The 72,089-nt window shown below is 37.7% G+C and overlaps 3 protein-coding genes across 4 annotated transcripts; all 3 read left to right on the top strand.

Annotated features, from left to right (window-relative positions):
- The first annotated feature begins 14,800 nt into the window (after positions 1-14,800).
- LMO2 (LIM domain only 2) lies at positions 14,801-26,754 on the top strand. 2 transcript variants are annotated; one of them, XM_026664711.2, is made up of 3 exons: positions 14,801-15,623; positions 20,722-20,937; positions 25,639-26,754. In XM_026664711.2, exons 1-3 carry the CDS (start codon positions 15,580-15,582, stop codon positions 25,856-25,858), a joined length of 480 nt encoding a protein of 159 aa, XP_026520496.1. In that variant the 5' UTR covers positions 14,801-15,579; the 3' UTR covers positions 25,859-26,754. The 2 variants fall into 2 exon arrangements, with proteins under 2 accessions (XP_026520496.1, XP_026520497.1); XM_026664712.2 differs by lacking the exon at positions 14,801-15,623 and adding an exon at positions 15,691-16,184.
- A 10,469-nt stretch (positions 26,755-37,223) lies between these two features.
- FBXO3 (F-box protein 3) lies at positions 37,224-51,582 on the top strand. Its single transcript, XM_026664713.2, has 11 exons — positions 37,224-37,603; positions 39,371-39,460; positions 40,997-41,160; positions 41,834-41,948; positions 42,060-42,264; positions 43,603-43,648; positions 44,297-44,381; positions 45,804-45,926; positions 47,441-47,556; positions 48,489-48,679; positions 50,204-51,582. The coding sequence occupies exons 1-11, from the start codon at positions 37,497-37,499 to the stop codon at positions 50,327-50,329; spliced, it is 1,368 nt and encodes a 455-aa protein (XP_026520498.1). The 5' UTR covers positions 37,224-37,496; the 3' UTR covers positions 50,330-51,582.
- A 2,531-nt stretch (positions 51,583-54,113) lies between these two features.
- LOC148133340 (CD59 glycoprotein-like) lies at positions 54,114-66,935 on the top strand. The gene is made up of 4 exons (XM_087951166.1): positions 54,114-54,265; positions 57,627-57,692; positions 62,885-62,986; positions 66,569-66,935. The coding sequence occupies exons 2-4, from the start codon at positions 57,629-57,631 to the stop codon at positions 66,760-66,762; spliced, it is 360 nt and encodes a 119-aa protein (XP_087807292.1). The 5' UTR covers positions 54,114-54,265; positions 57,627-57,628; the 3' UTR covers positions 66,763-66,935.
- The last annotated feature ends 5,154 nt before the right edge of the window (positions 66,936-72,089 follow it).

The raw sequence follows: 72,089 nt of genomic DNA, 5'->3' as shown, positions 1-72,089 counted from the left end.
AGGAGATCTCTGTCTTGTTAAGAAGGGCTCAAAGATCACTCAAATGCAGTTGGGGATGGGAATATTGGGGGATAATTTGCAGAGAACAGCGTCCAGGAACCAACAACCTTGTCCAGTGATAAGATACAAATAAAACAGCTGATTTGCTTGCCAGTTATTGGTTTCTGTCTCTTTGTTACACTGCAGTATGCCCAAGAAATAGAACTCAGGAAGGAGTTTGTTTACTCAAGACAGGAGAAGGAACAGTATGGTTTATTTTATTTTATTATTTTATATATTATATTATTATTTTTGCACATATAACATGCCTGGCTTCAGGAGCTTAAGTAAACAGAATCGGTATTCCTGCCACCAATTTTTTGTACAGCAATAATCCCGGAAGAGAGAGTATGAGAGAATATGACTAAATGACTCAAAGTCACCTAGACAGCCATCATGTTTCTCAATCACATTTATTTCAGATTATGGGAATTTGATGTACAGGATCAAATCTGCTCATTGCCTTTTATATTAATTTGTAGATTAACATATTCCTCAGGCCAGGGTACACATTAATTTTTTAGTATAAAAACATTTTACTAAAAGCTGCCTAAAAGTTCATTTTAATATGCATATTTGAGGATTAAATACTATAAGTTGAGATAAAATGAATGATCAAAGTTTATTTGGATAATCAAATTTCAGAAATTGGTTTATAAATGTAGAACTGCAGGCTTGAACACTAGTAAACACTGAGATCTCTCACCCTTCCTTTATCTAAAATTCATGCAACTGAGACGTTCACATGACCAAGAAATGGTGGACTGCCATTAGTTCAGGTGTCTCAAAAAGGCAATAATTAGTCAAAGTAATGGAGTGTAAAGCCATAATTTGGATTTGGATATTTCACTAAAGAAGTTCCCAGATGCTGTGGACAGAATTATGGATTAGATGAAGCTTCAGTCCAGAAGTCCAAGACAACAAGATTACAATTTTCTTCCTACTGTCAGATGATGAAGATATTAAATCTGCAATCCCATGCCCCAGGATTTGAACAACAAAATCTTTCTCAAGAGCTATATCCCCTTGGGAGTAATCTGCTGGGGGTCCATTATTGTCAATATCTAGGATTGAAGACAGTTGTGAATTGGGCTAGAGCAAAAACTAGAACAACAGGACCATTTTCTCTGGTTCACTATTTCTTCTGGTTCCCCTTTCTTCCATTCCCTTTCTCTACCTGCTCATTTGAAATCAGAGTTACAAAGCAGAATCTTTTAATAAAACTCTTAATAAATATGCCTTCAGTAGAGCCAAAAGTCCATAGGAAGTGCATCCGCACTGCAATTTTGAAAAGACATGGCAGCATATCTTCTGAATGTTGAAATCCTTAAATCCATATTCATTTAACTAGCTCAAAACTGGTTACTACTATTAGTGCAAATAGTCTTCACTCATAATATTATTTGCACTGATATGTAATAAATATAAGACTGATATTAACCAGTTGGAAAACAAAAACCTGTTTTACATAAGTTCTATGAATGATTGGGGTGGAGAATTCTCCTGTAGGGACAAGAAGTTCTGCTAAGGCTCTAATTGCTTGATAATTCCCATTTGTATGAGTAAATCCCTCTGTCTGTAGTTACAGTTAGAGGTCCTTCTAAAACAGATAGCTTCTTTTGCTTTGACATCCTACTGTACTCACACACTGTCTGGTATGATAACTATAACCAACAATTTGACCTGAATACATTGATAGATGAGGCAATGGGGAAAGAATAAACAGTGTTGACACAAAGAAAGTGCAAATCACTTATAAAGCTGACACTGTTATGCAGGCCTTCTGGTGGAAGGTAGTCTGCAATAATTGGATCCCACTTGTATACAAAGCAAAAAGGTCTTGTTGGGGGCAAGGGAAATTAATGAAACAAGAAAAGGCAGAATGAGGACAGGGGCTTCTGAGCCTATCTGGTACCAGTAAAACATCACTACAGTTTCTTGTCTCTTTTAACTTGCCCTTATACTTATGTAGGAAGTTAGCACCCACCTCTCTCCTAGAAAAACTAAATATCCTAGGAAATATTAAAAAGGCAGAATATTTCCTCTAAAAAGAGTAGAAACTCAGAAGCAGAAACTCACCTCAGAAGCAGAAACTCACCCCCACCTTTGTTAATGGGTGGGCCATTAAGGCCTGGGCTAGAATACTTTACATAACAAAGATCTCCAGGTAAAGCTATAGCAATTGCCAAAAGCCCTTTTAAGGGCATAATCATGCAGCAAGGCTCAACCAAGCCTGGAACTCAGGACAGCCTACAGAGTTGCCCCCGGGAGTCTGACAAACCAATCAGAATACAAGCTCAAATTCAAATCCCAACAGAGGGTATAATACCCAGCCACTCTCAGCATATCAGCCCTTTTTCCCCTTTTTTTCTTGATCTCTTCCTTCAGCTTGAAGCATGTGATCATCCTTCCCTTTCAGTCTGAAGCTCCAGGCCATGTGGTCCTGATATTAAACAGCCTCCATGTTTCCAGTGTCTTTTTCCCCACCTGGAACTGAACCCAGAAGGATATTTCTCCCAACACTTACTAACGGCAAAAATGGGTCTACAGCTTTATTGGCCTATTAAAAAAGTTAGACCAAAAAATCTTTTCTAGACAGAGACAATTCTGATTTTATTTCAGTAGAATGACAAAAACAACATACCCTGCATTTTGTGCCTGAAGTTTCTACTGATTACTACAAGTTGCTGCAGTTCTCTTACAGCCATTTAGGTAACAGGTGTATGAGTCCGAAGGACTTAAACCACAAATATGCAAGTAATTATTGTTACATTTGGACTTTTAAACGATTGTGCATTTGACAAAGAGCCCTAGGGACTTTTGCAGAGAAGTTCTAACCTAAAGTCGGTGGGCTATTATTTAATCAATTTTAAAAATACCCATAAAATTATTGAATGAACCAATATACATACCAAATCATCATACAGTCTACTTATTTGTTTATGGAATGTATAGAATGTCCCAATCTGTCAGGTGTCTCTGTGTAATTTGCTAGATCTTAAATTATGCTAGTTTATTTACAGTACATCATAATCATGTGAAATGAAGAACTATGCTCTCCAACATTAAGAATAATTTACCAACCAAACTTTATTATCATGGCATATTTCAATTTCTGAAAATACCATTAATCTTTTAGGAAAAATAAAGAATTCCTTGTCAGCATGTTAATTGGAGTCAGTATAGATCAGGGGTGGGATTCCAATTTCTTAACAACCGGTTCTGTGGGCATGGCCTAATTTTTGGGAGTGGGTTGGTGGTCATGTGACTGGCTGGGTGTGGTTTGTATGTAAATATTATAAATATATATGTAAAGATTGAATTTTTTATTTTTTTAAAAAGAGCAACTTTTACCCAAAATCAGGCAAAGCAGGCAGGCAGATTGAGTTGCTTGCAGAATCACAGAGTCACTCACAGATCTCCCTTTCTGCAATCTGCTGCCTGAGTCTGCACTGAAAAATAGAAGCTTCAATCCTAAGGAAGGTTCAGCTCTGCTCTCAGGCCAGTTCTCCCTCCCCCAACCCCCTGAATAACCACCCCTGATTGGGCCTCAGGGAAGCCTCCTGAATGGGGTGGGTGGGAAGGGGAGGGGCCAGCTAGTGGTGTGAATTGCAGGTTCTCCGAACTGCGCAGAATCATAACAACCGGTTCTATAGAACTGGTCCGAACTGATAAAATCCCACCCCTGGTATAGATCATGTTTAATCACTTTGATCATAGCTCTGCTTTCAGATGTTACTTTAGGTTGGAACCATCTTCTCTTTTCACAACTCATCTGTCATTTATACACTGTAATAGTTTTATCACCCTTAGGATTGTTTTGATATATGTTCCAGACAAGGAACAATGGATGGAAACTGATCAAGGAGAGTTTTAACTTAGAAATAAGGAGACATTTTCTTACAATCAACCAATGGAAAAGCTTGCCCTCAGAAGTTGTGGGAGCTTCATCACTGGAAGCTTTCAAGAAGAGACTGCAGAGGGTTAGACTAGATGACCTACAAGGTCTCTTCCAACTATATTATTATTCTATATTATTCTCCTGTTCTATTCTTGCCTTGTGTCAGTAATACATGTCCGTTACAGTATCACCTTATGAATTCCATTAGGAATCTAAGAAGCATAAGTACAGAAGCAGGAATTTGAATCTGAGTGCCCATCTCTAATATTATAGGCACTATGCTTAAATTACCGTAATTACTTATAATCCTGAAATTCTTAAAACTTCTAGATTATGATTCCTCACACATTTTCCAAAGCAATTAAGTGTCACATCCTACTGTCTTCATTCCATTACTGGTTGCCCTTTTTTGCTGTGCCTAAGAAGAATTATACATTTTCATTGTAAAGCTTCAGGCAAAAATGTATTGCTTCTCACACCTGAAAAGGAAGAGTCCTTGGAATGATATAGTGCATCAAATAACAAGATGAAACACCTTAGAAGAATCTTGAAAAATATAATAAGGTTAAAAGGAGGGGTTTTTAAATATGTTTTTTTCACATGTGAGAGATCCCATTGTTCTGAGTATATATCATCTATCCAGTATATAACAAGATTATAGGGTCATAAAAAGGGGGGGAAATGGCTTGCCGCTTCTAGTATATACGCAATATAATTACAGTATCACAAGGAATATAAAGGATCATCTAGTTATCTTCTATGTACTTCTATGGGATTGATGTAAGGTTACTACCCTACATGTAGTTTCCTAGGTGTAAATCCACTGAACAGGCTCAAAGAAAAGAGACTTTTCTCCTATCAGATTATTTCCCTGTAGATCAGTACTTCCCTGCTGACATCAGGGACTCTTGGATCCTACTCTCTATCTCTTACAATCTGAATTTTCCATATAGGGTGGAAATATTCCATTGCATCCAGATTTTTGCAAATTTGCAACTGAAATTCAATTTTTGTGGCAGTTATTTATCAATTACATGTCAGGATCCTCTAATTCTTCTTGTACCAAGACATCTCTTAGTCATTTCTGATTACCTGTTCAGCTATTGAGGAGATTCAGCACCCACTTTTTCCTCCTCTGTCTATAATAATGTGATCAGAACTAATTGAATTCTTCCAGATATTATCTATTATATGAAGTCTCAGTAGAACACACTATTTATGCCTTGATATCTGATAACTGAGCCTTTTTCCCCTGCTTTTATGCATCCATGTGCACATAGGCACACAAGATAATCGATAATATTAGGATGAACCTATTGCTTTGAAAACAGAATAGACAGTCTCATCCATCTTAATTGGAATGCACACTGTACTTAATTGTTTAGTTCCCAGTAAATCAAAGGACTACAGCTTAATTTCCCAATATGTTAAATAGGATGTTTGAAGCTGAATTTATTATTGTTATTTCAAGATCTTTTTACAAATGCATTTATACTATAAACTTGTATTTTAACAAAACATACCATCCAATCAGTTATGGCAGTAGAAATGGTAACTTTACTAGCCAGACCAAACAAACTGTCTATATTATACAGAACAAAGTAAACATGACATTTATTTCGCATGCCTGGAAAGAATGCATTGTCATATGCTATATCATTCAATAACCAAAGAATGTTAGTTTTAGCCAAAGGGATATGCATCTACAGTATAAAGTTAATATCTGTAAACAGTTATAAGATAAATTTTATTTAATGCCTATTAAAGTTTTTCACTACTGCAAAAAATAGTCATTTACTCCATGTTAATAGTGGAATCATGATAAAATCCTTCTTTTGTTTCCTGTTATTTTAATATTGGGGAATAAAGAAACATCTTGTTTTAGATATGAATGGAAATTGCACTTAGAAAAATATCATACGTGTTAATTACAGCTTAAAATATATCCAAGGCAGACTTTCTATCTTAATAATATACCATAGATGCTTCTTCAAAAAGATCCTTCTTCTGGCATGTGGTTTAAAACCCACCTGCCACATGAAACTGCTTTGTCTTTTGGTGATGCAGATTATTTAAGATTTAATGACAAGGTTTATCTTGATTCAATATTTCCTGCCTAGTTGCCTAACTAGATTTAATGCAGATACAAAACTTAGCCATGTGACATACTGATTCTTAGGCCAGTCACCCAATTACAAATTTCTCCACTCTCTCTTTTTTCTCTCTCTCCAGTTTATGACAAGCTTCAAATGAAGAGACAAAAACTTCCGAACCATCTTTCTAAATCCTCTCTATAGATGAGCAGGAAGTAGTTACAGACACCAAGATTTCCATTTAATCATAGAATTAAATAAATTTGAGAAAATCTGTATCTATTTTGCAATGATGAACGTGTTCTAAGAATGTTGAAATCTCCTCCATAAAACAAAACATTTACTATAAAAATTCAAGTTTTATTAAACAATCATTCAAGTATTAATCTCTGAGTCACGTTTTCCTGTTGTTGTTGTTATCATCATCATCATTATGGTTCCTTGCACAGTCAGGCAGATGTTCAGAGTATTATTTTTATCCATCTATTGGGTCTTTCCCAAGGACTGGGGAGAGGCTGATTTTGATATTTTATGGTGTTAAGATGTATTGTCACAGGTTCTGATTAAAGATGTTTTTTGCAACTGACTGATGGTGAATGTGATGATATTCAAGTGGTTCTCCAATTGTGTTGGGATTGTACCCAAGCCACCTATTACTGTTGGTACTACCTTTGCTTTCTTTTGCCACTGTCATTCTATTTCTATTTGCAGGTCTTTGTGTTTTATTATTTTCTCCAGTTCTTTCTCTTCTCTTCTGCTGTCCCCTGGTACTGTCATGTCTAGTATCCAGAGTTTTTTTGTCTCTCTTATCGTCAACGGTTAAGTCTGGGGTGTTATGTGGCAAGGTGCCTGTCTGTTTGAAGTCTAAAGTCTCAGAGGCTTTAGCTTCTTCATTTTCTATTATTTTCTCTATTTTATGGTCCCACCAGTTCTTGCTTGGAGGAAAACGGTATTTCTTGCAGATCTTCCAGTGAACTACCTTTGCTACTTTGTCATGCCATTGTCTGTAGTCAGTCTATGTGATCTTCTTGCAGCATCTGGCCAGGTTATCCACTCTTTCTTCGGCGTCTTTGCTGAGGAGCATTTGTTATGTGTTGCTGTCTTTCAATTCTGGCTTTGTATGCATTTGTTCTTAAGGCTTGGTCTTGTGCAGCCAGAATTAGCCTCTCTGTCTTTTCTTCCAACTTTCCTGTTCTTAGCCATTGCCAGGTTTTGTTATTATCTGTTTTCCATGCTATATTTTTAATGTAGTGGTCATGCAATGCTTTGTCTTCCCATGCCTCCTTTCTGCTCTTCATTTGGTCTTTCTTACAGACCTGTTTAGCCTCTCCAGTATTCAGTAGGCTTCTTGATATACTAACTTCAGTGCATCTTCTTTGTTATCCTTCAGATATTCCTCCAATCCCTGTTTCCCCCCTAACTGACTGATGTACTTGCAACATTCCACACCCACCTATTTTCCTTGGTAAGTAGAGTCTGACAATATTGTTGTGTGGATGAGGGCAGGGGGTGGCATTCTACCAGTTCGGACTGGTTTGGGCGAATTGGTAGTTCCAGTGATCATTTGGCTCTGCCCACCCACCCCTGCCCTTTTCCTGTGTTTTATTTCCTTGTTTTTGAGCACAGCTGATTTGCACGGCAGAGCATTTTGCTGCGCGTCAGCTGTTTTATTCATAGGGGATGCAGCAGAAGGTAAGTATTATAGCTAAAAATGGTCTTTTCTAAATGCTGGGCATGCATGCTAAGTGCATGTTTGGCGCACATGCGCGCCAAGTGTGTGCTCATCAAACCGATTGTTACACCGGTTGAATTGCACCACTGGATGAAGGGCATGATTCACTGACATTATTTTTCTGGTTTTCCTATCCAAGGCCCTTGGTTCTGCTTGAGTCCACTATTCCAGCTGTGTATTTAATGACTGTAATTGCTCAGGTATTGATTGCCTTGATGGTATTTCCTCCACTGAGCTTGTACTTTAAGATCTTCTTCTCTCTTGATGTATTCATTTCCAACCTTTTTCTTGACTGCAGTGTGCTTGATGTTGTCAATTTAAGGGAAGCCCAAGTATTTATAATGATTGTCTTCATCCAATTATTTTTTTTATAAAAAATTTATTTGGGTTTTCACAAAACATAATACAAGTAAAATTTCTTTTTTTGAGAATAACATGGTCCCGGGTTATCACTTCTCCATACAGACACAAATTCAATTTCATATTCATCTTTGTGTTCTATTCCATATCTTATTACCATTTTAACATTTTCTCAATTTTTCCCTTCCCTTAGTTTTCTCAATCTTACTTTTAATTATCTCATTCCTTTCTAAATTCAATTATATATATATATATCTTTTTCTAAGTTTCAATATCTTTCTAGTCATTATATTTATACTTTTGTCTGTCCTGTTTCAATTTCATATTTTCTTTTCTCATTGAACAAAATTTTTCCCTGTAGTTACTAATTGGAGTATGACACCTTTGTATCTTTTAATTTTTATCTATTCAACTCTTATTTAAACTTCAATTTATGCCTTTGCAATTATAACATTCAATATAACACATAACTTCCAGTCGAATTCTGCTTCGTACATTCTTAAAATATGCACTAAGTTCTTAAAGAGAATATATATATATATATACAATAATAAATAAAATACTTATTCTATTCCAATTCAGCTCTATCATTAATGTTAGTTATAAACTTTGACATCTTTAACATTTCTTTTCAATAGGATATCATACTTCCAGGAACACTTATAATATTTCCATAATTTTTTCATGTTTCTTTCATATTCCTCTTTACGTAAATGTTTATAACACATTTATAATAATTGAAATGTTCCCCTCCTTTCCTAATTTCATTCTCTCATTCTCTTTATTTCATTTATTTATTAAGCATTCCATTACATTATAATGAGTATTTTATCTATCATTTTAATCACACTTATTTCATATTTTCAAAGTTCATTTCTATTTCTAATATAACAATACTATCTTATGTACCCTTGCAGAATCCCCCTTTCAATTAAGTTCTCACTCATTATTTCTGTGTCTTCTAAATAGGTTTATACCCTTAATCCTTGTATGTTTTCCCTGTTTCTCTATGTCTTGTTTCTGTCCTTTATAATTTCTTTTCCTTTCCCTCTTCCCCCTCTTCTTCTCCCTTCCCTTTTTTGACCCCTTCTCTCTCTAATTCTGATTCTCTCTTCTGTAATCCTCTCTTCTGTTTCTTCCTAATGTTGTAATTACTTTTCAAACTATTCTATTTTTGGGTTGTTTTTTCAAATCTTAAATTTTTCACTCTCTTTCCCCCCTTTCCTTTCTTTTCCCCACATAGAAATATTTGGTCATTGAAGATGGCTTCTTCATTGTCCCGCCCTTCTTCTTGTACAGGCATTTCTTGTTTCTCATAGTTCAGGATCTCCATTTCCAAAAATTGAAATACGAAGCCAAAAGAACCTCTTCCTTCTTGTGCATCTTCTTTCTGTTTTTTTAAGTTCCATTCTCAATTCTTCCAAGAGTTTTAAAAACCTTTAAACAACCACCTGATTAATTTTAGTCCTTTAGATCCAATAGCCAAGTAATCCAAATAATCCAAAGCTGTTTCTTCTTGCTTCTTTTTTCCACTTTCTCTTCCTGGGGTTCTCTTATCTTGTTACAAAGTTTCAGTTAAAATGTATCTTTTAGGAATCTTGTTAAAATTTCACTGTTAATTCCTTTCACTTCCAAGTGGTCTCCTCCATTTTTCCAGATCCCACCCTTTTGTTTTTTTCCTTCTTTTAAAAGTTTTTGAGAATCCAGAAATCTTTATTATCCCTTTGATATTTTATTTTCAGCTTAAATACCTGTTAATGTCAAAGTGGATTTTTGCAGGTTTCTTGCTAAATCTCTTAGTTGTCAATATAGGGAAGAAAAGAAAAAAAACCAAATCCTTTCCCTTCCCTCTCTCATTCGCCGCTTCAAAGTCTTCTTTGGGAACAATGTTGTTCTTTATAATTCAAATTCCAGGGTACCTTATATTGTTGCTTTTTCAGTTCAACCCGGTCAGCCAAAACTTTCTCTTCTTACCTTCCTCCAGCACATTCTTTTCTGGTTGAGTTCTTCTTTGAGGTAGCCATTTCTAACCACTGCTGCAACTGCCTTCAGGAAAGGGAGTAATGGCCAGCTGGGGAGGAGAGATGCGACTCTCCTCGACCCTGCTGGCAGTCTCCCCCCTCTTCACCACCTCTATGGGATGGCTTAGCCCCAAAACCAGCCAGCTCGGGGCGCACCAGTGGCAAGCACAGATCAAAACTGTGCACGATTGCAGATTTCAGTCTGTCACCGAAGAAACTCATACCGGAACCTCGTCTTCATCCAATTATTGGTGTCATTTCCATAGGGCCTCTTAAATCCACCAGTTTTCATTATTTCCCCCCCAAAAAATGCTGAATATGTGTTTGTCCAGTCCAAACTCCATTGCATTGGCTGTATATACAGACAGTGCTGAACAGAAATTCTATTTCAGGTAGAATTTTTCCAAACAGCTTCAAATCGTCCACATAAAGGAGGATGTTTTTGATGTTTGATAGCCTGGCCTGAGTTATTCAGTATTGGTGACAAATGAACCAATGCTATGACAGGTAGTAGCAATATATCTATGGAAATTTTCAATCATCCAAGTCATGGTTCTCCTATTAGTGCTTTTCAAAAGGCAACTGGACTTTCTTGGTTTCTTTCCTTAAAAACATTTTGCTTCTCATCTGAAGAAGCTTCTTGGATAAGGAGTGAAATGTTTTCAAGGAAAAAAAAAACCCAAGAAAGTCCAGCTGACTTTTGAAAAATACTTTGGAACAGTAATGGCAATAGTTGAGTCTACTTGGAAGATTCCACTCTCACTATTAACCTCTTCCAATCTATTGCCATTGATCAGCAACTGAGTCTTCCACTGCACCATTGATCTTTGAAGAAAAATGATGAAGTTTCTACCAAGTCCTGTTATTTCTAGGCACTTGATTTATTATTATTATTGCCTAAGGATAACAAAAGTTTCATATGCAGACAAGGCTCCTTAGATTTAATTATCATATATAATTATCTCAAACACAATACTCTTCAGTTCCTGCACAGTCAACTTTCAAATACAGTATCAAGAAACATATTGATGGTTTAGCCTATCTTCCATTCCAAGGGTTGACTAGACCTTTGGAGAAACTATTTACATAAAAACCCAAATATCACCCAAATCTGCCTGCCCCCTTCTCTGATCTTCTTCTTCTTCCTAGCATATTCCCGCAGGTTCAGGGTCCGCTTTTTGGATCATTGAACACCATTTTGCATGGTCAGCTTGCATGGCTTGCATATCTTGCCCCCTTCTCTGATATGTAATTTGAAATTAAAGGAGGTCTTGAAGACATGGCTCTGCCCCCCATGCTTGGGGGTCCAGCAATGGTTGTGGGCTTTTTATAACGTGTTTTTTTTTTAAGGGTTGTTAATAATTTATATGTTTGCATATTGGTTTTTAACTTGCTTTAGCAACATTGCAGCCTGGTTTCATTTTAATAGACTTTTAACACATTGAAAAATTGTTTAACAGGATGTTGAGCATCTGACTGTTTTTTAATTTGTATCCAAAGCTTTTTTTTTTTTTTTGAAACAATGGAGAAAGTAGCAAAAAAAAAGAATTATCTATGTTTACTTGTAGGAAAGCACACATGCTTTATGAAGAGGAAAGGGAAATTGAAACTGAGTTTTTCATGTGACTGGGAGGGCTGGAGCGTCTCTCCATGTTGGCTTCAGTAGTTTAGTACTATCGAACACATGGACTAAGGCCACTGTCTTGAAAAGGATGGTGTTCCTCTGGCTAACTATGCATCAACTTGAACTAATGTATGTTAAAAAAATATTACAGATAGAAATGAAAAGATCCATTGATAGCAATCGCCAGTAACTGAAAATTATTGTTTTTAGTTTTCCAACATCTTTGATGATCTTTTAAAATTAAACTAGCACTTTATTAAGATTTTTTTCATAAAATAAGGGTATCACATCTGGGCTGCAAAATCTGGAAGAACACTTGGTAGCAGCAGTAAGACTGTAATCTTATATAGAGATATAAGTAAATAGATGTATATATGCACATACACGCAAATGTATATAATTACCTAGGAAGAAGCCACTTAAAATGGGTAATTTAAAACTTTCCGTTTAATGTCTATCTAATTTCTTGAGTTGGGAGATTCAAGAATCATTTAGGCCTACTCCTAGCATTACCGGGGGGGAAAAGGTAGTCTTGTTTAATGACTGTCTCGTTTAGTAACTGTTTGCAGGTATAATGGGGATGAAAAAGTAATTGTATGACCAACCCTCACATTTAGCATCTTCACAGGTCTGTAAAGCAAAGGAAAACTGAAATAAGATTGTAAGCACAGTTGTGGCTTCACTGAGTGATCCCTGTACTTAAGAATCAAGTTGCCTGTCCCAACTGTAGTCACTAAAGACTAGAAATTAGATTTAACTATTAAAAATTAATACTTTTGATTTAACACAATAGCTACATATTCTGAGTTTTATATTTTACTAATTCCTTGTATGATTGAGCTTTTTAAAACTATTTTATTTGTAATGGAACCACACCAGTCTCTGGTCACTTTAACTACTGGGATAAGCACCACATCTTTTAACAGCACATTTGGATTTATCGAAAAACCAGTACTGTGGGCTGAACTCTCTGCTTGTTCCTGTCCAAGATTTCTTGTTTACATATTAAACAGGGATGTGCTCTGCTCAGTAGCTTATTTTTACTTATATGGGTCTTGTCACCAAAGAAGCCCTAGGTATAGTTCTCCATTTATATTAGAGCCGTGATGGCAAACCTATGGCATGTGTGCCGGTAGAAGTGGCACGCAGGGCCACTTCTGCCGGCATGTGAGAGGTTGCCTGGAAGAGCCTCACTGCACATGTGTGCACACCGCCTGCCTGCCAGCTGATTGTCGGGTATCTGGCACGCATGTATGGGAAGTGGGGGGCTGCAGGAGACACGCACGCATGTGCAGAGACATGCGGGATGGGTCACGCAGGGCCACTTCTGCCGGCACGCGAGAGGTCGCCTGGAAGAGCCTCACTGCTCATGCACGCACACTGCCTGCCCGCCAGCTGATTGTCGGGTATCTGGCATGCATGTATGGGAAGTGGGAGGGTGCGGGAGACACGCGTGCATGCGCAGAGATGTGTGGGATGGGTCACACAGGACCACTTCTGCCGGCACGCAAGAGGTTGCCTGAAAGAGCCTGGAGCACATGCACGCACGCTGCCTGCCCGCCAGCTGATTGTCGGGTATCTGGCACGAATGTGTGGGAAGTGGGGGGCTGCAGGTGACACATGCGCATGCACAGAGTTGTGCGGGATGAGTCACGTGTGCATGCTCAGAGGTTTCTGGCACACATGGGGGGCATGTATGCGCAGGGGCGTGGGGCCCCCATGTGCACTGCCTTCTGGGTCCTGGCATGCGAGCACGTGAGCGCAATTTTTGGCACTGGAGATGAAAAAGTTTAGCCACCACTGTATTAGAGGTTATGGATTCAATATAGTGACAAAAGTAGCCTTTTGATGATCTTTTGTCTTCAGAATAGATTAAACAAATTTCTCCTTAGATCAGGATGGCTTTGAAGGCTCTGTTTCCTGTAACTGTTTCAAGGAGTAGCATCTATATTTATCCTTTCAATACAGATATGATTATATCTGCAAGCTCTGATGTGAAAGCAAACACAACAGAGTAGTCCATTGCTTTGTGGCTGACTCCAATAAGTCTACTTTTTTCTTATCTCAATAAAAGACTGAAAAGGTTTAAGTATTTCAAGCACATTATGGGAAAACTGGCAAAGTACCCTGGTGATTAGTTATGAACTCATAAACACACCTCTCCCCTCTGTCTCATTCCCCAGCAGTTTTGTAATTGTTTTTCAAATCACACTGCAAAAAGTTGAAATTATAAATGACTTTTGGATGGACGTCTTAGTAAATGAAGTGGATGATAGCAAGTTAAAGCATGTCAGCACTCTTTCCCTCACCGCTGAGTTTGCACCATGGGCATCAAATGCCTGGGAGTTAGAGATAAGACCCTCCAGTTCATAAAACGTAGCTGTTTCCTCACAATCTGTTTTGGAAAAAAAAGGTACTAGCAGCCAGGCTGAAGGCCCACTGAAGCCCACAGCAGAACTTCACCTATCTAACACCAACAGCCACTTCTGGGAGGACCACACATGTTGTTAATGAGGGTTTGGTGTTTTCGTTAAAGGAACAAATACAGGCAATTAAACCTAAGCAACTGCACCATATGAAGTATCCCATCTTGGTGGTTGGTTATAGGTTTGGAGGGGTAGAGCAAGACAGTGGGACAAATGATGGAATAAGCTACTGGTTTTCATTATTTATTTCTCTTTAAGAATTTTCCCCAATGCACTGTTTTATTCATATGCAAAAGATGGATTTGTTCAATGATTATCAATGTTCAAGATACAGACCGGGAGGTGGGCAGCTGCCTTAGTAATTACCAAAATACAGCACATTTAGTGCTGAATTAACAAGCCTCAGTTTTTTTAAGAAATCCTAGGCATGTCAATCTGCATAAGGCAGCCTTCTCTTTGGATACTTTGCCGGCTAAGCCCCGTGTTATCCACAAATGACTATGGAATTAAATTTAAAAAAGCACTAACTCCTACTCATGAGATAGCTTCCCCAAGCTGGGGGTGCGTGCCAGAAGTCTGGCCCTTTAAGAAACCAACTCAGTCGTGAGAGATGCTGCTGCTGCTGCTACTGCTCAGGCTTGCTTAAATTCCCAAGTGTCCAGTTAAGACATAGACAGCTGTCTCTTTAAATGTCATTTCCTCCCATTGTATTTGAATCGTGATCAGGAAAGAGGATGTGAAACCAGAGAGGCTCAGAGGAGAGACCATCAGGGTTGGCTTCAATAATGGTATATTAGCAATAATAGCAACTACGGCGGCCCCGACCCGGGTCATAATGAAGGCGGAGGAGCCAGGGATGCTCCGCACTACCTCCGCAGTGCAGGAGGCCCCCTCCAGGCAGACGACCTAATCCAGGCAGCGAGGAGACTCCGGGGGTAAACACAGCGGTGACAGCTGAGCGCCGGCCCGCGAGTGCCAGCAGCAGCAGCAGCAGCAGCGGGCTCTTCCCAGCGGCCAGTCGCGCAACGCGAGCGGGAGGAGCGTCCCGAGGATGGGCGCGTAGCTCCGAAAGGATCGCCTCGCCTGCCCAGATAGCTCCGGAGTGCGTGCGGCTCGGGGGCCGCGGTCCGTCTCGCCCTTGTCCGCGCGTCGCCCGCCCCCCCCCCCGCCACATCCCTCCGTCCCTCGGCGTTACAAGCGGGCCACCCTGTGGATGTCACTGAGGGTGGAGGTGCCGTTCTGCTCGCCGCCCCCCCACGCCCCGACCCGACCCGACCCGAAAAGGCATTCGGGAGCTGCCAGCCTTTGTAGGGGATAAACCTCGTCACGGACAAGCCGAGAGTCACGACGGCCGCCGCCGCTACAAAGGAGCGACCCCTGCCAATGTCATCATCGGCCATCGAAAGGAAGAGCCTCGAGCCCTCCGAGTAAGTCGCGCCCGCCTCCCGCTCTTCGGGGGCTCCTTTACTCAGTGCCAACTTTCCCGGAGGGAGACGCGACCGCGTCGTGCGCGTCTGGAGCGGGCGGGCGGGCGGGAGGAAGCCCTGGAACGGGGGCGTCAGGCGCTGCTGGGGCTGGAGAGGAGGGCTTCGGAGGGCGACACAATGCGGCTGCCGCTTGCTCTTTTCTCTTCGCTTTCCAAGCCGCCGCTCCCCTCTTGCGACGGAGTGAGCAGCGTGGCCCTCCGCTTGGCTTAGACCTCGTCGGCTCGTGCTGAGCGCTGCTTTCTTCAGAGGTTGCGCCCCCTTTAGCAGGGCAGGCAGAGCCCAGAGACGCGCCGAAGTTCCCCCATTTTTGATCCGGGAGATAAATTGCCCGAGACCTCAGACTCTTATTGAGAGGAGGTGTTGGAAGGGGACCGGCGGTCGGTAGGATGATTGATGGGCGCAGTTCCTTCTGACCTGGAGATTTAGAGGTTGGCGGCGGCAAGAGCTGAAAGCGATTTCAGAGAGAGAGGCAGAGACAGAGATGGGGGAACCGAATACTTGGTGAGAGGCTGCGTGGTTTCTTTTCTTTCTCTCTCCTCGCGGCCTGCCCGGTTTAATGATCTGATGAGAGTGGTCGAAGATGAGCGGCAGTATCAGTATTAGATGAGAGTGTTCAGCGTCTCGATTGTTAAAATGCAAACCAGTTTGAAACTACAACGCGTTGTACCATCTCAGAAATGGCCAAGCACCGGCTTCTTGCCACATTCTTAGTCCGTCCTTCTCCCGATTAGCATAAACGTTATAAAATGCTTAAAGTATTAACAAAATTAAGTAAGGGTTTCTGGTGAATTTCTTACAAGGATCCAGTTACAAGAATTTCCAAAGGAATGCTGATACCTGCAGTTACTTCGAATTGTTGGTTACTAAGTCACTGGCGTTGAACTTGGGTTTTAAAGCTGCAATGCTTTTCACGCTTATTTGGGAATTACTTCTAAGTATATACACATGCATAATGTATGGCTATTCTTACCGGATAACTGCCATTTTATTAATTTCTGGGATGGAAAAGTTGTTATCCAACATCCTGCTTTAGTGGAATATACGTTTTAAAGACATGATCAACTGTTTCATGGGGATGGAGAAATAATGTTACTGCATTTGGTTTTTAAAGTAATATGATGGGGGGATGGAGAGAACATCGGATGGAGGAGGTAGGGAAACTTTAGAAACCAACTCCCAGCAACCACCCATTTGGAGAAACAGGTTGTTTTAAACACGATTTACCCTGAAAGCACTTTGATTGGATCAATAGTTTACTTCATTTGGATAAAATATTTTATATAAATATATGCATTATAGAAAATTAACAACCCCCTTTTGCATTTCTTACTATTGATTGTTCCCATTTCCTATCTTCCCCTGTACTTCAGTATACTGAGTTATACTTTAGGCTTCAATCCTATATTCTGACTTCAGCCCACAAAACTGAATGAGATTTTATTATTAAGGAGAAGTGCTAATTTTCTGTTATAAATAACCAAAACAAGAAATTTATTACTATAGCACCTACAGTCCAAAACATTAAAAAATATATATGAGAATTTCATTCAAAATTCAAAATCATGGAATGAAAGTGCTTTTAAAGCATTTATAAAAAAAAAAGATATCAACTTAAGATAGTGGAAGTAAACTAAATGTTAAAAGTGCTTCCCTTCTTTGTTTTTCTGCTGTTTATATGGACCTACAAGAAATACTGATACCTTCTGCTACTTAATTTCATTGAACAGAATACACGTGATTTGCTTACTACCATTTTTAAGTCCAGGGATGCTGTCCTAATGGGATATTTTAAAAAATTGTGTGCAATTATTAATAATTGTAATTATTATTATAATTAGATAAGCAAATAAGACCCAATGTTAAAAAAATAAATTTTAATATTTTGGAAATATATACTACTGAGCTATATATGGACAGTCTTCACTGCAAGCGCTAGAAGGATTTAATAATAATAAACCACCAAATATAGAAACATTTGTTTATAGGTTTGGAATAAAATAGGATATTTGTCTTTATAATACCAATTAAAATTTTAATGTGAAGTATCTGAAAACTTGAGCATGGTCAATACTTAATCATTTACTTCCTGATTAAAAAGGTTTTGAAAAAGTGTATTTGTTTTTCATAGAACCAAAAGATTATAACTGGAAGGGTCTTATTTGGCCACTTTTCTATTCAGTACATTGAAATCAATTCCCTACTCACTGCAAAAATTAATTTTGATTTAAATTAAAGCAACCCTGACAATTACAGTATCTATCCAGTCCCTGTTCAAGACATCCAGCAAACCACTTCCCAATTAATTTTCCTAATTATTTAGATGCGATAAAAATGGTATGTAGGAGAATGAGTCAGAATGAGCATATTTAGTATAAAAACTATATTTAGCAATATAGCCAAAGCATAGGGAGAATGTTATAGTTTGATTAGAATGTAAATTATTGTCATTAATTTTGAAAATCTGAGCCTTTCTTCTTCAAGGTTTATGAGCTAAAGGTTAAATGTGTGTTAAAATGTCTTACTTTGAGCTGCTGACTGTGCGGGCTGCCAGGGTTTCACTTGAGAATTAATTCTCAACAGCAGTTATACAATAGAATGTCAAGGGAGCAAATCAGGTAAAGGAAGATAATAGAGTAACATTAAAATGTCTTACTCCTCTCATTTAATCGTGACTTTAGCTCTTGTTTCAGCTTAATGGGGAACGAACTGCTGCTTACTAATACAGTAGGCTTCTCCTGTAATCATTCTACCCAATAGTTTTCAACTGAATATTATTCTATTGCTCCTTTAAACACTGCTTTCTGCTCATTTGGGAGGAACAGCAGAATAATAACAGTAGTAGTACCAGTAGTGAGAGCCAGTGTGGTGTAGCGGTTGTGAGTTCTAGTCCCACTTTGGGCACAGAGCTAGTTGGGTGACCTTAGGCCAAGCTTACCCTCAGCCCGAGGAAGAAGGCAATGTCAAACCACTTATTTTGCCAAGAAAACTGGAGGGATTTGTCCAGACAGTCACCTGGGAGTTTACACTGATTTGAAGGTGCAGAAAAGAAAAAAAGAGGAAAGAAAGTATCCATAGTACCCTTCAGTATTACCCTTCCATGAAATTAACAACCTTCAATGAAATATTTCAAAGGTCTCGGAGTGATAACTAAGACGTTTTTAAGGAAAGGATTTTTAAGAACATAAGATTTTCTTACGATGAAAATGCTACACAGGGTTCAAAGTGAATATACTGTATGTTACTAATACATAAGAAACTACTGCAGTTGATCCCATAAAACATTATATTGAAGGGCCATTTCTATTTACAGTACTTTAGCCAGACTCAGCCTACTCTACCCTGTGCTATCACTGAGGGAAAGTATGTGAGATTAGAAATGTCCCCAACCTCCCAGGCTTTACAAAGGCTTAGAAAATGTATGATTTCACAGAACACATGGATGTTGACAGAGTAAGAACTGTTAGCTAAATGTAATTTTCTTTCAATAATTTCATTTGATTTTAAACCACACTAGTTTTTTGTTGAAGTGGACAGTATTTAAATAATTATATAAATAAATAGCATATTGTTGATAACCTTCATTTTGGCTAATGCAGAATACTGTATAGCGTACACTATATTTTTACTCAGGATACTGTAAGTTTTTATGACACCAAAGAGGAAGATCTCATCCTTTTTCACAAGCAATTTTTTTATATTTCATTATCAAATATTCAGTATTCCAGAGCTGTTTCACTGAACTTTTGAGATATACAGCCCATACAGAGATATTTGCCTTTAACTATTATTTTAATTATTCAAGTTTTAAAATTTCAATAAACACAAACTTTTACCTTCCTTTCTTAGTGGCCCAACTCTGGGTTCTGTTATTTATTTCCTGAATTTGCTATAAGGAGCAGTGTTTAAAGTAATTTAATAATATCAATAAGGGCTATGAAGTTGTTTAATTTTCTTTTACTTCATTTAAGCAGAATATTGTCTGCAACATTAAAGTACCAAAGAAAAAGGATTTGCAGACTCTGCTCTTATAGAATGGACCATCTACAAATGACAAAATGCAAGCCCATTCATATTTTTTTCTATGTGTTTATTAATAAGTTTAAAGGCTTTTTACAATAAATCTGCAGGGGCCTTAAACTACAATCTTACTAAATAAAACTCCTCCTAAATGCATTGTTATACTTTGTAAAATCTTTCTGTTATACCTACTAGACAGTAAAATAAATGTAAAAATTAACAATTATTTGATTATTTTAAGGGCAAATAACCAAGAGTGTAATAATTTTCCATATAAAAATACACTAATAAAGCACAGTGACCAAAATGCCATTGCTTATCTCCATTTCTTATTAAATAATTCATTACAATATTCAGTGTTGTGTTTGGCAAAGTAGGAAAGGAAAGCAAATAGAAAAAAGATTTTAGAAATAGGATTGCCTTTAGTTCTAAGATTTTTATACAATCAACATTTAATTATTATAGATCAAGACTGCATAGGGAAAGCATTCGAGACACCATTTTCCTCAGCTCAGAACTATGATACAGCTTCTATTCAATAAGATGTTGGTTTTTTTTAAATAAGTAGTTGGCTAAAATGTCTGCATTTTGTTTATTACGGAAATACTATAATATTTGTAGTTATGAAATTGGGTTTTACTAGTTGTACACAACAATATACAGTAAGTTTAGCTTTAAAAAAAACACTTAATTTATATTGCTTCTGCTAAAGATAATGCAAGCCATTTTAGTTTCACCACCACTGAAGAGTTTCCTTAGCTTTTCCTCTCTGTCCTTTTCCAAGTGTTTCTACCACCACTATTCTACATTTCTGAATGTGTTAGCCTGGAAGAATACAATCCCACTTTAACAAAAAGGCAAGCTGAGATGGTCACAATTTCAAATTGTATACCCAAAGCTATATCCTTATCTGTTATTGTAGAAAATGTCTGAGTCTTCTATACTCTTGAGCAAGGTAAAATTTTGGTCCTAATTAGACTTTCTGCAGGTTGGAATGATTGCTTTGATTTGTTTCAACCAGGGAGCCAGTGGATGAGGTGCTCCAAATCCCTCCTTCCTTGTTAACATGTGGAGGTTGTCAGCAAAATATTGGGGATCGATACTTCCTTAAAGCCATTGACCAGTACTGGCATGAAGATTGTCTGAGCTGTGACTTATGTGGGTGCCGACTTGGAGAAGTGGGAAGGAGACTATATTATAAACTGGGTAGAAAGCTCTGTCGAAGAGACTATCTCAGGTAAGCTACTCACTCCTTATCCCTTTGCCTTGCTGATAGTTTTCTCTCACAATTCTGTAGAACAATGCGTCTCAACCTCAGCAACTTTTAAACATGCATGGACTTCAACTCCCAGAATTTCCAGCCAGAGTTAAAGTCCATGCATCTTAAAGTTACTGAGGTTGAGAAACATTGCTTTAGAACAAAGCTAGGATCACCTGCGAAATTTGAACACATCAGTCCCAGGTTGGTTCAGCTTGGGCTGAAAGGACATATATGATGGCTTGAAAGGAACTAGTCTCAAAACCCAATTTGCATAAACCTTTTGCCAGATTAGCTTGAGAAGAGGGAACTCTTTCATCAAAGGCTGATTTGCTCTAGAGCAGGGGTGTTGAAGTCCACAAGTCTTAAAGTTGCCAAGGTTGGACACCCCTGCTCTAGAGTGAAGCTGAAAAAAGATCCAATCCTTGAAAGTGATGCTAGAATGACAACGTTACAGACACAAAGTGGAAAGGAAGCAGAATAGTGACAGAGGGCTTATGAGTCTAAGACTGACTAAATAGTAAATGTATGTTCAAGACATTAGGGTAGGGGGATAATAGTGTTGCCAGTTGTTTTGGACTTTACAAAAAGTATGGGTCAGGATTTCAAATTGATAAAATGGCTTAATAATATTAATTCAAGGCAAAACAACTGATCAGTTGCCTTTGTGCAGTCTCAATTATTTCCATTAATTTAGTACTCCCCATGCAGTCTTATTTAGTGAGCCACTGATTTTGGTAGGAAAAATATACCCTGGGACAAGAATATAATGTGAATAAATTCGAAAGTACAAGTAATTCTTGACTTACAATCATTCATTTAGTGACCGTTCAAAGTTACAATGATACTGAAAAAGTGAAATGACTGTTTTTCACACTTACAAGTATGCTCACATGATCAAAACTTCACATGATCAAAACTTGGACATGATCAAAACTTGGATTTATGACAGCTATAGTGTCCCAAGATCATATGATCACCTTTTGCTACCGTCTGATAAGCAAAGACAATGGGGAAGCCAGGTCCACTTAACAACCGTGTTACTAACTTAACAACTGCAGTGATTCACTTAACAACTGATTGCAAAATGGGGCAAAATTCACTTAACAAGTATCTTGCTTAGCAATGGAAATTTTGGGCTCAATTGTGGACATAAATCAAGGCTTACTTGTATGAGCTTCCAATGCACATTATGCCGCTAGGCCTTTAAAAGGCCCTATGTTTTTTTTTCTGAACTGAATAGTTGAAAACCAAGGCCAAATGAACAAAGCAATATAACATTAACATCTTTTAAAAAATTAACCAATATTTAATTACAATGTTAAAATTGCATTACTGGATCAAGAAATGTTATTCTCTCTTAATATCAAATTCACAGTGGAGGGATGGGAAGAAAAGTGCTAACTTGCTATTTTTTATAGTTGTGTACTTCTCATTATTAGGAATCTTAAAACACTATACAAATTGCTCCATTTTAAACTCCCCCCCCCAACAACTATCTTGTTTGAATAAAGGACTAGCTTTACATGATGTAATTTGCAGCAAACTTCCAGAATAATTCAATACTCCCAGATAAGTGTATCCTATTTCCACTGGCTCAATATTTTCAGAGATGGTAGAAAATCTGGACTGTTAAGTTAATACACTTCCATAACTTGTAATTGGGTATGTCCCAACTTTTCACACTATAATGTGTGTCAATTATTTGCATCTTCTTAATGTGTTCCATAGATACAGCCTGCTCAACTGTGTTTTCTAAAATTTGTAATTCAAGTATAGTACAGTAAGTATAGCATAGTATTATTAGTATTAGTATGATATAGTGCACTATACTCTGTCTACAACTTTTTTAAACAATATGCTGACAATTAGCAATTTCTTTATGTATTATATTATAAACCAAAAGGTGACATTTAGAAAAACACCCATATCTTAACAGGCATTGTACTATTGCTTTGGACGAGTAAACAGTGACATCTCTTGGAAGACAAGGGAGAAACATGTATCATTTTTATGCTGAGAGTTATTGTCCCTGGCCCTGTATTTAGTTTACAACAATATTTGAAATTCATAGGCTTGTTCCAAAATTAATCATATTAACACACAACATATATTACTGATATAATAAAATATGCCTAATGGAATATAATACAAAAATATACAAGTAGTCATTGACTTGCAATCATAATTGAACCAGGAACTACGGTCATAAATTGTGCTGATTAGGCAGATTACCACATGACCCTGACTGATCTTACAACCTTTTTGCAGTCATTAAGTCAATATGGCAGTTGTGATAGCATTAGCAATAGCATTTAAGACTTATATACTGCTTCACAATGCTTTACAACCCTCACTGAGTGGTTTACAATGTCAGCATATTGCCCCCAACAATTTGGGTCCTCATTTTATGGACCTCAGAAAGATGAAGGCTTAATCAATCTTGAGCCAGTTCAAACTTCTGGCAGGGGTCAGAGATAGCCTGCAATATGCATTCTAACCATTGCACCACCATGGGTTAACTGTAAAGCAAATGCTGTAGTCGTGAAATGAATGCCATGGTCTTTAAGTGAATCCATTGTCTACAATGGGTGTTTTTTGCTGGAAACCAGAAGCAAATGCCAATTTCTGGCAAACAAATTATGGTCACAAAGCTGCAGGACTCTGCAAACAGTGGTAAAAATGGACCAGTTGCCAAGCACCCAAAATATAATTACATGAATATGAAGAGTGTGTGTGGGGAGGGGGTATCTTCAAATCCAAGTCAAAGTCCTGGGGAAATGTGTTGTAACTTTGACTGGTTGCTAAGTTATAATAGACTTGAAAAAAAGTTAGGTCCTGTCACCCTCACTCATTGTGATGTAGATGCATTCAGATGCTTGGCAACTGGCTTATATTTATATCCCACCATCATGTGACTGTGTTTTGCAATATTTTTTTGCCATTTCCAGCAAAAAACCCACCCATTCTATAAGATGGATTAGGAGTTACAACTACAATTTGCTTAACAATCACAATGACCCACTTAAAAATGGTTGTAAAATCAAGCACATTGACACGGTGACTTGTCTTATGACTGCAATGATGTACAACCAAAATTCCAGATTATAAGATAAGTAAAGGACTACTTGTATCTGCTTGTGTTAACATAACCAGGAATTATACAAAGTATGATGGATTTTACAATTCCTCTTTCTCTGTTCTATAATATTCATAAGAACATGGCACATTATGCTAAGCATTATTTGTAAAAATACTTTGACTCATCATAATTTATTTATTTGATTTATTTATTTGATTTGCCAATTGTTTACCAGATAATAAGTATAAATGTGTACATAGTTGTGAATACATGAAATGGGTACATATAAGAAAAATAAAAGAATAAGAGAAACAATAGGACAGGGACGGTAGGCACGTTGGTGCACTTATGCACGCCCCTACAGGCCTCTTAGGAAAGGGGTGAGGTCAATAGTAGACAGTCTAAGGTTAAAGTTTTTGGGGTTAGGGGAAGAAACTACAGAGTCGGGTAGAGTATTCCAGACATTGACCACTCTATTGCTGAAGTCGTATTTCCTGCAATCAAGTTTGGTGCGGTTTACTTTGAGTTTGTATCTATTGTGTGCTCTTGTGTTGTTATGGTTGAAGCTGAAGTATTCATTGACAGGTAGGATATATGACCACAATCCATGTGGTACTGATGTGAAGATCAATCGTAAGCAATCTGCACACCAAACTCATTGTCATCCTACTTAATGTTTCTATAAATGTTTTATTTAATATCAAATTCAAATTTGCACCCCTTTAACAATTTGACTATTTTAATTTGGATTACTCAATGATCAATCAACCTGCAGAAGATTTTTAAGGGTCAGTAAGAAGAAAGAAGGCAAATTAAGAATAGAAACTATTTCCAAACTCATTTGAGATCCTACTTTAATATTGGAAAGCTGAGCTGACAGAGTCAGCTGTGGTGCCATTGAAAATATTGTAAAGCTTTTCATTTGCTTGCTTACTTGCTTTTTCAAGATGTTATGACTATATTTCTCCAATAGATGCTATGCTCTTGTGGACTATGATATGTCCTTAGAGTTATCATGGTACTATAAGTAGTCCTTATTAGGTGACCACAATTGGAACCAGCAACTCGGCTAAGCAAAGCATTGGTTAAATGAAATTGCAAATGTGCTTACAATATTACTTTAGGAGTCCTTTACAGACCTGCAGAGAGCATAAATACAAGGATTGGTCAAAAAGTTAGTTTTTTTATCAGTGTCATAATTGAAAATAGTCATTATTTATTTATTTGCATCCCACCTTTATTATTTTTACAAATAGTTCAAGGCTTGAACATACTTAACATACTCTTCCCATTTTCTTTACAACTGTAAAGTGAATTGGGCTGAGAGAGGGACAGGCCCAAAGTCATCCAGCTGCCTTTCGTGGCTAAAGTAGGACCTGAGTACTAAATTGAATTAGTCAGTCAATAAATTAGGACTACCTATATATTTTGTTTCTTCTTTGTGTTTTCTTTTCCCTTCTCCCAGAACTTCAGACTATCCATACATTTGCTTGAAGCTCTAATAAAATGTCAAATACATACACTTAACTTTGTGTTAAATCCACTCTGTTAAAATGGATTATGGAACATTAACGTTGGACTTTTTTTTTTCCAAAAAGGCTTTTTGGCCAAGATGGTCTCTGTGCCTCCTGTGAGAAGAGAATCCGAGCCTATGAGATGACCATGAGAGTAAAGGACAAAGTGTATCATCTGGAATGCTTCAAGTGTGCTGCTTGCCAGAAACATTTTTGCGTTGGTGACAGATACCTTCTCATAAACTCAGATATAGTATGTGAGCAAGACATCTACGAGTGGACTAAGATCAATGGGATGATATAACTCACTTGTGCCTCATAGTCTCAAATACATTTCATGAGTGACATATATTTTTGGCTATGGTGAGGTTATTGCTCACATCTATGTTTTCTTTAAGGAAGGGGGAAATGGAACAGAATACATAGGCATTGCATCTAATAAAATAAGTGATGATTGAATAAAATACATTATTTCTTTTAGTAAATATGCTGTGATAATAAACTGACATTATTAGAGGTATTGTTCGAAACTAGAGAATCAACCAATACAAAGCAACAATGGATACTTTTAAACTGAAGCGTTATAGGTAACTTTTGTGGATTTATCTTCTCTAACCTGGTTCTTTTCAAATGAATTGAGTCTACAAATCCCTAGAAATCTAGCAATTGCTGTCCTAAGACTTTTGGTACATGCTGGCTTCAAGGGTGACCTTAACACCCACAGACAAAATTGTTCAATTAAATGTTGCTTATTTCATATCTATCTAAAATATAATCCCACCTCTAATCTTAAATGTAAGAGTATCAGGAGAGTTGTATGTCTGAAAAGGAAGGGGCCTCCAAATAAGTGTAGTCCCCCCCCCGCCACTTTAATAATACTCTTCTTTTTGAAAATGAAAGTACAATTTTTGTTCCAGTGCAAAAGATGATACCTCATCAGATATAATTAAATCTTTATGAAATCCATGAGAGTTAATACATGCAACTGGGGAGGGAAGAAAGATTGCAGCCTTAATTGGTAATTATTTCAAATAATGAAGATGGATAGCTGCCTTTTGTTAATATTGTTGGAAAGTGAGGAATTCCATTGCTCCTTTCTGTACAATATTTTTTTAAAGTTCTTCCACTATTTTATTAGAAAATGTAAATACATTGTTGTATGTAGTAAGATACTGCAGACTTAATTAAATAGACTTGATCTAAGAGTTGTGACATTTTTCATTCAATATACTGGCAGCTTTTTATTATTTTAGTGCAATAAATATATAGTTCTTGTATGGCTCATTTATTTGTACACAGAGTATCTTCCTTTGAGCTGAAGATTTTGTTTGACAATTTAACAACACTGTTAATCTCACTGTATTAAATAGATTCAAAGGAGAAAATTTAAATATTCCTAATAATAGAAGAGGTTGATTTCCCCAATCTTTGGGAGATGCAACCATTATTTATCCTTTATCCAATTATCCAATAAATATTGTAGGTGCCTGTCACATTAATTTATGATGGGACTAGTTATGAATTATTTGACTCCTCTATGCTCCATACATATGCTTCCTAAAATTTAGATTATTAAAATGAGATGATACTTTAGCTGTGATTTTGATATTATTCTTGCATTTTGAGAACAGAAACATTTGCAAAGCGATCCCTGACATGTACCAATGCGCATCAGCTTTCACATCTTTCCAGACCAGCCTTATGCGTATTGATATGGAATTAAGTTTTTCAGTATTCAGTGAGACTGTATGTTCTACAAAGGATACTTAGGATTGTAATTATTTTTTCTTTATTCATTCTTTAACAGTTACTTTCAAAATTATGAAGAGCTAATGCAGCTTTAATAACCACCCCTTAATTCATCCATGAAGTGTAGGTAATTTGCCATTTTTCTTGAAACTGAAACGCAAGTTGTTTTTGCACAAAGGCTGCGTGCAGTTCAGTCACTCATTTAGTACAACCCCCTGAATAAGCATTAAAGAAATTCTGGTGTAATCTTGCCATTAATTTTATATAAGCAGAAAGGTTCAGTTATAGCAGAATTCATAGTGATTAATAAATCATGCTAAAAATATGAATTTCCAACAAATTTGATATATTTATTGTGGAGTGGAAGCTCTACCAATTGTTTAGAGAAAGAATGTCTTGATGGGATATTATGAGATGAAGTTTTTAGTGAAACAAAATTGAACAGGAAAGTGGAATTGAAATTGAACAGATTCAGATATCAATCTAAAATGTCTTGGGCATTGTACTTAAATTTGTAAAACCACTAATATTTTATTTGGTCTAGAAGTTACTTACCAATCTGTCACCATTTATACCTGTACTAAAAAATCAGCCAAATAATTTTGCCTACAGATCTAATGTCCTAATATCCCATACATTCTTGGAGGAAAGAAAACTGTGACAAAGAAAGTCACCCATTCTGTAGAAATGTCTTATTTACCAAATAAGATAATTTTCCCTTCCACCCTCCAAAAATTATCTTCAAGTTGAAATCTTAGATCAGCTGAAAAAAAATTGAATTATTGAAAAATGAATAGTTAGAATGCAGAAATTGTTGCAAAAGTGGCTGCTGAAAAAATGGACTTCTGAAAATTATACATTGGTTCAGAAAAGATACTTCCCTTGTGAATTTTAATTCTTTCATGGTTCCATAATAAGGCTTCTCTCTTTTTTTTGTTCAGTTACCACATACCTACTGTTTACCTTTATCCAGTACATTCCATTTCACTCTTTATTCCTTGTAGGTATGTCCTCATACTATTCTTTTTTTTTGTTATTGTTTTTATTAGAAGTACATTTTTGTGTGTGAGAGTGTCAATATGAGGTTTGTGCATCAAAGAGAGAATATTTGGGATATACTGATGGGAATTTCAACTAATTTTAATTCTGTTATATTTTTTTTGTCCTTGGCCTATCCATTTTGAATTTTGGATTGACAAATAGATAAAGATGTCACCTGCAAAGTTTATGGATTATGGCAGGCAAGGATTGGTTTCAGCCAGAATTAATAATTCTTGCTTAGGTTGGCAAGAAATGGAAGCTGGCTCATTGTTCTCTCTCTCTTCCTCCCTCCTCCCTCTCCCCCTCTTTCTCATCTCTTGTGCATATAGTAAGCAAATTTGTAGGGAAATAAATAAGATTTTCTCACAGGTTTAGCTATCCTCACATGTTTCTGAAGAAATTACTGAATTTATTAAAATTAACATGAAATTGCATTCTTCTACATACTTGTTATGGCAAAGTCATGATGAATCATTAATTATTTCCATAGATCTGTATGAAAAAAAAATATTTATAAAAGAAGCACTATCACAACAAAGGTATTTTGGAGAAATTCATTTTTTAAGTTCCATTAAACAGCTAATTAAACCATACTAAATGAAATCAGTTAACAGCAAAACGGACATGGATACAGGATTACAATATATTTTGTCTGAATTCAATATAAGTTTTAAAAGCCTATCCATTTTTTATTGTTCCCATTATTCAATGTCATGCTTTGAAGATAAAAGCATTACCTGCAGTATTACTTTTTCCGCTGTCTCCTTGGTTGGAGAAAATGTACCATATCGAAACATAATGAAACTTTTAAATAGACAGCATAAATGCAGCCTTAACATAAGGCTGGCTAAAATAGCTGTCTTTGTGTTCCTGTTCCCTTTCTCAAGGTAACATTGAGTTCTCAAAATTATTGTAGCCTAAGATCACATAATTTGAATTCTGCATTCAGCAGCACAAAATACAATCTGCCAAATTCGTAGCATACAGTAGTTAGAAAAGAATACTGTAAATATTAATTCATATAACTGCACTCTAGTAATATAGATCACAATTTAAAAACACTTTGGATATTATGTATGTTCTCTTCCTGTCCCTGAAGAACTTTTCATTAATATACAAATGAAGTTTTCATCCTAAATTTTAGGCTTACAAATATGTGCTAGAATACACATAGATTGCCTAGGATCTAGGTTTAAAAAGAAGACAGTTCATAAAGTCTGATAATTGGTTCCACTGAATTACAATCCACAATAATTAGTCACTTCAAAACATATGCATTTAAATAGTAATCTACAAAAGAGCTAGCATGGTACAGTGTAACAATGTATAGTTGTCATCTCTATATGCTAGTTTAATATTTTACCCTTTTTAGTGAATGCTGGCTGAAGTGCAGGCAAATAAAATCAAATAGACAATTCATCTTTTTCTTTACTCTAAGAAAATGAAATACTTCATACCTGCTCTGTGCTAAAAATAATTTATGTAATAATCAGTGAAAATATTTTAAGCAGAGATTTTTATACTATGTATTTTTATTATGGAATAATTTAAATTAAGGATAGGTTTACATAAATTATCACGTTGTAATAAGCCAATTTTTGTCCTATAAACCATTATTTTTTGTATCTAAAAATCCTATAAATAAAATTTCTTAATGTTGTTCTGCTGTCATTTTGAAAGGACCCTTAAGGCTCAGTGCTTTATAATTTCAGATTAAAATTCCATTTGTTTTTAATTAGATAAAACTGATTTGATTTTAAATAGCTAGTTATTATAAATTCTTGCTGAATGTTACTGGTTATTGATATCAAAAAATAATCTGAGACCTTTAGTCTTCAGTTTTTCTGCTTAATTAACTACTAAATTTTGCCTTTTCAGGTTATGATATGCAATCTTTTAGTTCAAATTTCCCTACCTGAAACTTTAGAGTTTAACTACAACTGCTACTGTCCACAGCCAGGATTTTGAGTGCTTGCTAGGGTTGATGGAAATTGTAATTTATCTGGGAGACATTACAGATATCTGGAGATATCTGCCTTAATGGTTACATGCCCCTAACGTAAAAAAGGAAGAATAATTTGATCACTGTTACTGACTTTGAGAGAAGGACCACAATTACGTTTGAGCCCAATTTCTTCTCTATTAAAAGAGCAAGTGGGGTTATTTTTCCCATCTTCCCCCAATGTCTTGAGACTGTTTACATTTGGAATGTCATTACCTTTACCCTCACAACAATAATCCTGTAAAGTAGATTGGGCCAAGAGAAAATGAGGTCTCATAGCAAAAATTGCATTTGAACTTAGGTCTCTTCACCTAAGTTCATAACCTCCAACTTCTGATACCAGTTCAAAAATCAACATTGTGAAAGTCTCCAATTCTCCTCAACCTCCAAATAGGTTTGTAGTTATGATTCTAGAGATAAGCTAGAAGTGCTTTAGCAGTGCCCAATATAAATCACAAAAGTTGAAAAGTAACTCAGAGGAAATTATATAATATATATTTTAAACAACTGAGTTTTACTTGTAAACTCTATAGCTGTCATTCTCCAGAATTTTCCACTAGAGCTCTTTTTTCTCAGCAAGCACTGGTCTTTTTTATTAAATTTGATTTATGGTATCTTCATTATTAATATGAATAATATGGAATTCTCCTTGAGTATAAGCTTTCCTTTCCAGCAAATTAAATTCATAAAACGGCAACAAGTTTCAGAAGAGTTCTGCAGGATATACCCAAGACTTTCAGGGGCTCACTGAGGTAGATCTTTTAATACTGTAAAACAAAATATTCAAATAATGCACAATTATGGAATCTGTATCTACAAAATATAATAATGAATTTCAATTAAGAAATTTTAAAGAGGGTTAGCAATGGGAAAATATTAATAATAGTTATGATAAGTATATATCACCACAAATGTCAAAATCAATTTGCTTGAGTCACAATATGGTAGTTAAAGTGCTGGACTAAGAGAAGGAGATCAAGATTTTAGTGTCGTCGTCCCCTTAGTCCCAGAAGCCAGCTCTGTTACCTTGGGTCAGTCACTCCTTATCAGCCATAACTGACATCAGGCTGTATAACAAGAAAAATAGTAAACAGAATTCCTCATTATATCATACATTGATAGTTTCACTGTAAGAATTTGAATGAAGGTAAATGTTCCCCTGTCCAATTCTTGGGCCTGATGCTCATTTCCGTTTTTTGGCCAAGGGAGCCAGTGTTGTCCAAAGACATTTTCCATGATGATGTGGCCAGCATGGCTATATGCCAAAGGTGCATGGCACGTTGTTACCTTTCCACCAAAGTGTTATCTATTTATCTACTCACATTTGCATGTTTTTGAACTGCTGGGTGGGGAGGAATGGGAGCTCACCCTGTTGCGCGGTACTCGGGTCTCAAACCCAGACTGTCCTGGGTCCCTACTGACAAGTTCAATCTTTAATTGCTGAGCCATGGTGCCCCCTTTTATAATTAGAATACCACAGTGCAAAACCAAGGGGATCCTGCAACTATGCAGGACAAATACTAAGAAGAACAAAAATATCAAAAGCAATAAGCTACTTCAGTATTAGCTGATGAGAAACACAATAAGGATTGAAACTCCACTATCTACTGTTTTGCTTGAGGGTTTTCCATAGGTATCTAATTTGATGCTATGAGAGTTAGACTTTTTTCCTTTGTAAATTTTTAAATCAGTTCATTCAATCTGATCCTAAGCAGCGCACAAAAGCAATAATAACAATATATAACAACATAAATACAATATATAATTATGGGGGGAAATAGTTAATACAATATTATTGACCCTGGGAACTCTAAAGCACTCAGTTCCCAAGGACATTCTAGAACACCAATGTTTTTACAAGCTTCCAGGAGAACAGGAGAATATACATGCCTTGCAGTTTCAGAGGAGGGAAGACCCCACAAATAATGATGTCTTCTTCTATTTCTTATCTAATAATCCATCTGACATATTCCACCATAAATGTTATGTTAGATTTGTCATATCATGTAACAATAGAGTAACTGCTTGTAGTTTTGTGTTCCATGCATGTATTCAAGTACATTAGCAGCAGCTATGCATTTATCCTATCAAATTCATCCTTTTGAAAATTTAAGCAAAGCGTACTTTGCTTTTTCTTCTCAAAAAGGACAGCACAAACCATTGGTATACTTTTGTGCTGCTTCACACCTTTCAGGACAAGCTCATTAATGTGGCCATAATGAAGAGCCTTAAAAAGATGGAAATTAAAAATTACTCCATGGTTTGTACCTTTGACAGCCTTAGTCTTTGAAATAATGGGTTTTCCTGCATCTGAATGCCAAGAATAATGGGAGACAAAGGAGATATAAGCAAGAGTCTTCATTCAGTGTGCTTTTACTTTCTGCCTTTGAGGCCATCAATAAAATATTTCAATGAAATTTTCTTCTATTTATTTATTATTAAATTTATATCCCATCTTTTCCAACTATTTGCAACTTAAGGCTTATGGCAATAAAAGAAAAACTATACAAAAGATGAAAATTAAAATAATATAACTAAAACCAAGACAAAATTAAAATATTGTTATATATAATTGAATATATAAATTCAGTTCAACCATTAAAAATTTTGAGAAACAGATTACTTTTTTTCAATTTTTCTCATAGTGAAAACCAAGCATATCTCCTTGGAAGGGAATTCCATAGCCTAGAAAATGCATCCTTCTCCCCGATAACAAATACACGAGTTTCCATTAAAGGAGGGATCCTCAAAAGAGTGTCTCCAGATTCTTCTTCATATAAGAAGAAATAAACACCAAGATCTTAAATTGTCTCCTGTATAAAATTGGCAACCAGGATGAGCTTCATCTAATACCTGTACCTTATATTAACCAAAATCCTAGCTATTGAATTTTGCATTAAAAGTAGCAATGCCTTTCCCAGAACTGCATATGCATTGCTAACCAATAACTTTATTTTATATTAACTCTTTAATAAATGATGCACAGCATCATTTCTTCCCGAGTTGCTTGACTTTGTCAGAGGGTTGGTACGGGACAGATTTTAGTTCTGAGGAATTTCAACTTTGTCTTTCCGGAAAAGGCAGAATTTCTCATGAATCTATGGCCATCATGACAACCAAACGCTTGTTTCAAGTAATCGTGGTCTGACCCATATAGGTGACAAAATGCTAGACCTCTTTTTTTATGTAGTTAAAATATGATCTGAGAGAGGAGGACATTTCCAATTGTTTTCTGTCATAGAAAAGTGTAAACTTCCATGAATACATTTGCAGTTGATTGCATGATCAGACCAAAGGTACAAGAAGGTCACTGATGGTGCCTATATGAAGACTTCCTCTTTTCGCAAACATACAACATATAGCCCTCCCACACATTCAACCAAAAGTATGTATCTGGTGTGTACCTTCATAATAATAAAAAAGGAATTAGAAAAGACACATGTACAACAGAACAACACATTACCTGTGATGACCTGGGGCATGGCACGGAGCCAATACTGCCAACTGATAGTTCGAACTCCCCTTTATTGATCCAACTTTCTCCCAAACACTCCCACATTTATGGCAAGTCTCGGAGCAAAGCGCTCACACATTCCTCCAGCAGCCTCTGGCTCTGAGTAGTCCAGCAAAACGCTGTTAACACAATGGCTTCAAGACAAGAAGTCCAGTGAGGCAAAGAAACAAAGCAGCAATAAGGCAAGAAGTCCAACAAAATCCAGATGTTGGCAACAGCACACAAAACTCCATGAATACAGCACTTGTTCCCAACGAACACCCCTCCCCACAGCGTCTTCTTAAGTTTCAGTCCCCAGGTGTGCCTTATGAAGAGGGGCAGTGTGCTCTCCTCACAAATCATCAGGTTGGCCTGCACTGCTCCTGCCTCCTCTCCACTCTCTATGCTCAGGGATCAGGAGGGGGCGGTCCTTGCTTATCACCTGGACTCCGTTGCTCCTCATCTCCACTACTTCCCCTCTCTTCCCCTCCTCTCTCAGTTGTCCTGATGTTGTTATTTCCTGCTGGCAAGCCGTCCAAGGGACCCAGGGCTGCCTCGTTCTGCTCCTCCCCACGTTCATCCGGAGCCAACGAGGCTGCCTCCTTGACCTCTGTCAGCCACAGCTCTGGCTTGTCTTCCTCAGTGGACTCAGGCTCCAATGGGGCCATGACATTACCTTTCCTGGATATCAGTATCACCAGGGAAAACAACGGCAAATTAGAAACGCAAGTCAGTTAGAAAACAACCCAATAGACTAACCAAGTGTTCCATTTCCAAAGTAACAACCCAGACTCCTAGAGGAGGAATTGAGTGAGAACATTATTCAGATGAGTACAACTGTATTGCAACAACCCAAAATACCAGAAAAAGGAAACATGCTGCCTATACCACAACTTCCAACAAAATGGATACTTATGCAACTTTATAAAAAGTGCCTGACCATTCAAACCACAATACCACAATCAACAAAAGCTATGAAAATAAGACTACCATAAATCAAAACATTTCAGAAACAACCAACAGACTGTTACAATCACATAACACTACCGGTACCATATAAATCAACTAAAGTTTCTGGAACATCTTTAGTAGACCAAAAGACAGGGAAAAAAACCAGGAGGGTTTCCCCTTTTTTGTTGTTAGATAATATTTCATTAATAAATCTATAAAACTTTATATTTAAATTTTTCAATTGCCTCTTTCGGTCCAGATGAAGCCAATTACCCTATTTTCATAGCAATCATTTTCAATAATGCATTCAAAACAATGAGACCTTTTCATGGAATTCATTAACCACACCAATCAGGATCTACCTGTACAAATGTATGTCCCTCAATAGATTTCATGGAAGAAGGCATATAACATGAGATGTTATATGCAACATCAAAATAATGCTTTGTATCCAATTGTTTGAGAAGCAGAAAAATCTGGACTGGCTAAATACAATAATGCAAGAGGTAGCTTAAAAGAATGTTATACAAAAAATCATTTATTGCTAATGCTTGCTCTGAGCAACTGATGAATCTTACCATGAAAAAGAAGATACTATAAGAATTGAATTGGAGAAACAGTAATACCATACATATAAATACCCACGAAAACTTAAGAAAACAAATATCAGACCTCTATGGGGAGGAAATAAACAGCCAGACCAAAACTTACGAGAAGCTGGAAGTTAAAAGAGCAGGAATACTATGTGACCTCAAATTCCTACGCAGCTGCAGAGACAATGCAACACCGACCTGCTTCAAATTAACATTTCATCACAGCACAGCAGCTACTAAACGTATCCTGAAAAGAACTGAAATGGCTCTAATCAGGAACGAGCTCCACAGAGATTCCAACTCGATCAGTTAAAGAAAGATCTCCTAATTCTACACCTGGAATTGAGCAACAAAATCCACCCTCTACTTTGGGACAAGATAAAACTTACAACTTTTAGAGCTGAAACTGAAACCACTTACAAAAATGACAAACTCCTGAAGAAACTAAAGAAATTAGAACATGACAAGAAAGCCCCCAACAACTCACAACACCTGAAACAATTAGTATACAACATTTCCAACAGAGAACTCCCCAAAACAGAAACAGATGTCCTAACCAAAGGATTCAATTATGCTATAGCACCCAAAAAAATCCCCACAGAATCCATCATATGTGGAGTGGAATCCAGCTTAACTAAATTTAATACAGATGAAGCTGATAGAATAAGACACCAAGTCACTTAACATCCTATGCACAAGCAAACCACCCAAAAGCAACTTGCACAAAGAGGAACTAAAAGCCCTGCAAGCCCTAAGGAACGACAGCAGCATAATCATACTTCCAGAGATGAACACCCTTTGAATGGTGTGGGAATAGGAATGGATTTCCAGAGAAAAATTGCAGACTACAGGAACCAGGAGCACTACTCAGGTGACCTTGAGATAAACCTCCAACTGCTTCAACAAAAATGGCCAGTTGTCTGCAAAGAATATAAACCCTTCCATTCTGCATCATCCTGTTGGAAGAATTATCCTTCTGGGTTTAGTTCCAAGTGGGGAAAAAGACACTGGAGACATGGAGGCTGTTTGGAAAGATGGTTTAATGGTGGACAGGACCACATGGCTTGGAGCTCCAAAGTGAAAAGGATAATCACATGCTGCAAGATGTTGGGTAAAGGGAAAGAAAGGTGGGCCATGATGCTGAGAGACCCTTATAAACCCTCTGTTGGGCCCCACCTTAGTGTTTCCTGTTCCTGTGCAAGAAATGTATCCCATTTGCTGTCAAATTCCCAGGGGCAGAGGTCTTAACTTTGTAGGTTTTGTCTGGACCACGTGGTTTCACCTGAGTGGTGGCTGATGCAATCTTCCCAGGCCAGGTGGTGAGATGGGTAGAGGCCTTTGTTATGTAGAGTACTCTGGCCTAGGCCTTAATGGCCCACTAGCAAAGGTGGGGGGGGGGACTGAGTTTCTGCTTCTGAGTTTTTATTCTTTTTTAGGGGAAATATTCTGCCTTTTTAATATTTCCCAGGGTATTTCATTTTTCTAGGAGAGGGGTAGGTGCTAACTTCCTACAATCCTGTCAGAGCTGAAGAAGCTTCTTGGATGAGAAGCGAAACGTCTTCAAAGAAAAAACAAGTCCAGTTGCCTCTTGAAAAAGCACCTTTGGGACTGCACCCTACTGTTTATGCTTTGGGACAACATTAAGACCTACCTCCTTGCGGCTTAGTGTCAAAGTATAGAAAACAAGAGAGAGCTTTTGGAGAGGTTATATACAAAGCCTAGCTTAAGGACAAACTCAGCTTCAGTTTCAGTCTGGGGCGCCGCCCTTAGAAAAGAGACACCAGGCTTAGTAAGATAAAAAAAATTGCAAGCAAACTGCCCATCCCTGATAATTTACCACGGGGCGGAGGGGGGGGGGGAAGGCCCCGAGGCGCACTTTCCGGCAGGTCTAGGGCCTCCCTCCTCTCGGGCCAGACCTTTAGGCCTTTAGGCGCGCTGATCCCTCCTCCCACCTTGTTTTGATAACAAACCCGCGTGGGGAGGGAAGAAGCACGCGCCTGCCGCGCGCAGGTAACAGGCTGTGGGCGGGCTTCCTTCAGCGTGGCTCAATCCGAGCGAAGTAAGGGGCGGAGCCTCGGGCCGGGAGCAAAGAGCCAGCAGGGCAAGCGTCAAGATGGCGGACGTCGCTGAGCAGGACTTGACGACCCTCAGCCTGGAGCAGTTGCCCACTGACCCGCTATTACTCATCCTAAGCTTCCTGGATTACAAAGACCTCATGAGGTGGGGGCACCGCCGGGAACGGGTTGGTGGGAGCTGAGCCCGAGCCCGTGGCATGACTGACCCGCCCCTTACTTTCCCCTGCAGCACCAGCCATTGGGAAAGAAGGGAGGCGAAGGGCGATGGTGTCTTCTTAGGAGAGGCGCGGGGGAGAAAATAGAGAAGCCAGCTCGGTGGCTTCGTCCCCGTCCCCCCAAAAAAGGATGGGGATTGGAAGGCTTGTTTAGGGAGGGTGGGGGTATCTCGAGGGTCTCCGAGCAGGCTGGAGATGGGGATTGGTGTCGAAAGAAGGGTGAGGTTTCCTTGAGATCGAGCGAACCGGGGCAAGTGGCTTTTCCGTGGGGCAGGAAGCTGGGCAGAGGCCTCGATGTGGGAAGGGGGGGGGGAGCATTTATTTCTGATGTTGCGAGCTGCAGAGCTGAAGAGGCTTTTCCTTGCCAGGGCATCAAGGAACCTTCCAAGCGCCTCCCTTTGCTGATGGACAGGTTTCTTTCATCAGGCTTGCATGTATCAACAGGTGCTTGCATTATTCACTGCGTTAAAACGGGCCTTGCCCTTGTGATACGGTATTTAAGGCTTTGCTGAGAAAGAGAAACCCAATTAGTAGAATTATTAGTGGGGGGGACTCGTCATTCCCACTGTAGGACGTTGTTGAATTGACTCAGAACGGGTTTAGTGCCAGTGTCCTGATGTAATTTTCTAGTGATGATTTTAAATGAACCACCTTTTGTAATGGAAAACATATCAGCTCCTACAGTTGATGGGAGAAAGAAGGAACTACTTAACCTTTCAAATATTTTTTCTTCTGTGAGATTGCTCCCCTCCAAAATAACAGGGAAAGAAGTCTTTTGAAAATAGTGAAAAAAGTAGTGAAAATAAAAATGAGTTGTCTTTCAGTTAGTGTCTAGTCCCAAACATGCTTTTTCAAGAGGCAACTGGACATTCTGGTTTTTCTTTGAAGAGATTTCACATGTCATTGAAGAAACTTCTTCAGCTCTTGGATGAGCTGGAGACTTCTTGGATGAGAAGTGAAATGTCATAAAGAAAAACCAGAAAGTCCAGTTGCCCCTTGAAAAAGCACCTTTGGGACAACCATGACCTGAATATCTCCATAGTGTTTATACAGGGAAAACAATATCAAGCAAAATTGAAAGTGGTCCCTCAGTGGTTACTTTGGCCACTAAATAACTTAACAGTGAATTGCATAGTGAACATCTGATTAAAATTATAGGATAAATGTTTTGACATGGTATGATCTGCAATGGTGCTTCATTATTTCTAACTATTAATGACACCACCAAATAGATTGTTCCTTGAGGGTACAACATTTGATGTGTTGGCAGAATTTTATATAAAATAGTGAGTTTGACATTCAAAATTATAAATGGAAATTAAGGGTAAATATGTTTGCATTATTTATTGAAAACTAAGGAAGTAATACATTTCCAGTAGTGGGAAAATTTTCTTTCTTTTTTAACAATTCTCATGCTTCCTTATCATGAGAATCCAGATCAATGCTGACAACTTCTTTAAATATTGAATCCTTAAAGCTTTAGAAAAAGAAACTAAGTGATCAAATATATATCTAGAAGTTCGGCTTCTAAATAATTTAATGTGTGATCATTTAAAAACCAAGTATTAAATATCTACTACATAAAACATGTTACTTTTAATTTCCAATCTGGGAGGTTTTTAGCTTCATTCTCTTCTGTGTAATAAAAACTACCTTAGCATTAACATTAAATTTAATCCGATACCTCTTTGTTGCAGTTGCTGTTTTGTAAGTCGTAGATTAAATCAACTTTCAGTCCACGATCCATTATGGAAAAGGCACTGTAAGAAATACTGGCTTCTTTCTGAGTAAGTGTGGATAATATTTCAGTTTGCATAAAATAAAAAATGGCTTATACTTTTTATCCAATACAAGTTAATAATTGTAATATGGAAAAACAAGGCTTTGAAATTGTTTCTAGGTGTAACCATCTGAATTATTTGCTATTATTATTTGAAATATAAGTATTTATAAATATATATGTATATGTATATGCTTATGTACTAATTATAAGTAATTATAAATATGTGTATACTTTTATATCTATATTTACATACTATAATATGCATTTATGGGCATAAGTATAGATACATTTATATCTATATTTTCATACATTTATATCTATACTTACTCTCCATGGAGTTTTTGCTCCATTTGATATATTAATTATGTTAATTCCTTATGCTCTGTGTGAGATTTAAGAGGATAAATATGTGTGTGGGCAGACTGTGATATTTTACAATATTGAATTAAGAGTTGAGGTTTTGTAATGCTTCTAAATATCAATTTGACATGATCAAATGTATTCTTGAGGAATAGCTTCTAAAACAATTAGTTCTTCTCCAGGTGTACTAGAATAGTTTAAATTTGTTAGACCAGATGATTCAGTGGTCAATAGATCTGGGCTGATCTCACTATTTTTGTAAACTATCTTGATTTAATTAAAAGAGTATAGAGAGTTTTGAGTTCACATTTAGCAAGCAATAACTATTTCAGGCTCAGATTAATGAAATTTCAATTTTGAAACAGGTTTTCTAATCTTACCTACAGCGTCACTGTACATAAGGTACAGTATAAATGTGGCATTGATATTACCACTTGCTGCTTATGGAATGGAATAGAATTAGAATTAGAATTAGAATTAGAATTAGAATTAGAATTAGAATAGAATAGAATAGAATAGAATAGAATAGAATAGAATTCTTTATTGGCCAAGTGTGATTGGACACACAAGGAATTTGTCTTGGTGCAAATGCTCTCAGTGTACATAAAAGAAAAGATACATTCGTCAAGAGTCAAGAATTATAAGGTACAACACTTAATGATAGTCATAGGGTACAATAAGCAATCAAATCATACTAGGAAACAGTCAATATAAATCGTAAGGATACAAGCCACAAAGTTAGTCATACAGTCACAAGTGGGAGGGGGTGGGTGATAAGGAGTGATGAGAAGATTAATAGTAATAGTAGTGCAGACTTTGTAAATAGTTGGACAGTGTTGAGGGAAATATTTGTTTAGCAGAGTGATGACATTTGGGGAAAAACTGTTCTTGTGTCTCTTTGTTCTGGTGTGCAGTGCTCTATAGCGTCGTTTTGAGGGTAGAAGTTGAAACAATTTATGTCCGGGATGTGAGGGTTTTATAAATATTTTCACAGCCCTCTTTTTGACTCATGCAGTATACAAGTCCTCGATTAAAGGCAGGTTGGTAGTAATTGTTTTTTCTGCAGTCCTAATTATCCTCTGAAGTCTGTGTCTGTCCTGTTGGGTTGCAGAACCAAACCAGACACTTATAGAGGTGCAGATGACAGACTCAGTGAATGTACATATTTGATTTTTTTTAGAGCTGAGAAGTCTCGAACAACTAAGAGCTGGAAAGCAATTTTCATAGATATGTATGCTGATTTGGGAACATATATTCAGTATTATGCTACACTTAAAAAAGCCTGGGATGATTTGGAAAAATATTTGTTGCAGCATTGTCCTCGGATGATTAGTTCTTTGAAAGGTATTGTTAATATACTTGATATTTTGAAAAGCTTTGTACCTTGATTTTTCTTTTCAAATTTTGAATTTAACTTTGGCATTTTTATATAAGAAACTCAATAACAACTATTGGCGAGTGTTATAATTCTATAATTCCAACAGGAGCCAGGAATGCCAAGATTGCTGCTGTTAAGCTATGTGGTCATGTGACATTGTATTTTATTACATCACATAGTGACAAAAATTCCAGTCATAATTGCCATCATAACCAAAGAACTACCTGTAGTTATTTTGGAAGTAAAATAATTTATTCACTTCTGGTTTATAGGAATGTGCAAAGCATTCCAAAGAGATGCTCTGAAGAGTTGAGGAGCACAAATGAAACGCTTTTCTTCACATCAATAATACAACTCTTTCAGTGTGAAGGGAAGGGAAGCAGTGCACACACATGAACACAAAGATAGACTTAGAAACTTTCATGTGGGCTTTATTGAAGAAGCATCTGATTTAAAATTTTCAATAGAGATGCTCTTTTTGTGTCCCACAGGTTACATCTGAAAATGAGCCTGACACAATTGTTGGAGTTGCTGACTTCTGTGGGACTTGCTGAGCAGTTTAGCATTGGGTCTTAGATTGTTGCTTGTTTATATTGTGTGAAATCATGTATGAAAACTTGTAACTTCTTAATATGACAGACAGTGTTCAGGAAGATGATCTGGATGCAGTGGAAGCACAGATTGGTTGCAAATTACCTGATGATTATCGATGTTCATTTCGAATCCATAATGGACAGAAGCTGGTTGTCCCAGGGTGAGAGATTAAAATTCATTGTATTTGCTCTTTGGAATTAATTTTATGCACAAGAATTCAAAAATTACATTAATGTTCTTAAGCATATTTTTAAACTTTTTTTATACAAAGGTTGATGGGAAGCATGGCACTCTCCAATCACTATCGCTCTGAAGATTTATTGGACATTGACACGGCAGCTGGGGGCTTTCAGCAGCGACTAGGACTGAAGCAATGCCTTCCCTTAACCTTTTGCATTCACACTGGATTGAGTCAATACATGGCTCTTGAGAGCATGGAGGGGCGCAATAAGTATGAAATCTTCTACCAATGTCCAGTAAGAAAGATTTCAAATATATATTTTAGATAGCAATAACGCAGCTCACACACTTCATGAAATTGATACATAACCATGGATGTAATTTGACTGTGTTTGTAGAATATTTGAAGTCAGCTGCTCTTTCATCTGATTTCCCCCACCCCCCTTTCCATCAGTGGCAAAAGGTCACATGAATGTTTAGAAGTTGTAACTGGTGGAGAGGAAACAGGTTTGAGAGGATAGCAAGGGCTCTTAACGGCTGTCAAAAAAGTGAAAATTAATTAGGCTGTTGAAAAAAACCTTTTGCATCAAGATCAACAGTCGGAGGAACTGCTAGATGAGAACTGTGAGTAGGAAATCAGAAAATATTGCATGGTGATTAGGAATAGACTGACAAATCATAATGTAATGGTATAGTTATAGCTATAGTTTTTACTTAGTATATTATTAAGAAAATGTATACTTGAATAACTTGAAAATTTTGTAGACGATAATGCTCTGCTGATTTTTATAAATATTGGCATAAAGATTTATCTATAGTAATTACATTGCTTGTCAATAGAATAAAAATCAAATGTAGCATCTCTTTATTATGCTAAGGTATAAAAATCAGTTCTGTGATTTTCGCAACAGATTGTTCGTATATCCCTGATAACATAGGATTTTGCTTAATGGTAGAAGAATGTTTATTATATTTTGAATTTATTCAAGGTAAATTTCCAGTAACTTCTTTTACATTGTGAAAATCACATCTGGTCTGCTTGCCAGTACATCCTGTTTTTAGTTCCCGTAAAAGGAGAAACCTCTCAGAATTCCTGAAACCAAAACTTTCATTTTCCAAACATATTATAATATAACTTTTCCATCTATATAATACTAAGATCTTTTTTTCCCTTTGTAATTAATTGAATTTTGCATCAATATTTTAAACTATAAATCTTGGGTGTAAAGTTACTTCTATAGTAATAGTACAATTCATTAGCATATTCTAAAATATGACTGTTCTTTGCTTGTTTTAGGATTGAAACCTCAGTGCATCCTAGCAAGATATTGTAATTTGCTTTAAACTAGAATAACAATATTTAAAAAGTTATGAATTTAAAGGATTTAATTCATGTATTTTTAGTTATTTTTCAAACTATCTTCTTGATAATATAGCAAAATTAAATTTTCCAGTTTAGTTTGCTAAATTATTCTAAATGTTAGTAGCAAACAATATATTTGCACAACACACTTTTTAAAAAGAGAGTATATAGAACTAAAACTATAAAAACTTGACTGAAATCTTACTGCTGTTTATGCCTTTTAAAAATATTTATTTTAGGATACAAATAACCTGTTTCATTTTATTTGAAGGATCAAATGGCCCGTAATCCATCTGCAATTGATATGTTTATCACAGGTAAATATGTTTTGGAACTCTAATGGAGAAACATTTTCAAGAGGAATAACGGGAAGACGATAATTAGGATGATGAGCAACATATATATGCTTATTCCCAACAGATGCTCAACATGTCTGCTTTATTACTGTGTGTCTTTACAGCAGCCTAGTAAATAAAGTGAGTCAACTATTGGATCAACTACAGATGAGATTATAGTCTAACATAATTGAAACTCATCTGATTGGAGAAGGTTGATTGGCAGCTATTTAAGCAAAGATTCAGGAAATAACTTCTATGGAACCACAATTCTCATCATGTATTCCCTACTCTAAAACTTTGTCCAGGTTATTACAAAGCTTTGAAAACTAATTTCCAATCCATCTTTCTACCCCAGGGGTGTCTTTTACTGTGACATTCTAGTTCTACATAAAGAGTGAACTATTCAGTCTTTACTATGTCACTTTGATGTTTATGTTCATAAATTATTAATTAATATTGTATCAGCTTAATCAGATACCTAACTTGTTTATAGTTAACTTGTCCATCAAAGAGACAATATATATATTCCAAGGAAGACTTGAGTTTTATAGATTTTATTGAAGATCTAATCAATTGATCCTGTGTTTTTTTTTCTTGTAAACTTGTTTTTCCTTCTTCAACATCTAGGTAATTCCTATTTGGAGTGGTTCACCTCCTATGTTAACAATGTAATAACAGGTGCCTATCCAATCATCCGAGACCAGATTTTCAGGTATTATAAATTTAGTTTACAATACAATACTGCTACAATACAGTATACAATATTATATTGTGATTAAGAAAAAAACAATGGAAATTTGTATAAATGTAAATATTGATAGTATTTAGGTATAGTAATATATAAATGAGAAAGCAAAGGTTTTGTACTACAGATTACAGAAACAAAGCCTCATAGTCTTCTAAAAAGTATTAATAATATGCGAGACTATTGAAAGAGATATTTTACTACATTTTATAAAATGATTCTAATATTCTTTAAATAATATTACATTTTTAATGAAAAACCCATGTTATCATTTATCTGTAATACAAAAAAGCAGGCTGTTAGGAAAAATGTTTTCCTAATATACAGATAGTCCTTGACTTACAACCATAATTAAGCCCAAAATTTATGTTGCTGAGAAATTTGTTAAGTGAGTTTTGCCCCATTTTATGACTTTTCTTGTCCCATTTGTTAACTGGATCACTGCAGTTGTTAAATTAATAATATGGTTAAGTGAATCTGGTTTCATCATTGACTTTACTCGTCAGAAGGTCACAAAGGGAGATCCCGTGACCCTGGGACTCTGCAGCTGTCATAAATGTGAGGTGTCAAGCATCCTAATATAAATCACGTGGCTATTGGGATGCTGCAATGGTCATAAGTGTAAAAAATGGTTATAGGTCACTTTTTTCAGTGCCGTCACTTTGAACGGTCACTAAATGAATTGTCATAAGTTAATGACTACCTGTATTGTTTTGTGCTAAACAAAAGTAATGCTAAGGTTATGACAGAGGAAGTCATTCTTGGTAGAAGCTCCTTTTCTCTGAAATAAATTGCCCTTACCTACCCACTCCTCATCCCAGCAAGAATGGCTCCTCCTATCATCACTTTCTAGATATTTGTTAAAATATCTAGAAAGGCCTTTGGAGATTGACTTATCAGCTTTAGAAGTGGGGAATGTAATGTTGACATTAATTACTATATTATTTTTGTTATAAGTGATTGCTGTGATGCTGTTCCTCATTAAGTTGGGAGCCCCACCGATTATGCAGGGTTTTCAAAATTGTACAGGCAAGGCATCATGCTGTACAGTTTAGATGATTCTAGAATAGGTACAGTTCAGCTCTCTGAATGGCAGATGTAGCTGCTCTCGGAAACTTAGCTTTCCAGCCCTAGTTTTAAGTAATATCTTCATGATATTCATAAGTATCTGTAATGATGAAAAGTAGATGTGAGGAAATATCCATTTCAATATTTAGATGTGAATACAGTAGAAATAGCAGGTGTATTAATAGCAGGTGTATTCAATACAGGAGGTGTATTGAATAAAGTATAAAATGCACTATTTGCAACATGTAATGCTGGCTTTAATCTTTCAATATTTATTCCTTTACATATCAGATAAGAAAATTTTACTTTTTCATTTGCTAGATATGTTCATGAAAAGGACTGTGTAGCCAAAACAGGAGATATTACTGTTTCAGTTTCCACATCTTTCCTACCTGAACTCAGCTCTGTGCATCCGCCTCATTACTTCTTCACTTACAGAATCAGGTAAAATTAGTACAAATATGTTATTGAACGGTTACTACATGTTTTAATTGCTAAAAATATTTTAAAATATTTAAATGTTTTTAAGAATAATTGAAAACATGTGCCAATATTTTGATCCACTTGAGAACCCAAACTAAGTTTTTGGATTGTTTTGCAGTGTAGAACGTTTGTCAAAAAACCATTCCAGTTCAGCATTTTTTTCCTGTAATAATCATGCCGTGTTTCTCATATAATAAGGCGGGTCTTATTTTTTTGAGCCCGAAAAAATGGCTGGGCCGTCTTTTCGGGGGTGACTTAATTCCCCCCTTGCATGTTTGGGCGGGCGGGCAGCGACAGCTTGGATGTTGACCTCGGCGTTGGTGGGGCACTTCGTATCGGGGTCAATGCAGGCAGCACCATATCCGGGTGTGCAACAAAAGTACTTTCTAATGGCAAGCGCCCCCACCATTCCCCCCATTTCGCATGTTTTAATATAGGCCTTAATTTTGGGGGGGGCTTAATTTCATTTCATGCCTATAAAACATGCTGGGACTTCCTATTGGGGGAGGCCGTATTGTTGGAGAAACAGGGTATGTCTCCACAAGTGTTAAGTTGGTTTCCTTAGTGTACAGGTAGTCCTCAACTTACAACAGTTCATTTAGTGACCGTTCAGAAGTTACAATGGCACTGAAAAAAGTGACTTATGAGCATTTTTCAGTTATGACTTTTGTAGCATCCCCACGGTCACCCAATCAAAATTTGGACCCTTGGTAGCTGACTCACATTTATGATGGTTGCAGTGTCATGTGATCACTTTTTGCGACTTTCTGACAAGCAAAGTCAATGGGGAAGCCAGACTCACTTAAGAACCAGTTTACTAACTTATCAATTGAAGTCATTCAGTTAACAACTGAGGTAAGAAAGGTGTAATATCGGGCAAAACTCACTTAACAGATGTCTTAGTTAACAACAGAAATATTGGGTTCAATTGTAGTCGTAAGTCAAGGACTACCTATCCTTTTTTCTTAAACACTTTACTTGCATTTCCAATACACTCAAAATATATTTATCTCCATAGGAAAATGCTTCTTATTGCCTCTTATAGTATGTGGTTTTGTAATATGGTTCTACATCTGTCATAGCCATTTATCACAGAATGATCATGATAGAATACATATGGTACTTTCTGGCTATTTTATTAATATATTTTTCTTATATGATACTTTAAAAAAAAGATCCTCAACATTTTTTACTGTATCACTGAGGAATATGTGATGCTGTATACTGTATATGAAAAGCAGAATGTCTGCTATTTACTTTCACTTTTTCAAAAATGGTTATTTCTTTTTTTAAATGCCTATATTCTCAAATTGCATTGCATTCATAAGTTGATATGTAATGTAGATAGCATACATCCTGCTTCCTTTGCAAAAATATTTCCACAAGAGTTAAGGATTAATATTTCTGGGCAATGTATGCTGCTATGCTGTGTAAAAGACCCATTTCTAAAAGAAGTATTTTGTGTAATTTATTAGAATTGAGATGTCCAAAGATGCACTTCCAGAGAAGGCTTGTCAATTAGATAGCCGGTATTGGAGAATAACAAATGCCAAAGGTGATGTGGAGGAGGTTCAGGGTCCTGGAGTAGTAGGTAAGGGACATTGTTTCAAAATGTTGACTAAATGAAGAAATGATTGGTTGATTTTCTCAAAATAATAAAGGTGTTTGATTAAATTATGTTAGTTTAAAGAAAAAAAATACTGCTGTGGTATCTCAGTCTAGAATCTATTTCAAAATAGATGAAGTCTTATACATCCATGTTCAGATTAAATTTAAATTTCAGTATTCTGATTGTCATAAAGCAGTGGCGTCATACTCAAGGCCCAGGAACAGAATCAGGTCCCCAGGGTGCTTAGATCTAGCCCATGGGGCTACCCTGGAAACAGTGAAGGATTGGCCCACAGTGCGTCTGCCAGTGAAAATGGAGCTTCAGAGAGCCGCACATAGCCCTCCAGAGCTCAATTTTCACTGGCAGAGGGTAGCTGGAAGCCATAGCAGCCAAAAATGGAGCTTTTTGCTGGCAGAGCACTCGGGCCATCACAGGCACCCCTGAAATGAGTAATGTCATGCTGGCCACGTCTGACCCTGGCCAAATATACACACATACCAACGTCAAACAACCCTGATGCGGCCATCAATGAAATTTTTATTTATTTATTTTATTTATTTATTTGATTTGCCAATTGTTTACAAGATAATAAGTATAAATGTATACATAGTTGTGAATACATGAAATGGGTACATATAAGAAAAATAAAAGAATAAGAGAAACAATAGGACAGGGACGGTAGGCACGTTGGTGCGCTTATGCACGATACCCCTGTCATACCCCTGACATAGATATCCCTGTCATAGAGCAACAAGGAAATCCGTAAGAAATGCACGACATCTTATTTGTTTCAAATCACTATTTGTTACAAGCTATTGAATCACATTTTAAAATAATGATTTAATCCTAACATAATTTGACCTTAATTTAAGTGTACTTGACTCTAAAGTTCTCTGATCATTTTATTTCTGCAGGAGAATTTCCAATAATTAGTCCTGGTCGAGTCTATGAGTATACTAGTTGTACTACATTTCCTACTACATCAGGATACATGGAAGGATACTATACATTCCATTGTCTATACTACAAAGATAGATATTTTAATGTTACCATTCCTAGATTTCACATGGTTTGCCCAACATTCAAAGTATCCATAGCACGTATGGTAAGTTGAAGCAACCTGGTTTAGGCAATAATTTTTATATCTGGTCCCTAAGTACTAATAGATGTGTATATTTAAAATAGTATTCTTTTTGCATAAAAATTATCAAACAAGCCAACATCCTCTGTGAACAGACTTCTCATTGCTTTCATCAAACTAATCTCCAGCTTCCCTGTTCCATTATAGGATGGTCATAATTGTGTACAATTTATAGCTTTCAGAATCAGTCATCAACTAATGTACTTCAAATTGGATGTTCAACAATCTAATTTGATTTCTGATAGTAAATATGTGTTAAACATGCAGAATGGAGGATCTATAAGAGCTATGTAATTTCATTTCAAAATATAATCCAACAAGATGAATTTTAGATAAATGATTAATATATAATTACAATAGTACTTACATTAATAGCTGAGAATGAAATATTTTTGACAGGATTACAGGATTTTGACAGGATTTTGGACTACATTTCTAGTGACAGTCATTTATATTTAGGTACTCTATAATGGTGTAAATCAGACTATCAAACTGGCAACCTGTGGGCCAGATGAGTCACTCACAGGCCACGTCTACCCTGCAAAAGCAAAAAACATTGTGATACATCACAATACGTCACATGACGCAATCCAGTTTGACACCCGTAGCATAAATAAAAAAGGTCTTGTCTTGATGTACTTTGTTAAAAAAACTGATTAATGTTGTTCTCTGAAATTATTAAGGTAGAGTTCATAAAACATTTAAAAGCATTCCAATACATAATAAAATATCCTATACAGTATTTTAATAAAAACTGATGTGCATGAATATTTTACTCATTGGACCTTCTACAAAAATTGGAATTGGCTGATTAAGAAACAGAATATTAGATTTAGATTCAGGTTTATATCCTATTTTGTCAAGAATTCATGTTTGCTTTCTATTTACCTGCATGGCCTACTTAACAGACAGTTGAGTTCCAATTATTTAGGCACTTTACATAATTGAGAAATATTGTACATAATTGAGTAGTGATTTCTAGTATATTCAACAGTTTTTTGTAAGTTACAATTTGTTTGGGATATATTAAAATGTTCTGTTTAGATTTATTATTTGATAAGTAGAATATGGCAGTAGTGAGAATTTAGTCAAATATTTAGCCAGCCAATTGTGAAATCAAGTTAAAAGTATATGGATGTCACAAAAAGCAAAAATTAACTTCTTTATGGTTCTGTTATTGTGTTTTACTGAGATGGTAATGTAAGCATTAGAGTCAGTTTGATGGAATGGTTGAAGGCATCAGGTTAGAAACTGGGAGACTGTGACTTCTAATTTCGCCTTAGGCACAAAGCCAGCTGGGGAATTGTGAGCCAGTTCCTAAGAAAGGAAGCAATAGCAAGCAACTTCTGAAAAATCTTTCCAAGAAAACTGAATGGACTAGACTTGAATGCACCAAAACTAATAATAATTAGTGTCATTATTATCAATCCTAGGATGGTTCTTTAAAGAAACTGAAAATCTAAATTATGTTGCCTTTCCTGTCTTTAGGAAACCAATCACAATGATTGTGCCATGGATGAGGAGGAAGACTCGACAGATACTGACGAATATGAAGATAGACATAGAATTCTAGGCATTCCAATTCCTTCTGGGCGTTGTCCACGTCAGACTTGATCAGACTTTCAAAACAATGTTTGGGGTTCTGCAGATAGATGAGTATATATTGTGTATGTGTATGTATACGCACACATATGCATATATAAATATACAAACACGCATGTGTGTATGTATGTATATATTAAATTCTTGACTGTGGAATAACTGATATGAATGGTGATACTGCTTCTGGCTTGTACCTGATCAAGTGTAGAAACAAGATTTTCCTTTTTCATTTTGAAGATGATGTAAAGATGGAAATGCACTAGCATGGGAACCTTTCTTTATTATTTTGAAAAACTTAACATTGGGAGTACTTTAATATTGTATATATAAAAGTTATTTAAATGTAGAATGGTGCTTGGTTTTTTTATATATATAAAACTGTAATGGCAAATAAAATAGTAATAGGCATGTTTTGTATTGTTACCTCTGACATAAGTAAATGAAATATTTAAACTGTTTATGATCTTTAGGTTGAATTGGGTATTCTTGTATTGTTAAAATTAGGACATATAACAGGAAACTAAAATTATTAGAAACTGTCATGTTTTAAATCCTACATTCATTGTCATAATGGGTTTTCTACAGCCCTTCACTTTGATTATGAAATGCAAATTGCCTATTACATTTTCTCATTAATAACGTAATAAAATATGTAAAGGAATTCACTCTTCAAATACCATTTATCTAATGTGATAAATGATTAGAACTTTGATTTAAAGATAAACCTTTCATGTTTTTTGAATGATATATGGATTTTTATAATTTCTAAAAACAAACCATTTGAAAAACATAGCTAAGAATCTGCATCAAGAGTTATTGTAAAAAGTTTGGGAAAGTGAAATAGTTGAAACAAGTATTTATATTTACCTGGAACTGAGTCCAATTGGTTTTAGAAAAGCTTTTGCACAAACATACAATATGACTGAATGTTAAATCCTTAATACTGGGAAATCTGTACAGATCCTGGTTTCAGAGTTGATGTAGATGGAAATAGTAAATGACCATACCATGGAATTACAAGAATTACTGTATGAACGCTGTCTATTTTTATTTGGGAATAGGAAAATTTTGACTTCCCTAATGAATTGGAAAAGAAATATAGTATAAAAGGAACACAGTTATCATTCACTTCAAAAAGATAAACGAGAACGTGTGAGATAAAAATTCATATAGTAATTACAGTAATTTCTACATATTTTTATATCAACTGAATTAATTGTTATTCTATTTACTAAAGCAAAAATTAAACTTCAAGACAATCTAAATGTAAAATGTATTGGGAAATTGGAGGAAAAAACTGTTTGTACCTAGATTTCTGGCACATTTTTTTCCAGGAGGGTTGAAACATGGCCAAAGAATGTTTTTGTACAGTAGTAATTATGTTAAATGAATAGGACTATGACATGCATAGTGATAGAGAGAAGATTTGGTTTTTTTCCACTTCAAAATGCATATGATGTGCAATTTTATACTTTAAAGTTTTTAAAAACTCTGTTAAGCCTGTTATAAGACTTTTACTACAGTTTCATTTTGCACTGAAAAAAGAAATCAGAATGTCAAAAAATTGGTTTGTATCTACAGGATTTGGGTTTTTTACAACAGGATATTTTCTATGGTACTGTCCCATAACTTCCAGTCTAATGCTTCATTTGTGAACAAGACACTTTTAGACTTACTGGGCTTGTACTATTATAGCTAGTATAGGTAAAAATATTAAGTCTACGAATTAGGATACTTAAAATCATACACTCAAGTATGTTGCCTTACAAGATGCCATTGTATTGCATACAACTTCTGATGCAAATAGCATTATTAAATACACTACATTTTATTTGATGATGTGCTTCTTACATTGGAGCTTTATGCTTGACATTGATTAATTTATTACATGATTTTTTTTCACTGTCCGATTCTATGCAACTCAAAGGTTTTACAAAATATGAGGAAATCTGTATAATGAAAACAGGAACAAACTATTTAAAAGGCATGTATATGACTAGGCCCCAAATCCTCAACAGAACACTAGGTCTTAAATGATTTGTGGAAAATGAGATTTGGACGTTCCCTATTTCAGGGTACATGGTGTCCTACAGCATGGGGACAACTACAGAAAAGGCCTGTGATACTCCTTATCTCCAATGGGATGGAAAGTCTCCTGCAGGAATGCACAGGTTGAGAAAACTTGAAGGGAGATAGTTGGAAGGCAAAGCTACACAGGGTTTTAAGGGTAGCAGCCAGAACTCTGAATTGAACTTACAAATAAATTAACCACTATTGCTATGATTATAGGATACAAATTACAGCAATAAAGCAAAGTACTTCTGAAAAACCTTACCAAGAAAAATGCAGAAACTTGTCTGGGCAGTTTCTAGTTGTCAATACTGACTCGAAGGCACACACAAGCACACAGTGTGATACCTTATGTATGGATGTCAAACTTTCTGCGCCAGACTAAACAGCTGCTGCAAGCATAACCTATGACTAGAGGATATAGTGTGGTGACACAGTGTTGCTGTACATTGTTATATAGCCCTTCCCAAGCACTCCAAATTAGCTTCATCCTGTTAGATGGAGTATAATGCAATTAACTGCCGGGCATGAAAGTGGGAAAGTGCCATATTGTCCTTCATCTCAGACATTGACAAATCTTTGATGTTTCCTGGCATATGGTAATGAATTCAATGTGCAAGAGTGTAAATTGACCCCCTTGGACTCACTGAACAAAGATTTTCTGATTAAATACCTATAACAGTAGCGCTATATTGACATGCATGGCAAGATCTTCGAAGTTGTCCCTATCTCATTAGCCTTGGTTGATTCCAAAAATGTAACATAAGCTCAGGCTGGTTAATATTCCAGAAGTCAGCTTTGGCAAATCAACTGTTTACTGTTGCCAAGTAAGTTACACGGAGTGCATGGTCGCCAGGCATTGAGCTTGACTTGAGTGAGTCTCTACCTTTTAAGACCCTCCCAAAGGCATCTGGCTGACCCTTGCTAGAAACTGAAGTTCATAGCTACTGGAAGTTTTTTTTAAAGTTAATCCTAAACACCCAACTAAGATGCTGAAAATTGGGACATTTCTCATGGCATCAATCAAAAGAAACATGTAACCATTGTATGTTTTCATCCCTGGAAAGCAACACAAGAAAAAGAAGGGATAGCAAAAGAGAGAAGGATTTCAAAAAGAAAAGAAGTCCCTAGTTCCTCTCACCCTGGGAAGAGAGCATGGCTCCCCCCCCCCCCACTCCTTGTGTTTCATATCCTAGTTCCTCTTGTACATCTTTTTCTTTAGATTTTATATTATGGATTCACATATTATGAATTTTTGCTTTGCTGACTTGCCCTATTTGGACGGCATGGCTTCTAAGTAAGCTTTGTAAACACAAGCAATAGATAAGAAAACTGTCCCAAATGAGACAGGTACAAATACCAGAGATATCCCTGAATTTAGAAATGCATACATCCATTAATATAATTTTCAGGGGGTGGGGTTGATGTTCCCCAATTACCAACAGCGACAGTGTGCTGCTATTCTTTGGAGTGCATTAGAAACGGGTGGAATATCGTTTTGCTGACTGCAGAAACAGTCCAACCACACTGATAAAAGTTGAAGTCTCCCTTCTTATTGAAAAGATTGCCCGAAGGTAGTCCTAATACTGACGGGGAACTTCCCTAACTATTTGCAGACGGAAGGCCAATGCCAGATCTCTCCCTTCCTATTTATTTATTTTATTTGTTTTCTTACTCACACACACACACAAAAAAGTAACTTCTCTTTTTGGCCGCTGAGGTGAGTCTGGCAGTTGCTTTTGCCGCAGACCGGCAGTAGGGAGCCGAAGGCGGAGCTTGCTGGTGCTCCAGAGCCTTACGGGTTTCAGGATTTAGCGGCGGCCGCAGGGGGAGGACTGCGGCTCAGCAGCTCGGCGCGCCTTAGAAGCAGCAGCCCGGGTGAGCGATTCGTTCGGGCACGAAGGGAGGTTCCCGCCAACCTCTTTCTAAGCCCGGTCGCATGTGGGAAGGGGCATCCAGAGAGGAGTCTGGAGAGGGACGCTTGCTGGTGGAGGGGGAGGTGAAAGAGAAGCCGGCCAAATTAGAGGAGCCGGAGTTGTGACGCTTCGGGACTGCATTTGTCGGGCTTAAAACTATCCGGCAAGGCCCGATCCATAGGGGCTCTCTTACATCTTCTGCCGCGTTTGGGCAGGAATGCTCGCTCTCTCTCTCCCGCCCCTCCCTCCCTCCCTTTTTTTTCCTTCAGTCGTCGTCCCTTCGCGGAAGGCGAGAGGATGGTACCTTATAACATTTTAGATGCTGCTCCTCCCGCTTTTCTGAAGAGCCAAAGCCCTTCAGAGACGTTTAGTATTCTGTTTGACCGGAGGCACTTTAGTTGGGACTGGTTTGGGGGTGGGTGGGGGGCAGGCTTTGAATGTAATGTGCAGTCTTGCTGCATTTGGAGACTCTTCCAAATGCGTGTAAAATGTCCGGGATTTTATTAGTTAAATCAAAAGACAAAAATGCAATGACCATACAATTAAACCACTGTCATCATCATAAGAGGAGAAAAGTGAAGGGGGGGAAAAAACAAGATCCACATTACAAGACCCAGTGAGGAATAGTAACACAATATGAGCAAACTCCACCCTTTCCTATATTATTAAATCTAGACCAATGTTCCACCTTTTCATTTCTTCAGCATAGGGACATCTCAAAGGGACTCTCCTGTTTTGGCCAAGAGAAGCACTGAATGTTTGCCCTATGTGTAGTGCTGAAGGACAATAGACTTTCACAAAATCCTCTTCTGAAAGAGGTCTTGCCTCTTGGCATTGGTCTGCCTTCTTAAATTAGGTGCTGATTATGATTTGAATATTTTTTGTATTATGGGATGAAATTATTTCTAGCCAGGAATGCAGAAATTAATATGTTCTCTCTTGAGAACTTCATTGCCCAAAAGGAGCTGTATGTATGTATATACATATACATATACATATACATATATACATATATACATATATACATATATACATATATACATATATACATATATACATATATACATATATACATATATACATATATACATATATACATATATACATATATACATATATATATATATATATATATATATATATATATATATATATGCTCCTTTTGGAAAGTTATTGACAAACTGGAACATGGCCAGTTGAAAGTAATAAAAGGATTTCCATTTATGTAACATGTATTACATGCGTGCACAGCCCTACTGTCAAAGTCATCTGCTAGTTGACTGATGAAAATATGAGAAAGGAATCCCTATTAATTACCATAAATAGCTAAATAATAGTGCAATCCTGTAGAAGGACTGCATAAACATCTGGGCATCAAATGTTTGTGACCAGATGAGGTCAGTGTTTCCTTAATCTTTTTACTAGAATAAGATCTACAACCACTGTTTGCCCGCTTAGTTTATAAGCATTATTTCTAAATGTTTCTTAGTTTATATAACCGTATATTAGTGGATAGAATTTTTGAGGTAAATAGTCACCCCTCTTTTTGATAGAGACATAACTACTTTTCTGGCAATGCATGAAAATTCTATAGTAGAGTCATAACTTTTATACCATTCGGACTTGATGCACTAAATATGGGCAATGCAAAACAACTTCCTATCCACCATCTCCCCTTATAATTAACAAGAGGATAGGCTTAAGACCCATGAAAATCCTCAACAGCTGTAAACATATTCTTTTTCTCCCACTCAGAACAATGCTGGTGGGAAATCTCCATTTGTGAAGCTTCCACAAATAAACTTGAACACCTGTGATAATGTAAACAGTATCTCAGTAGCAAATCTTTCTTTCCGGTAGAAGAGGTGCACTCCTCCTGCATTCAGAGACTCCTTAACTTGTTCTAGGTAGTTTAAATTGTTTCCTAAATATTGCACCTTTGTTAATTCCTCTCCTCTGTTAACAGAATGAGGAAACAATGAGATATATTACTGAAGTTGTCAGCAAGTATTTGAATCTCATGCACAAGCACATTTTGTTGCAAGGAACAATACATGTTCCCTGCATGTAATCAGTGTGCAAGCAGATCAATATGATAGAGAAGCTGTTGATTAGTTAGTTTTATTAGAGACAATTAGGTATACCCCTGCCACAGATAGCATGCTACTGATAATAATTATAATTAGGTATACCCATGCCATGATAATAAGAACATCAGCCAACCAGTTATAACATGTTTATGCTATTTTGTGCAAAGTACATTTTTATTTTAGATATTACCTTTGCAAGCTAGTTCTTTACATTCCACCTTCCACACAATCAGGATGATAGGTTATTGCAACATTTATTGGTATTGGCCCTAAACACAAAAGTGGGGGCTATAGCATGGCAATTTCTTTACCTTCCTTTTTTCTTAGTTTTCCTCCTAAACTATATCTATTTCCATTCATGCAGAATATTTGTCGGGCTGTTTCTTCCATTCATGTTTAATTGTGGTATATGCATATGTGTGGGTTGTTTTTTTTTCCCCGAACATTCATTCATTCTTGTCTTTCTGCAAATTCAGAGTTTTCTTGAATATACTGGTGCTCCTAATTTACACTGAAGCCAAAACAACTTGCAATCCAATGAATTTTCAATCCAAATAGATCCCATTGAACTGAATAGGCCTTATAGCCAGCTAAATAATATTGCAATCCTAACAGCAAAACCAGTTAGGCAGCTTCATGCAAAGTAAAGGATATCTGTTGACCATGCTGACTGAGAACTGTGGAAAAATGCCAGATGGGAAGAGACTTTAGTTTCTGGGGATAGATTTTAATGGGCAAAAACAGTACATGGAGGAACTCCTTTCATAAAGCACACTGCTAAATGCATGGGGTGCAAAATTTTCGTTCCTCTGGCTCCTGTGAAAGCTTTTTAAACCTTCCAGGCACGATCCTAATGCATTCTTGGCAAATGCTTAGTCATGAATGCTGCCACTGCCCACATTCCTCTCCAGGCAAGCGGCAATCTTTTTTCCATCAGTACTAATGAGCATCACTAATTCATTAAGAGTTCCAAGTTTTATTATGAAAATCTTGCTTAAAGAACTAGAAGAGAGCGGAAAGAAACAAAAGGACAAAGAAAAAAGAAGTCAACCGTTTATTTTGAAGCTCGGGCTGAATTCAGTCAGACAAACCAACTACACATGTGCACACAGACAAAAGAAAAATCCTATCAGGTTGGTCACTGTCTGTTAAATAAAACCAAATCTCTCCTGCATGTAGCTCTTATTTGTCCCTAGTTTGCTGTATTATTTCTCTGTATTATTTCCCTTCTAGACATGGACAAAATAAAATACATTCTCCTAACGGCATTCATTCTTCTAACCATATCCTGCAGTTCTGGTAAGTATTGTGATATTTCTGCATTGTTAGTAAAGAGAATAGTCCAAGCCACTTTGGGATAAAGTAAAACAGTAGACAATACTCTCTGTAAACAGAATTAGGTGTATCCAAGAGCATTTACCCCTACTGCAGTCCATTAATATGCTTTCTGGATAAAAGGCTGTAGAGATTTTGTTATGTAAGTGCTATACTATGTCTTCTAAATAATGTATATAGGATGCATTTAGCTAAACAGGATTGAAACTTTAAATATGAGACACTATAGAAACATTAGGCAACCAATATTAAAAGCCTTGGTGGCGCAGTGGTTAGAATGCAGTATTTCAGGCTAATTCTGCTGACTGCCAATTGTCAACAGTTTGGCAGTTCAATTCTCACCAGGTCAAGATTGACTCAGCCTTCCATCCTTCCAAAGTGGGTAAAATGAGGAGCCAGATTGTTGGGGGCAATATGTTGACTCTGTAAACTGCTTAGAGAGGGCTGTAAAGCACTGTGAAGCAGTATATAAGTCTAAGTGCTATTGCTATTGCTTCTACTATGAATAATATCTACACACATATTTGTAATGCTAGGCAGATAGAAAAAGTCAACCCTTCATTTTGCCACAAGCAGTATGTGATAGGCATACGTCAGTTGGAATGGGACAACTCAGCACAGCCAGCTCACCACTGTCAGTTCACCATTGTCAAGTTGCCTCTGCCAACTCACTGTCGCCAAGTCGTTGCAGGACAACTCAACATAGCCAACTTGCTGTAGAGGGAGAGCCAGGCAAGTGGATGGGTGATTGAGGGGGTGGGCACAGCCACCGCTGCACCAAGCTCCAATCCGTTCAGGCCAGGTTGTTGTGGCAAGGTTCGGGCCTTTCAGCAGCGGCAGTGATGGGCAGGGAGTGGGGAGGCAATGGAGGCCCGGTGTGTCCCATTTTCACATACACCTCACTGCTCCACTCCACAGGCCATTTAGCAGTGGTGGATGGGGTGGACAATGGGGAGGCCTTAGCAGCTATTGTATCTCATTTTCACACACACCACCACTGCTATAGAACAGCCCAAATGCCACTGTCACTGAATGGCTTGTGGTACTCGGTATTAAAATGACCATCTCCACGCTGCCTGTCCTACCCACTGCCAAGTGGCTCATACTCTGAACGGCTTGGAAGCCAGCATGGCAGCAGCTGCAGTGACATGAAAATGGAAAGTCATCAGATGCTGCTGCTTTTACTCTGAGCTGTGCCACCTGCTTGTTCGGTTGCCCAGCCGGTTCTCCCTCTGGTGAGAGATCCCTGGCTATGGATGCCTGCTCGCTTGCCCGCCCAACTCTCCCTCCAGCTATCCATGGCAAGTGGTCCCCATGACAAATTGGCCATGTTGAGTTGTCCTGTGACAACTTGGTGATGGCGAGCTGGTGGCAACAAGCTGGCCATGCCAACCTGGCCATACTAAGTTGTACTAGATCCTGCCTCAGTATGGTGTTTGAACTGCTGGGTGGCCAGGAAAGCAGTTTGAGTTCCTTCCCATGTCTGGCTATTCATATATAAATATTTTAATCAGATGTCTATTTTACAAGGTTCAAATGTCGGAGAGTTAGATGAGCCCAAGCTTTGAATATTATTATTATTTATTTGTCCATTATCAATAGTAAAAAAGTTCATCTCATGGTTTGCTAGATCGCTATATGTCAGAGTGCGCACAATGTGACTAGGTGAGACAACCCAGGAGCAAATACAGCACACAGGTTTGTATTTACATACAGTGGTTTTATACCTACAAAAGCATACATACATACAACTACTTTGATACTGGCCTTGAACAAACAGCAATCAATAATCAGATACACCACGGAAAGCACACACGGAGAGAGAGATACACCGTCACAGAACCTCTCCCATATTACAGCCTCTTAAAGCAGTAGCAGTCAGATAACCCTGCTGACTCATTGCTACCATTGTATCATCACTACAGTATTACAATATTATAGCAGCTGGTCAGCTATTAAATCAGTGGTTCCCAAACTGGGTGGTACTGACCCCTGGGGGGCGGTGGGATGCCTTAGGGGGGCGCTAAGAGGCAAGGGGGCCGGTAGGGGGGCGTTCGAGGCACCGGCCCCGCAGGATCACCTCATTGACTGTTGCACCACTCCGGAGCCGGCGCCTCGGATGCGGCAGCTCCGATGCACCACTCCGGTGCAACAGTCAATGGCATCCATGGATCACCTAGTGGGAGGCAGAGGAAGGGGGGCTTTGACCACATGCCTAATATCCAGTATCCCGCTCAGCCAAGCCCACTCCTCTTTGTAGTTGCCGTGCCTGACAGCAAGTTCACAGGCTGCCCCTCCCGCCAGGGATCATCCTCCCAAGCTGCCCCTCCTCCCGGGGCACTCACGTCATAGAGGGTGGTGCTGTTCCCTCCTTTCTGGAGCAGGGCAGGGTTGAGGAAGCCCAGGGCAGGCAGCTTTGCTCTACTTTTGCAACGTGCCGCCGCTGCGTTTGACGCGCCAGCTCTGCAGACTCACCCCATTGAGCCCCTTGCACCGCTCCAGTGCAACAGTCAATGGGGTGAGCCTGTGGTGCCGGCACCTCGAATGTCCCCCTGCTGCCTCTTAGCGCTCCCAAGGGGGCTGGCAGAGGGGCATTAAAAGGCAGCAGGGGGGCGTTCGAGGCGCCAGCACTGCAGGCTCACCCATTCACTGTTGCACCACTCTGGAGCCTGCGCCTCAAATGCGGTGGCGGCTTTGCTTTACTTTTGCTTTACCCAAAGTGCCACTGCTGTCACATCTAGCCATCCATCCATCCAAAAGGTCTGTCTGTCTATCTGTCTGCCTGCCTTCCTGCCTACCTACCTGCCTGTCTTTCTGACTACCTTACCTACCTACATATCTATCTATCTACCAATATAGATCTATCTATCTATCTACTTAGCTACCTACCTACTTATCTACCTACCTACCTACTTACCTATCTATCTATCTACCAATATAGATCTATTTACCTACCTACTTATCTACCTATCTATCTACCTATCCATACATACATCCAAAAGGTCTGTCTATCTTCCTGCCTGCTTGCCTGCCTGCCTACCTATCTACCTACCCACCTACCTATCTACCAATATATCTACCTACCTATCTATCTACCTACCTACCTGTCTCTCTCTGTGTCTCTATCTATCTATCTGTCTATCCATCCATCCATCCATGTTCGAAGCGCTGGCCCCACAGGCACATCAGGAAAGTAGAGCAAAGCCAGTCTGGGAGGGAGGGAGAGAGGGAGAGGGAAAGAGAGAGAGAGAGAGAGAACGAAAGAAAGAGAGAGAGAGAGAGAGAGACCTGATGCATCAGATTGAAATGAGGCCTAGTTTAGACAGGCCCTTTTCCACATTGAAACATCTGGCTTCTATTAAAGGTTTTGTGGACGAAACATGGTCAAGACTATTAGGAAGCTCTCACATTTTGTTGAGGCTTTAAACAGGATCCATTGGACCAGATCTCCACCCTAAAAAATTACTTTTCCCCAATGTATTACAGTGCCAATTCTGAAGAAGGCAAAACCAAAACGTACTGGTAAATTACAAGGAGAACACACGCAGACACACACACACACACACACACACACACACACTCCCTTCTAAGCCTGCTGGAGCAGGTGATTGGACTAGAATAGATATCTCATTATCTTTCTCCTCCCTCCTTAATTTCTTTTTCTTTCTGTCCCTTCCTTCCATCCCCCCGTCTTTCTTTGTTGTCCCTTTTTCTTTCTTTCCCTTTTCTCTTTTTTTCTTCCTTCTTTCTTTCTCTCTCTCTTTCTTTTCTCTCTCTTTCTTTCCCTCTCTCAGGCTCACCCCATTGACTTGGTGCACCGCTCCACTTGGACTTGCTTGGGTAGGTCCCTCCAGTGCAGCAGGCTCAATGGGGTGGACCTGCGGGGCCGGCACCTAAAACGCGGCAGTGGCGGCACATTTGAAAAGTAGAGCAAAGCCAGAGGTCAGTAATTTTTGCTGCAAAGAATCACAAAAGCTTCTGGATTGTGCACAAGAAGGGACACACATGTCAATGTAATTCAACAACATAAAATAAAGAAATAAAAATAAAACAAATCAACAAGAATCGGCAAAGCATCTCTGATTAGATTCTATTCACTACTAGAATCTAATCAGAGATGCTTTGCTGATTCTAGTCCAATGACCTGCTCCAGCAGGGTTAGAAGGGAGTGTGTGTGTGTATGTGTGTGCATGGCTGTCAAAACTCCAGAAACAGGTCAAGTAGCTATGGGGAAGCCACTCATAAATTAAACACTTGCTAAACAACCAGCCATTAAATGAGGACCACTTGTATTTGGCTTGCCAGTCACCTGGCCACGCCCATCCAGTCACATGACCACCAAACCACACCTACCCGGTCATGTGACCAGCAAGCCATGCCAGCCAGTCAACATGACCAGCAAGCCACGCCCACCCAGTCACACGACCAGCAAGCCACGCTCTCAAATTAGGCCACGCCCACAGAAATTTGAATCCGACCCCTGGGTGGGGGGGACCAAGGATGAGTTTGTAGCACCAAGGGGGCGGTAGACTGAAAAAGTTTGGGAACCACTGTATTAAATCAACATTACTCTGACATTCTTCCCCTTTAAAGCTGAACAGCTAAATGCTTTAGCATATTCATGATGCTCTTTACCTCTATTATGTCCACACCTTCTGCTTCCATTTCTACTCTCACTGCTACAAACACTACTACTACTACTGCTGCTGGAACTGCTCCTAATTCCATTTTTTAATGATTCTGTGCACTCTGACACAATAGTTCTTTTTCAACTGATCTCCTAAATTCATGTGCTATTTTTTTTTAAAGAATGGTTAAAAAAGTTATTTTGCTTGAATGACTAATTAAACAAAAACCTTAATAGAAATAACATAAGATTTCTGGAGGGACAGCAGAAGATTTCAGCAGATTTAACCCATATTTTTTTCAACTTTCACAATCTGGGTCACTTTCACAATCTTGTCTCTTGCTCAAGTCTTAAACCAGCTTTAAGCAAATATTCTGCTAGTCCTCACATGTATATACGCACATAAACAAATAATATTGATTAGATAATAGCCTTAGTCTACCAAACAAGACTGTTAAGTTACTGAGATAATAGATTGGTGTACTACATAAATTTAGCAGATTAAAAAAAAATACTGTTTATGTTTCAGGCTATGCACTTCGATGTTATTTCTGTGAACAAAGTCCTTTTCTCTGTAGAAGCAACCTCACCTGTTCTGAGGAAGACGACGCTTGTTTGCAAATTAGAATGGGTATGTATACACTGCAAAAATAAACAGAATTTGGGTGTATGTATGTTCTGTACCAGTATGTTCTGGTACAAGTCCGTATATCTTCTGAGAAGTTAAGCTCTACTGAGTGAAGTTGTGATTTCTTCCCAAATTAGTGAGTATGAGGTTGTTCCTGTCAAAGTTTTCCTGTCAGATTCCAACACATCATTTTTAAGCTTTTGAACTAAAAAAAAAAAACTTTAGGTAGTGAAATGATATTTTTACCTATTAAGAAAAGAGCACATGTTCATTATCAAATCTTAGTATGTCACATTTTTAAAAAAAGGCAAAATGCTGCTTGGAGGCCTGATGGTTGGAACAGTTGCCAAAGGAAAAATTCTAAAACTAAAGGATTATAGTACAATGCTTTTTCAAGCATACTCATTATAACACACCAAATTATAACACTCATGATGGCTGAATACAGGAAATCCTCAAGTTACAACCGTTCATTTAGTGACCTTTCAAAGTTACAACACCACTGACAAAAGTGACTCATGGCCATTTTTCACACTTGTGACCATTGCAGCATCCCCATGGCCATGTGATCAAAATTCAGATGATTGGCGATTTACTCATATTTATGTCCTGAGGGTCATGTGATCCCCTTTTGTGACCTTCTGACAAGCAAAGTCAATGGGGAAGGCAGATTCACTTAACAACTTCATTATAGTATTAATTTAACACCTACAGTGATTCACTTAATCACTGTGGCAAGAAAGATTGTAAAATGAGGCAAAACTCATTAACAAATGTCTCACTTAACAACATAAATGTTGGGCTCAATTGTGGTTGTAAGTCGAGGACTACCTGTATAGTCAGTAGAAAAAGAAATCTGCAGAAGCTGGAAATTATCCTAAATAATGCACCCTGGTAAATTACTTAAATTGCTTAATCAACATCTATGGGCACTTAGCACTTCCCTTGTGTCCCATCAGGCTCTTTGTCTCATTAGGGTTTTTAACAAAATTACCAGAAGGAATCTGGCAGCAACTTTTTCTGACTTAACACATTTTTACTAAAAGGCGTTCATAAAAGGCTTTTGCAAGCTACAGGAGTTCACGAAAGCTTATCCCTTTTAGTAAAACATATTAGGTGGGAAAAGTGCTCCTAGACTCCTGATTTTTTGCTACCATAGATTAATGTTTGTCCTCCAATGTTAATAAAATTATTAGTTCAGTCATACCCCTAACCTAGTTTGACAACAGTGCTCAGATTCTTTGATCTCCTTCTCGGTTTCCTGTAAATTACAGTCTTTTTTTATCTGAATTTTCTATTCCTGAAGTCATCCATCTCCCAAATCTGAACCTCACTCCTTGACCTTCCCTCCCCACTCCTGGGGGAAGGTTACTGCAAAGTCCCATTCCCTCCCCATCCCACTAACCTGCTTTCCAGCTCCATTCTCCTGTGCAGGGCAACAAAAGAAGACCCAGCCGATCAGCTGGGAGTCAGGAGATAGAGAATAGATGGGGGCAGGACCTTTCAGAGGTGGTATTTGCCAGTTCTCAGAACTACTCAAAATTTGTGCTATCGGTTCTCCAGAACTGGTCAGAACCTGCTGAATACCACCTCTACTTGAGTCCCTCCAGAAATGTAATGCCAACAAAAGTTACTATTATAAAAGTATGTATGAACTTAGTAAAAGAATGAAATTCTATAGAAAGAGCACCTGCAAGCATCCATGAGAAATAAAACAGAATGAATTATGTAAAATCATTGTACATAGCCATCCTCTTTTCCATTGGGAGAGGTACCAGAAAACAGTCACTAATACACATTGATAAGATTGCTTTTCTTTCAACTAGATCATAGTGGCAGTAATCAAAGCTTCCCTGCCAATCAGGGAACAAAATATAACAGGAGAAAGTTCTCTCTAGAGCAGTGGTTCTCCACCTTTTTTGGGCCATGCCCCATCTAAGCATCTCTAAAATCCTGATGCCCACCCCCCTTTGACATATAATTATTTAAAAAGTGAACTCCTATTCATGCAGAGGAAACCTGGTTCTTATCCTCACTCATCCACTCTGTCTCCCCACAGAGCAGCTCTCCCTGCAACCATCCAGCAGCAAAGCCCACAGGAAAGAGAGAGAGAGGGACTGCCAGTCCCATGATCCTTAGTGGGAACACCTCTGATTGGCTGGCAGTTGCTTCCTCCCCCAAGCTGGGATATCCTTTTCAGGCCAGGCCCTAGGAAATGCAAACAACAATAGATAAACGAAACACAGCTGTTTCGTCACAAATATATAAGAACAATTAGCAGGCTATAAAAATTTCAGTTAATAGCTCATTTTCGAATTGCCCCCATTAAAAATCAAATTGCCCCCCTGTGGGGCATGAGCTCCATGTTGGGAACCACTGCTCTAAAGGCTTTTGTTCTGTGGTACTTTGTGCCCTAATTGGCAAGGCAGAAATTGGAAGATTTGGGGAAAAATATAGTTGATTCGTAATATAATTCTTAAAGGAGCTGCAACTTGTTTTCAAACTTGCACAGAGGACGGGCTGCTTGAATAAATAGAGAAGCATTATGCCCATTTGAGATCTGAAGTCTTTCTGAATCCTTTTTGAAACATGCTTATTCAGCTCTATAATGTATGCTTCCTTATATGCCAATGGTCCATACAGCAACTTCTTCATAGATCTCTCAATCTATAGATAACAAAATTAAAATACCATTCTTGCAACTAGTCAAAGCTTATAGCCAAGTTAACTCTGCAGTTTCTAATCTTGAGCAGCAGAGATGGTAACTTTTATACTTGTGCTTTAAAACTAAAAGATGTTATGTAAACCATTAAGTTATTTTGGGTGGTTCCAGTACAGCAGAGGTTTTTGTGAGATGCCTCTACTGGAGAAAGGTTGAGGGAAAGAAAAAATTATGTATTACCGACTCCTTTTTCCCCCCTAAAGGAATCCCCAGAACACTTTGAAACCTTCCAGAACATTAAGGAAAATGGTATATGTGCAGTGGTGGGATTCAGCCAGTTCGCATCAGTTTGGGAGAACCGGTTATTACATTTCTAAGCAATTTGGTGAACTGGTTGTTGGAAGAAATCATTAGAACAGAGAACCGGTTGTTAAATTATTTGAATCGCACCACTGTATATGTAGCAATGAAAATTGCTTCTGCTTTCTTGTTCCTACAGCAACCTCTACTCTAGGGGTGTCAAACTCATGTTGTCACGGCGGCGTCATGTGACGTATCATGACTTTTTCCCCGTTTGCTAAACCGGGTATGGGCATGGCCAGTGCGTGACGCATCTGGCCCACAGGCCGCGAGTTTGACATCCCTGCTCTACTCAATTACTGTCCTTCTAAAAACATTTATGGACTTCTCTTAGGAGAAGTGTGCTAATCTCTGGATCTACATATGGTAAGACAAATATTGGGAAAGGAAGATAATGCGAATCAAGGAAATGGTTTGTTTTTAAACTGTTATTTTAAATAACGTACTGTGTTACATTTTTAGTGGCAAAATAGGTTCTTTTTCTTTGTGTAAAAATGCATCTCTTGCTTGTATTTCATCAGAAGCAAAATAGATCTCAATCTATATTTTGATTTTCTTTACAGTGAATTTGAGAACGTACAGGTGCTGGAAAATGTCAAAATGCAGCAAAGATGTTGTAGCCGAGGAGTTTAGCGTTGACAGTTTTAGACACCTTTGCTGCCAAAGAGATTTCTGCAATAAGAGTCCGAACCTCCTCATCAGTACCACTCCCCTTGGTATTTCGGCAGTGATTGTGGTTTGGATGATGTCCCGATAATATGGAGATTCAAAGTAATATGTTCTCTGCATATCCCCAGTTCTCCCCAGATACACAAGCACTTTTACTGGAGCAACTAAAGCTATTTGAAGAAGCAATGTCTTTTTAACCAGAATAGTGTTAAAGCTAAACCAAAAAAGAAATGGAGAAGAAATATGTAAAAATGGAAAACCTAAGAAAGTACTCTCACTCTGTGCATGTTGATTGTCTTTGACAATTGAATCTTCTCCTTAATATTTAATCTCTGGTCAATCCATGGAAGCGAAAATGCTTATTTATATTTCTGGGCAATTTGTTAAGGAAGCAAATTTGTATTTTTTTTCCTTTATCAGTTCAACAGCTGCATGTTTATCAGTAAAGATGGATACTGTATTTCACAACTCACTTTTAATGCAAGCTCATCATAAACATGTTTAAGAGGTTACCAAGACAAATGGTTGTAGGATCCCACTGTTTATAGTCCTACATTGACAGATTTGACCTTCTATCTGTTTAACATGCTATTGCAATCTTTATTATCCAGGTGTTAAGCTAATTACTCTGCAGAGAACTCATTTATGTGGCACTTTATGTAGTATACTCAGTAACTACACAGCTTTGCTAATTCAAAACTTATTTTCTATTCCTTACCATGTTTACACAAAGAACCTAATATTGCCAGAGCTTAATTTAAAAGTCTAATTCCCCTTTTTCATTGTATTGTTTTCTGTGAAGACTTTATTTAACAGAGAAACACTGAAAAGTATTACTTAACAGAGTCCTTCCTATGATAGGCACATTTTAAAAGTATATTATATATGGACAATAGTTAACATTCTTTTGCAGATTTTCCCATATATCTAGAATTGTTGGTATCTTAAAAAAGTATTGAAACAACTATGTGCAATATGTTCTACTTACAAAATATATATAAAGATTCCTGAGAGAACCCTGGCTTTGCTTTTGTATGTATAAATCCTGTGGTTTTTATCTTAAGATCAGTAGTTTGTAACATTATTATAACTTATTTCAGTGGGAAATAATATGGTCCAAGGAGGCAAAGCTGATGGGCAAAGATTTTTCACTTTTCCCCACTAATTAAATGAAGGAATTAGTAGGGTCTGTATACAGATTGTTAGAACTGACAAAAAAAACCAAAAGAAGACAACAATCTGCTAACTGCCAACTAACAGATAAGCACCATATGTGATTGCAATGAACCTGAGTGTTGGGAAATAGAGAAATCAAAAAGAAAAGTATTTCCCATCTAACTAGCATCCAATTCCTCTTTCTTTTGTCTACCTCTTTTTGATCCCACTTGATCCTTGGCATATCGATATACTGATCCCAGTGAACAATGGATGGGTCTAGTTCAATAAGCACATCTAGGAATTTTAACACAGCCGTTTTCAACCTAATGTCTTTCAAAGGTTTGGGGCTTCCAGTCTTATAATTCTTATGCTGATTGACAATTATATGAATTGATCGAACCCAATTAGAAGTACCAAGATGAATAGCACCTTATTCTACAATTTCTAGGATTTATATCCTATATGGTGATCACGTTTTATAATATTAAACATGTAAAAGAGGAAATTTCTTTAAAAACCATCAGTGTGGGGGTGTGTGTTTATTTTTAGATGATAGAAAGATTTCTAATTTCACTGTCCCTTCCCTCAGGAGAAAGCTGCGACTAACTGGAAATGGATGTGACCTCTATCAGTGCCCTGATTAATTATGGAACCTACATCAGGCCAATATTATTACGTTAAAAACCGTTTCCTTTATATCTGTCAGGCACCAGACCCACATAAACAAGAGTTCAAGCTAATTACTTTATTATGTTCTGCCTATTACGCATGAATCTCCCTAGTCTGTCAGCTTACTCTTGTAAATAATTATATAAGGCCCCGGGAACTTAGGGGAGATTGACCCTTGACTTTTTGTAGTTGCTGAGGGTCTCCAGGCTAGCTTCACACTTGATCGCTCCTCTCTACTAGACTGGGTGCTTCAGTATCTGGATTCTGGATATTGTGGAAATTATCCACTAAAAATCATTTTGAAATTATTTATTTCATAATCATATAGGACTCTCTTGAGGAGTCCTTGGTGCTCTCTGAGCTTGCTTGTTTTCTTGCAGACATTTCATAAATATAAATGAGGATGGAAAGAGGAATCTTCTTCCACCCTTATTTTTAGCCTAATTTTAAGGCAAAAAACTATGTTTGCGCATAATTTTCGGGGCAAATTTAAGCTTTCCCAATTGTTACACATAAAATGAGTTTTTCATGCTGATTTTATCAAAATAAGAGAAATCACGTTTGAACAGAGCTATAGCCATATGGGTATATTGAAATATTTATTTATTATTTTATTTGGTTTGTCAATTGCTTACAAGATAATAGGTATAAATAAAAACATAGTTATGAATACATGGATACATATAAGAAAAATAAAAGAAACAATAGGACAGGGACGGTAGGCACGTTGGTGCGCTTATGCACACCCCCTACAGATCCTATATATTTGGAAGAAAATCTCCATTTGAATATAGGATTACAGTTTTAATTCCATTCTAATCCTGACCCTTGCAGAATTTGGATATGAACTTCGTAATCACTTTCATGTCCTATACGTTTCATTGTTGTCTCTATTGATCATTTTAATTTGAAATCATCAAGGAGCTACCAGTCCTAATTATACTACAGTTTTACATATTCATATGAAATCAAGGAGATAGTGACTAAATATTCACCATTATAATGTAATGGTAAATTTTTCTGAATGGCTTGATCAATCATTTTGTGCTCACCCATCCATTCATATGACTTAGCAGAATATTTTTCTCCAGGATAGCATTCATTCAGAACGTTGCACATCCCCACCTCCGTCAAATTCTTATCTGGTTCTTCTGTTATCACTGTTCATTAGAGGCAGGGGAAAAACCTGATTATGAGCATAGCTGCACTTAATAAAAATTGAACAGACAGCATACCACAAAATGTCTCACTTTAGAATTCAGAGGTTTATTAGAATTTAAAGCATACCAAACACAAATCACTTACTTGAATCACATTGCAATGAGGGTCAGTCAGACAAGCAGTCAAGCAGATGGCTTGAGACTGATTCCACACCTCCCATTCAATATTCTTGACTTATATACCTTAAGGCAGGTCTGCAACCTTAAACACTTCAAAGAGCCATTTGGACCCATTTCCCACAGAGAACACCGGGAGCATTCAACAACCAGTGTGACTGGGTGGGCATGGCCAACTCAACGCCACTTATTCCCATCCAGTCACATGACCCCACCCAGCCACGTCTACCCAGCCGGTCATTAGAGCAGAGAACCAGTTCTAAATTATTTGCCCAGCCTGGCCTTGCCTCAGACCTCCCCTCCCAGCCACCTCTTGCCACACCTGGCCTTGTTCACCTTTCTCTCTTTCTCCCTCCCTCTCTCTCTCTCTTTCTCTCTCTCTGGCTCTGCCTGTGTGTGTGTCACTGTCTCTTTGTCTCTCTTTTTGTCTCTCTGTGTCTCTCTCTCTCTGTATGCCATTGTCTCTCTCTCTCTTTTCCTTTCTCTCTTTTTCTTTTTCTTTTTCTTTGTCTCTCTCTCTCTCTCTCTCTCTCTCTCTCTGTCTAATCCTAAACTAATGCAATCCTAAATTGCATTAACAGAGGGATACAATCAAGATCAAGTGAGATACTAATATCACTCTATAAAGCCTTAGTAATACCACACCTAAAGTACTGCATCCAGTTTTGGTCACCACATTATAAAAAAGATGTTGAGACTCTAGAAAAAGTACAGAGAAGAGTAACCAGGATGATTAGGGGACTGGACACTAAAACATATGAAGAACTGTTACAGGAACTGGGTATGGCTAGTCCAGTGAAGAGAAGGAACAGGGGAGACATGATAGCAGTCTTCCGATATTTGAGGGGCTGCCACAGAGAGAAGGGGGTCAAGCTATTTTCTAAAGCACCTGACACCTAAAGTCCAGACAAGGAATAATAGATGGAAACCGAACAAGGAAATTTAACCTGGAAATAAGAAGAAACTTTCTGACAGTGAAAACAATCAACCAATGGAACAACTTGCCCTCGGAAGTTGTGGGAGCACCATCACTTGAGACCTTCAAGAAGAGATTGGACTGCCGACACTTCCTGTTTGCGAGGCTTCGGCGGCGGCAGGGTTCCGCGATCCAGCGCGATCCCTGCCGGGCTCATCGACTAGGTTCCCCCGATCCACTTGGATTTGGGGGATATAGCTGCCCTGTAGGGGCTGCTGAAGACAGGGGATCTGGAAAGGGGTAGGGGTGTCGCAGACCCTCCCCAGCCAGCTAAACCCCCTTTTCCCTAGGCGGAGGAGCGGCGGTCAGCAATGGCCGCCTCAAAGAAACCTGCAGACGGATAAGAATGTGCAGGAGGAAGAGAATCGGAGAATCGTGAGAGTTGCCTATGGTCCGGGATAAAGTTGCTAAGCAAGGAACCTCCAGGGATCGGAGAACTGTTGGAGAAGTTGCTACATTGTTTCCAGAGAGAGTTACAAGCCGCGGATAGAACTCTTAAAGGGAAAGTTTTTTTTTTTTTCACTCTCCTTCCTAACGTGACAGCTGTGGAACAGTAAGAGAAATCTGAAAATCCAGGTAATTAAACACTGAAGAGATAAGGATTTCTGAATGATTTTTTTCTTTCTTAAAAAAAAAAACTTTTAAAAAATTTTCTTTTTTTGCTGTGAGTGGGAAGGGAGAGTGAAAGCTGGACTATAATTTGGAAATGAGGAGTATGCCTGGAATTTTAAGGAGATATAAATATTAACAAGGCTTCTGAAGGCTTCTGATATTAAATGCAACTTTGTGATCCAATTTTAACCCCAGAAAGAGAAATTGAGGAAGGAGAAGGTGCCTAAAGAAATGATCTACTTGGACTGCTTGGTGATTTTATTACTTTTGAAAATTATCTTTGATTAAAAACATCTGGGTGGTTGTTTGGGAAAACTTTTTCTCTTCACAATGACATCATTTGTGGATGATTTGGAACTTTTACGTCAAAAAATTCAAGAGGAAAAGCGAGAAGGGAAGGATGTTTTTGATACTCTGTGTCAGTATTTAGAAATGGCGGTTTATGCTTACGTGGAAGGGATTGAATACCAAGAAGATTTGGAGGAAGAAGAAGCCATCTTGGAGGAACAAGTCACTTTGGCTGGGCAAAGAAAGGAGAAGGAGAAAAAGGAAAAAGAGACTTTAAGATCTGTAAAAGCAATCCAAAAAAGAAAAATAAGATGAAAAGGAGGTGTTATGTTAGAAAACTGCAGAGGGGAGGAAGCTGGAGAGGAAGAGAGGTGG

This window comes from Notechis scutatus, chromosome 1 (assembly GCF_049901735.1).
Source record: "Notechis scutatus isolate UNSWTSFEM ecotype Mainland chromosome 1, rNotScu1.2, whole genome shotgun sequence".
Lineage (NCBI taxonomy): Eukaryota > Metazoa > Chordata > Lepidosauria > Squamata > Elapidae > Notechis > Notechis scutatus.
The sequence above is the reverse complement of the archived record's forward strand: the minus strand, read 5'-3'. Positions and strand labels throughout refer to the sequence as shown.

What these genes read in the sequence shown, in the direction of transcription:
- LMO2 (XM_026664711.2), top strand. Translation starts at nt 15,580, where the DNA reads ATGTCATCATCGGCCATCGAAAGGAAGAGCCTCGAGCCCTCCGA. An exon ending in AAGAGCCTCGAGCCCTCCGA is followed by an intron (nt 15,624 to 20,721) that starts GTAAGTCGCGCC and finishes TGTTTCAACCAG; the next exon opens with GGAGCCAGTGGATGAGGTGC. An exon ending in TGTCGAAGAGACTATCTCAG is followed by an intron (nt 20,938 to 25,638) that starts GTAAGCTACTCA and finishes TTTTCCAAAAAG; the next exon opens with GCTTTTTGGCCAAGATGGTC.
- FBXO3 (XM_026664713.2), top strand. Translation starts at nt 37,497, where the DNA reads ATGGCGGACGTCGCTGAGCAGGACTTGACGACCCTCAGCCTGGAGCAG. An exon ending in AAATCTTCTACCAATGTCCA is followed by an intron (nt 42,265 to 43,602) that starts GTAAGAAAGATT and finishes TTTTATTTGAAG; the next exon opens with GATCAAATGGCCCGTAATCC. An exon ending in ATCCGAGACCAGATTTTCAG is followed by an intron (nt 44,382 to 45,803) that starts GTATTATAAATT and finishes TTCATTTGCTAG; the next exon opens with ATATGTTCATGAAAAGGACT.
- LOC148133340 (XM_087951166.1), top strand. Translation starts at nt 57,629, where the DNA reads ATGGACAAAATAAAATACATTCTCCTAACGGCATTCATTCTTCTAACC. An exon ending in AACCATATCCTGCAGTTCTG is followed by an intron (nt 57,693 to 62,884) that starts GTAAGTATTGTG and finishes TTTATGTTTCAG; the next exon opens with GCTATGCACTTCGATGTTAT. An exon ending in TTGTTTGCAAATTAGAATGG is followed by an intron (nt 62,987 to 66,568) that starts GTATGTATACAC and finishes TTTTCTTTACAG; the next exon opens with TGAATTTGAGAACGTACAGG.